General features: G+C 38.4%; 2 protein-coding genes across 2 annotated transcripts in view; both read right to left on the bottom strand.

Annotated features, from left to right (window-relative positions):
* Positions 1-893: 893 nt before the first annotated feature.
* On the bottom strand, positions 894-28,987 carry slco1c1 (solute carrier organic anion transporter family, member 1C1). The gene is made up of 14 exons (XM_028573689.1): positions 28,979-28,987; positions 19,972-20,113; positions 16,832-16,964; positions 16,193-16,314; positions 15,974-16,120; positions 14,766-14,864; positions 13,354-13,602; positions 12,380-12,544; positions 11,423-11,618; positions 10,897-11,062; positions 10,113-10,285; positions 7,233-7,297; positions 1,880-1,997; positions 894-1,123 (listed from the first exon to the last, which is right to left on the bottom strand). Exons 2-14 carry the CDS (start codon positions 20,111-20,113, stop codon positions 907-909), a joined length of 1,992 nt encoding a protein of 663 aa, XP_028429490.1. The 5' UTR covers positions 28,979-28,987; the 3' UTR covers positions 894-906.
* Positions 28,988-52,456: 23,469 nt separating this feature from the next.
* The window catches only part of LOC114552880 (cGMP-inhibited 3',5'-cyclic phosphodiesterase A-like), a 61,806-nt gene continuing 53,314 nt past the window's right edge, over positions 52,457-60,948 (bottom strand). Inside the window, exons 10-15 of the mRNA XM_028573976.1 lie at positions 60,008-60,115; positions 58,654-58,853; positions 58,219-58,422; positions 57,804-57,965; positions 54,105-54,372; positions 52,457-53,148 (exon numbers count right to left, since the gene is read on the bottom strand). Coding sequence (XP_028429777.1) covers positions 52,838-53,148; positions 54,105-54,372; positions 57,804-57,965; positions 58,219-58,422; positions 58,654-58,853; positions 60,008-60,115 — 1,253 coding nt within the window. The 3' untranslated portion in view covers positions 52,457-52,837. The remainder of the gene's footprint in view (positions 53,149-54,104; positions 54,373-57,803; positions 57,966-58,218; positions 58,423-58,653; positions 58,854-60,007; positions 60,116-60,948) is intronic.

Here is a 60,948-nt window from a genome sequence, read left to right as displayed (position 1 = left end):
AAGTTCACATCCAGAAAGCACACAACACAAACTGCAATACAATCAGACTTGACTTTGGGTTTAAAGTAAAAGACAAAAGTTTAAGCGTCAGTCAGAAATTAACCATGTTTTTCTAAGTGAGTGTAAAGACTTCATTTAGTCTGAAATTTAAAAGCAAAAGAAGTCTGTTCAGATATCTGTTTAAAATGTGAGACACATGATTTAGAGGTAACTGTTGAGTAAATGAGGCACATACGTCAAATCAACAACTGCCAAGCCTTCTAAAAGTCACTGAAATACACGTTCACAGACATATTTCCACAACAACCTGTTTATCTTTTCTATTTAAATTCCGGGAAAAAAAACTTTCACCTCCTGTCTCTTTGGATGCTTAATTTTCCTCGTCTTTATTATAGTTCATTGTTTAAATTTAGTATTGTGCCTCTGGTGCATAAGGCCACTTCTCCTCTTGTGATGTCAGCAAGAAAAACTTATAGACTGTCTATAAGTGCTGCTTTTCAGAATTATAGTTTGTATTAGTCTGCACAAGTCACATTTCCCATCTCATCTCTTTTGCCACCATTAAAACCATAAACATATTGTTATACTTTTATTAATAAGAAAAAAACAACAGCATGTAAATTCAAGAAATATTTCAGTTATATCAAACTTCCTGTTAAATTCACAAAGCCTTCACAACCAGTGGTACAAATATAGAATTTATGCTTTATACGAGATGATCGGATACAACATGTGATTCCCTGCAAATCTCATTTGTGTGTGTGCGTATGTGTACAGTATCACTCTGTACATACTGTGGGTGTATATAACCGTCTATGGTTGTATTTGTGTGTGTGTGTGTGTGTGTGTTTGTGTGTTTGTGAGAAGGAGACAAAGGTGGGGCGAGGGGCAGTTCTGCTGGATCTGTCACAGCCGTGTCTCCCTGGCTGTGCTGTTGTCAGAATTAGAAATCACAAACTCTTCCTTCCTCAGTGTTTCCAGCTCTGTTCCGCCGTTGGCCAGAGCTCCGTGGATGGCATTTCTTTCCTCCTTCCTCAGCTGTCGACTGAGCAAAATGAAGCCCGGGATGCAAATAATGAATGAGATAGTCCGCAGGCTCAGAGTCAGACCCAGGTATGCTATCCTGAGAAGTTAAAATGTAAAAAAAACAATATAACTGATTTGGTAAAGATTAGGTTTATTTTGACAAGACAGGAGGAGGAATGGAATGGGGGAGGGAAAGGAATGAGGACATGTCGGGAAAACAGTAAATAAAAACAATGTACCCATGGATGTAGAGTAAAGACGACCGTCACTAAATTACTTTTATACTGAAGAAAACTTAAAAAATGTGATGATTCTCAGGCAAGTTCTGGAGTTATAAGGAGCGTCTTTTTTTCTATGATTTCAAAGCTGATTAATGGACATTTATTCGTATATGGATATCGAGGTGAGTACTATTCTGAAGTGTAGGTAACACTGAATTTAAAATTATGTGTATTGTGTCTTTGTGTTCCAAATAATTGAGTTATGACTGAGTAGTATGAATAGTAAGCAAATAGGGACAGTGGTGTACTATAAATGATAGATCTAAACAGTTGTAACAGAATATGAGATAGCTTTGTTTCAGTTGGCTGTTATATTTTTTATCCTTTGTATAGCAATCAAATGTATTAGTTAGAACAAGACAGAAATGTCAAATGTGGCAATTTCCAAGTGCCCAGCGGTTATTTTTGTTTAAATCTGTTTCAAATTGTCATTGCCATATAAAATATAAAAAGTTTGAGCCTGAAGTGGACCGCTCTGAGACTGCGTGCAGTGTTAACTGAATCTTACGAATACAGAAAATGAAAGATCCACAGAACTCTGGATGATGCCAAGTGCTGGAAGGCAGTACTACCTGTATGCAGTGGTGTTGTAGATTCTACAGGCTCCTATGCCTCCACACCTCTTCTGACCCCATTTTAGACATGTGGTGTCAATGATTGCTCCAAAGTAGATGGGTGCTGGTATCCCTGCTGTAAGACCAAAAACACATTTTCATAATCACATCCCCAAGAACTGAACTACAACAGATTTGACTGTTCAGAGCAGAATAAGCATTAAAATGAGGCTGAAACAATTACGTTTTGGCAAACACATTTTTGTGTGAATGCTGATTCAGCAGCATTTTTACTTTTATTGATATACTAAAATATGATTTTTTTCTTTTTTCGACATGCTTTACTATGAATTTTTGTTCATCACGTCTTTCAACATGCTATAATATGACTTTTTTTCATCACTTCTTTCAACATGATATACTATGACTTTTTTTCATCACTTCCTTCAACATGATATACTATGACTTTTTTATCACTTTTGTCGACATGCTGTAGTATGACTTTTCTTTTTGTGCATTTGTGCCTTTAATACTAGGACAGCTTAGATTTGAGAGGGAAAAAAGCAGACTTTTATCACTTTTTTGACATATACTATGACCTTTTTTGACATACTATACTATGACTTTTTTATCACTTTTTCAACATACTATACTATAACTTTAATATCACTTTTTTAGACATGACTTATGACTTTTTTATTACTTTTTTGACATACTATACTATGACTTTTTTCGATAAACTATACTGACTTTTTATTACTTTTTCGACATACTATAATATGACTTTTTTCGACACACTATACTATGACGTTTTTTTTTTACTTTTTTGGACATACCGTACTATGACTTTTTTTGACATATTATACTATGACTTGTTTTGACATACTGTACTATGACTTTTTTTGACATATTATACTATGACTTGTTTCGACATACTGTACTATGACTTTTTTATCACTTTTTTTGACATACTATAGTATGACTTTTTTATGCCTTTAATAATAGGCAGCTTAGATTTGAGGGATTTTTTTTCATCACTTTTTTCGACATACAATTCTATCACTTTTTTCGACATCCTATACTATGACCTTTTATCACTTTTTCGACATAATATACAATGACTTTAATATGAGTTTTTTCGACATACTATACAATGACTTTTTTCGACATGCTATACAATGACTTTTTTGACATACTATACTATGTTTTTTTTCGAATACTATACTGTCTTTTTTCGACAAACTACACTGTCTTTTTTCGACATACTATACTACGACTTTTAATCACTTTATTCGGCATGCTATACTATGACTTCTGTCGACATACTATACTTTGACTTTTTTATCACTTTTTTCGACATACTATACTATGACTTCTTTCAACATACTATACTATGACATTTGTATCCCTTTTTTCGACATACTATACTGTGACTTTTTTTGAGAAACTATACTATGACTTTTTTTAAAGTATAGCATGTTGAAAAAAGTTATAAAAGTGACATAGTATATGATTTCCAAAAAAGTGACATAGTATAGCATGTCGAAAAAAGTGATAAAAAAGTCATAGTATAGTATGTCGAAAAAGTCATAGTATAGTATGCTGAATTAAGTTATAAAAATGACATAGTATTGTATGTCGACAAAAGTCATGGTATAGTATGTAGAAAAAAGTGATAAAAAAGTCATAGAATAGTATGTAAAAAAAAGTGATAGTGAACCATGGGCTTCTGGGTCGAGGAATAAAACTCTGCTAATGGGTGTGCACTCTACCAACTACTAGGACTTTTTTATCACTTTTTTTCGACATGCTATACTATGACTTTTGTCGACATACTATACTATGTCATTTTTATAACTTTTTTCAACATGCTATACTATGACTTTTTCGACATACTATACTATGACTTTTTTATCACTTTTTTCTACATACTGTATTATGACTTTTCTATCACTTTTTCGACGTACTATACTATGACTTTTGTCAACATACTATACTATGTCATTTTTATAACTTTTTTCAACATGATATACTATTTCGACATACTATACTATGACTTTTTATCACTTTATTTGGCATACTATACTATGACTTTTGTTGAGATACTATACTATGACTTTTTTATCCCTTTTTTCAACATACTGTATTATGACTTTTCTATCCCTTTTTCGACGTACTATACTATGACTTTTGTCAACATACTATACTATGTCATTTTTATCCCTTTTTTCAACATACTATACTGTGACTTTTTTTGAGAAACTATACTATGACTTTTTTAAACATACTACACTATGACTATGACTTTTTTATCACTTTTTTCAACATACTATGCTATGCCACTTTTATAACTTTTTTCAACATGCTATACTATGACTTTTTCGACATACTATACTATGACGTTTTGGTCACTTTTGTCGACATACTATAATATGACTTATTTATCCCTTTTTTCGACATGCTGTACCGTGACTTTTTATCACTTTTTTCCACATACTGTACTATGACTTTTTTATCCCTTTTTTTGACATACTGTACTGTGACTTTTTTTTACATACTATACTATGTCCTTTTTTATCACTTTTTTCTAACTTTTTTTTTTTTTTTTTTGGACATACTATACTATGACTGTTTTCACAGTTTTATACTACGACGTTTTGGTCACTTTTTTCGACATACTATACTATGACTTTTTTATCCCTTTGTTCTATAGGTATGACTTTTTCGACATGCTATACTATGACTTTTTTTATCACTTTTTCGACATACTGTACCGTGACTTTTTATCACCATTTTCAACATACTATACTAGACTTTTATCCTTTTTTTTCAACATACTGTATTATGACTTTTCTATCACTTTTTCGACGTACTATACTATGACTTTTTTCAAAATACTATACTATGACTTTTTATGACTTTATTCGGCATACTATACTATGACTTTTTTGACATACTATGCTATGATTTTTTATCACTTTTTTTTACATACTATTCTATGACTTTTTTATCACTTTTTTCTACATACTATACTATGACTTTTGTCGACATACAATACTATGTCATTTTTATAACTTTATTCAGCATACTATACTATGACTTTTTCGACATACTATACTATGACTTTTTTATCACTTTTTTCGACATGCTATACTATGTCACTTTTTTGGAAATCATATACTATGTCACTTTTATAACTTTTTTCAACATGCTATACTTTTTCGACATACTATACTATGACTTTTTTATCACTTTTTTCAACATGCTATACTTTTTCGACATACTATACTATGACTTTTTTATCACTTTTTTCTACATACTGTATTATGACTTTTCTATCACTTTTTCGACGTACTATACTATGACTTTTGTCAACATACTATACTATGTCATTTTTATAACTTTTTTCAACATGATATACTATTTCGACATACTATACTATGACTTTTTATCACTTTATTTGGCATACTATACTATGACTTTTGTTGAGATACTATACTATGACTTTTTTATCCCTTTTTTCAACATACTGTATTATGACTTTTCTATGACTTTTTCGACATACTATACTATGTCATTTTTATCACTTTTTTCGACATACTATAGTATGACTTTTCATTAAATATTTTTGTGTGCATTTGCAACTGTAATTATTAGGACTGCTTAGATTTTAGGGGAAAGAAACAAAGGAAATTGCCTTAGGTTGGATTCGAACCATGGGCTTCTGGGTCAAGGAATAAAACTCTACTAATGGGTGTGCACTCTACCAACTGAGCTATACAGTCAATACAACCTATTCTATGTAGTACTGTGACTTTTTATCACCTTTTTCCACATACTATACTGTGAGTTTTTTATCCCTTTTTTCAACATACTGTATTATGACTTTTCTATCACTTTTTCGACGTACTATACTATGACTTTTTTCAACATACTATGCTATGATTTTTTATCACTTTATTCGACATATTATGCTATGACTTTTTTATCACTTTTTTCGACATATTATGCTATGACTTTTGTCAACATACTATACTAGGACTTTTTTATCACTTTTTTCGACATACTATAATATGACTTTTTTATCCCTTTTTTTGACATACTATAATATGACTTTTTTATCCCTTTTTTCGACATACTGTACCGTGACTTTTTATCACCTTTTCCATATACTATACTATGACTTTTCTGTCCTTTTTTTCGACATGCTATAGTATGACTTTTTTCAACATACTATACTATGACATTTTTATCCCTTTTTTCGACATACTGTACTGTGACTTTTTTCACCATACTATGCTATGACTTTTTTCAACATACTATGCTATGATTTTTTATCACTTTATTCGACATATTATGCTATGACTTTTTTATCACTTTTTTCGACATATTATGCTATGACTTTTGTCAACATACTATACTAGGACTTTTTTATCACTTTTTTATCGACATGCTATACTATGACTTTTGTCGACATACTTTACTATGTCATTTTTATCACTTTTTTCGACATACTATAGTATGACTTTTTATTAAATATTTTTGTGTGCATTTGCAACTGTAATTATTAGGACTGCTTAGATTTTAGGGGAAAGAAACAAAGGAAATTGCCTTAGGTTGGATTCGAACCATGGGCTTCTGGGTCAAGGAATAAAATTCTACTAATGGGTGTGCATAAAATACCATGACTTTTTTCAGCTTAGTATACTATGACTTTTCTGACATACTGTACTATGACTTTTTTATCCCTTTTTTCGATTTGCTATAATATGACTTTTTTTGACATAATATACTATGAAATTTTTTGACATAATATACTATGACTTTTTTATCACTTTTTTCGACATATTATACTACGACTATTTTTGACATACTATACTATGACTTTTTATGACAAATATCAAAATGTTCAGCTTTTTAGGGATATTTGTGTTTATATTCAACTTGTTTCTACCATTTATACTTATATACAGTTTTCGTGTTATCACTGTTTGAAGTTAGTGCTTCTTTATGCTTTTTCTTTATTTTTAGGGGCTGGTCAATGTGGGTGATGTCACAGCTACATTGCAGTTGAGAGAGAACATCCTTTTTAAAACTTCCTCTTTAACTTCCTTTCACGGCCACAATTTTTACTTCTCATACACCATTTATATGTCAAAACCTACATTTGGCTCTTTGAGCCTCTAAACGACAAAAGCCACAAGCATTTCTTCATTGACCGCCCTTGATATCTGGTAGTTTAAATGACAGAAAAGATTGGAAGAAAGACGGCAAAAGGATTAAACCCAGGATAACACATTTACAGTGTTTGCATCTTAGCCCTGAGTGCTCAAACATGTTTGACAGAGGATATGTTTTGAAAGAGACTTACCGAGGGTACGTGTTGACAGAGCATGGAAACCCAACGCCAAAGATTTCAGCTGTGGTTTGATGCACCTTCATGAAGAGAAATTTTAGAATTTTTTTCAGTACATGTCAGAAACTGGTTTGAAAATGTCCATCTGCAAGGTTCAAGGTTAAATGAAGTTCCATTCTTACTCCTAAAAAATAGGTAGAAACACGTAGTAATCTCAAATTCAGTCAAATCAGTGTGTTTGTGTGTGTGTGTGTGTGTGTGTGTGTGTGTGTGTGTGTGTGTGTGTGTGTAGGTATAGGTATAGGTTTCTCTGTGTTAAGTGGAGTGTAAGCCAGCAGAGTGTGCTGTGGTGCAGAAGAATCTATCCTCTAGTCCAGTGTTTCTCAACCTTTTTGAGTCGTAGATAGATAGACATTTATTGATCCCTTCGTAAATTCATCTTGCACCATACAGCTCATCAAATAGACAGACAACAGACAACGGAAAACAACAAGACCACTAAACCCTCCCTTCGCCCCACACAACAACAATACACAATCCTGAATATCTCCACATCATAAAAAAAAAAAATAGCAAAGTGCAGTGTTGTTAGCACCAGTGGGTTGTCAATAGTAAGGTGCAACATCATCAGTGGCGTTTTAATATTATACCAAAGTGCAGTATTATCACACAGAAAGGATCAAGTTATTTTCCCTAATTATTTAGTAGTGTAATGCTGGTAGGAATGAATGATTTGCGAGCCCGGTTGGTTTGTAAGGACGGCACCCTATATCTTCTGCCTGATGGCAGAACCAAATACGCCTGAAATAGGGGATGTAGCCCATCACCGCAAATTGCTTGTCCCTTGCGCCTCTATAGTCATCTGCTGGTGGGTCGAGCTCCCACTTCTAAAGTTCAATATAATTTCTTTAGTTTTCTTTGTGTTTAGCAGAAGACAACTGGAGCTGCACCATTCTATAAACTGATCTACCCAAGCTCGGTAGTTGGTTTCATCGTTGTCCTGTGACCCCCCAGAATAATGAGGTTGGTGTTCACAACCCAACCAACCCCTGGACAACGAGAAAGAGAGATGCAAACCGTAAACGGCTGTTTCTACATGCCTCCCCCTGCTTATTTTGAGTGATTTTTGTGAATACTCTGATTAATACATGTAAACAAATAATAATTTGCTTTAATGATAGTTTAGTTTTAGATTTATCAGCTAGCACCTAGCCTTGTCCAATGTGCTCCAGGCTCTGTGGATTTTTAATGCGTTTGTGACTTTTCTTCAGACCCCTTTCTGTGTCCCTCTCTCTCTCTCCTTTCCTCTCTATCCCTCTCTTTCTCTCTTGTTTGTTCTATGCAATGGATATGGCTGATAATAAGTCTTTTTAGTCAATTTATTGAAACTTCCACTTTTGACAGTATTACAGTTTAGCTTACCGCTTTTCTACAAATGTATTTCAAGAAATTATTTTATTATTATATATTATATTATATTTTATTAGCGGTGTTCTTCAACTTTTCAATGAAATTCATATTTATTGAACCAATTTCCACTTTTTCAACTATTCTTCAGCTTCAGCTAAAGACCTCACAATGTTCTACATATTTTGTCATTTTTCAACTTTTATAGCCAACAATTCAGTTTAGCGTCAACTTTGAACTTTTTAACGATTTCCACTTTTTCAACTATTCTCACTATTTCAACTTCTTCTTACGGATTTGAGCTATTCATCCAGTTAGCTTTAGCAATTCAGCTATTCAGCATTCCCACGCATTTTCTGCAGGAAATGCATTTTCTAGTTTAATTTTTTTCCCCCAGCCATCTGGCGACCCACAGAAATGATCTTGCGACCCCCAGGTTGAGAACCACTGCTCTAGTCCAGGGGTTCTCAAAGCTTTGAAGACAGAGCCAGCATACAGGAAAAGTGCACACAATGACCACAGCCTTTCTTATTGCTTACTGCTTTTCATGACATGACATGACTATACTATGACTTTTTATGGCATACTATACTATGAATTTTTCATGACATACTATACTATGCCATAATATGACCTTTTTATGGCATAGTATACTATGAACTTTTCATAACATTCTATATTAGGACTTTTCTATGACATTATTTTACCATAACTGTTTTATGGCACACTATACTAGCACTTTTTATGACATACAATTCTATATATTTGTCATGACTTATATATACATTACAATAACTTTTTACGTCATACTATACCATTTTATGAATTTTTTACTTTTTTATGGCACAATACTATGACTTTTTTATGACATACTATACTATGACTTTTTAGACTTTTTTGTAGCACACTATACCATGTGTTTTTTATGACTTTGAAGACATACTATACTATGACCTTTTAGACTTTTTTATGGCATACTATACAATGACTTTTTTTATGACTTTAATGTCATACTATACTGTCACTGTTTGCTTTAAACATATTTAAATCAAAGTAACAAATTATGTGAAAACTGTCATTGACTCTGAACATGTCACTGAAGGACTGCATATACAAATATGTGTCATATTAAGTTGAATGCCAGTTAGCAGCAACATTTGTTGGCTTTAAAATAGCTTCTAAAATCAGCACAGACTAACAGATCTCCAAAGGGTCCAAGTCATATATTAAAGTTGCATCAGTACACCAAATGTAAAACTATTTAACATGTTGAGGGGATATATATATATATATATACATACTTATATATATATATATATATATATATATATATATATATATATATATATATATATATATACATATATACAGTATATAACATTTGCAAGAAAATCTGATAAAAGTAAAATAATGGACATGATGGCAATAAAGCTCATATGACCCTTTGTAGCAGCGTGAGCTATGGTACTTCTTAAATTAAAAGCTGACCTGATGAGAAACATGTAACCTGGTGTGCCCCCAAGGGAGATGATAAAGGAAGTGATGACAGAGAGAGCCAAAAAGTACGGGAACATCCTGTCACAATCGTCCTTATGAGGGCACTGACCGGTACTGGCCATAAAGTTACCAGCCACACCGACACAGCTACAGTTAGAGAAGACCTGGAGAGACATGCATATTCACACACATGTAACCAGTAGGGCATAGACGCATACAAACACAGCAATATATACTGTATAAACACGAGCACTCATATGTGTGGCTCTAGATCACCAAAATCACTGGAATAACGTATAATCAATAAAAGCCAACCAGGTATAGTAAAAACGAGTGATTTATTTTGATAGCACTTATATAAGCTACAAATTTATTATGGGATCTAATTAATAAGAAAATTAAATAATTCAGAAAGAAAATATAATGACAACTTTAAAACTCTATTAAGTGGAGAATAAATACATGTGCAATTTAAGGGTGGTATGTGTATAACCTTCTCAGTTACGTACTTTTTTTTAATGGGTACTGTTTAATTTTTTTAAATACTGCACAATATAGAGTAATAATTGGTGATGGCCCCTGGATCATTCAGCAACATTAACGTCTATTGAATAAAACTTCATGGCAACAACAGTGTATTTGACTACACATAACATTGAGTTTTAGGCATGTTGTGAACCGGCTATGTAGCCTATAGAATACTATGGTATTTAATACCAGAAACTAATTTTCCTTGTGTAGTATTTCTTATAGCTTGAGTACCTTGTCAACTTACTGTGTTTTTCCCTGAGCCAGAAGAGCCGGTGCAGCCAGCAAGACAGGGAGAAACATATGTGATGCCATTCTCTCCACAGACTGGGTCCCAGTCACTTGCTGAACAAAAACAGTCTGAGTTGCATGCTGTGAACAATGAGTGTGTATCATAAGATATCCTATCCATGCTGGAAGGAAGGGAGTGAGAGAAAAGTACACATGAGAGGAAATTATTTATTGTGAAATTACATGCCGGTATATAAGAATGTGTAATAATGTTCTTCACAAAAAAACGTAAAATGCTTAGCAATCTAATAAGATAAATGCAGTAGGCCGAAGCAACATTACTTGCAGAGACTGTTACACATTTTTTATGCATTGGTGAACAACAAAAGACAATTGACCCCTATGGAAACCGATGCCCTTTTGTTGCCAATCCTGCCTAGATATTAGTCCACATTCTCACTATTAGTTTAACATTTACACACCTGACTTGGACCTAGATTGTGTCACTGTTGTACATCAGAAAATCAAGCAATTCACCTCACCTGTTGTATGAAAGTGTCACCCCCGCTACCTTCGCATTCTCGCAGCTAATTGCGAAGAAGAACAGTGACAGGATGTAACCGATCAGAGATGTTCCGAAGGCAAACCTGGCGGCTCCCATGATGTTCAGCTTCAGCCTCTTCATCAGTAGACCTCCAGAAAACATACCCAGTGCCACAGCTGGGATATTGATCACACCTAAGATGAAGAGAGACAGCAAAAAACAACATCAATATTGCATGAAATCAAATGTTGCCTTGAAGGATAAATCTGGATTTGAACAAAGACAGACAATATGATTTAATATTGTGTTAAAGCTCGGCTATCATGTTTCACACTTGCTAATATCGAGAGGGGGAAAAAAGAAACAAGTCGCCTTGATCAAAAAAGAGTTCTGCGTTTTATTTTGTCTGTCGCTTCTCTGATACTTTCATATAACATCAATGTGAAGACATGGTCTTTTATCTACACATGTCATTTTCTCTGGTCACTAATATTGCATTCTCTTTCATATGCTGCCAATCTAGTCAGCGCAGGCATCTCCTTTGAGAAGACCATATGTACGCAGAGACTTTCATCTTATGTTATCAACTACATTATATATTTTATTTCATATGCAAAGCACTTTTCATATCCACAAAGCTCTTGTCTCTGCAGCTTTAGTAGTAGTAGTTAGTAGGCTGAATTAGAACCCTGGCCCAGTTCTCTTTCTTTAATAATATCCCCTCTCCAAAGGTCTTCATCTGCTTTATTCAGCAAATGCAAAATACCATAAATTAACTATAGCGTAGATAAACTTTGATACACTTGATGATTTATGGAAAGAAGACACCCCATGAATTTGGAAATGAAACATGCTAAATGTGTAAGCTTTACAGTGTATGTTGTGTACATTCCTGAGAATTAATTTGAGCTAACTAGGCCCATCCAAGAGCTTTTCCTTTGAACATGTACCATACCCATGAGGAAGTTGGCCTTTGAGGCAGACTGCCTGAAGTGCTGCTCAATGTACTTAGGCTTGTAGGTGACCATGCCGATGAGAGAGTTCAGCTGGATGATTGTCACACACAGGTATATCAAATACACAGGGTTTCCTAGCAGAGATCGCAGGGTTGGAATAAAGTCTGTAGAGGGTTAAAAAAAGAGAGATTGAGTTGAAAGACACCTGTCTGACAATGTTTAATATGCAATATCTCTATGCAATAGTGACTAATAACTGTAACAATCTCTGATGACTGCTATGAAATGAAGTTTGACATTCTGGCTAGCAGTAGGAAGTGAGGAAGTATTGTCTTGTGACAGTAGGACAGCATTAAAGTGTAGAATATGTCAGTGTCAATAAAAACACAATCCCAGTTACAGTGACTTTAAATTTAAAGGTAGTCTGTCGAGTTTTGGGGCACTAGGAGTGCTATGAAGCAGTGTTTGTATGTGTGGGTCTCATTTTGTTTGTATTGTGCACACAAGCACGTGGGCGACACACAATTCAATAATGCACAAACAAACCTGACAATGTGCTAACAAAGGCAGCGGAGAAAACTTCTTGTAGGTAAACGTGTATATAAACAATGCCAGATATTACCTTTTTTTTTTATCGGCTTTGCAAGTGTTTCTTAATTTTAAAGCCCCTATGTGTAGATTTTTGTTGCGATTATAGCAATATTGTTAATTATTGTGATGGCGTACATTTTTCTTTATAGAAAAACTTGCCAATCAGTGTGAAAAATGGTGCAGTACATTTAGGGGTTTTACATTTATGAAATATTGAACCCATCAATATTTATGAACACAGTGACCATTGATGGAATCTGAAGTGCAGAACATTTATTCTATCATATGATTATTTTTTTTCCAGATAGCCATCTAGTTAACATAGTTTGAACATTTCACACTTTATTTATAAATGACTACAAACCTCTAAATCCATCCTTACCTTTGGCCATCTCTATGAAAGTAGTATTTTCGTCTGCAGGATACTTGTGCTTCAAAAGAAGAGGGTCTTTAATAAAGCGTGTCTGCTCTGGTGTGCACTTTTCTGGGCCCTGGGGCTCGGGTATTGGCAGAGAGCGGGGTAGGAACCAGAATGGGATGGCAGAGAGTAGGGTGATGACCCCAGCTATGAGGTAGCCCAACCACCAGGCTCCCACCCAGCGGGCATCTGCTGGGGTGATGGTGATAGTTTCTGTGTCGGGGGTACAGATGATCAGATGTAATAAATGCTCAGTGATACACCTATGGTTAAACACAGATCCTGTATGGTTTAGTGGGTCCATTTTCTTTCTTTTTAAGCCTTTTTAAAGCCTATCAAAGACCCTCTATTGACAGGATAACCAAATAAAAGAATGCAAAGATGGAGGAGCATATCAGGCACAACAGAGATCATCAGAACAGCCCTAACAACCTGTACCCAGCCTTTTGATTGCTATCATTTCTGATTAGAAAATCGTGACATGGACATCGTCAGTACGTGAAAATAGTCATCCTTTATGAAAGAGTTGATGTCTTTTAAGCTATTTTTTAATAAACCTATTTTTTTTATCATTCAGGGAATGTTTTTTCATTGGTTTACTAACTGGTCTTCTCACCTGACTTGCTTTATCATTCTTTACACTAAACATCCTTTGTTTTTGTACTTTTTTACCTCTGTTTCTCTTCACTCTCATCAGTTCTTTTATTCTGTCACTTTTCTATTTTTCTGTTGGTTCACCTTCTGCCTCTGCTGCACTCTATCTGATTGTAGCCTATCACAGGGCTTTGTCCTTCCTATCCCTCACCATGCCTTGTTCATTAGCTAATTGATGCTAATCCTGTACTCCTGTTCTGAGTCCATGAGCCATAAGTTTACTGCCCGGTATCCACCAGCGGTTATATCTGAAAATATCATGCCTCAGTTTTATGAATGAATAGGTATTTTTTCAGAGCAGACATTTTGATTTGTAATGGTAGGAAAATTACAAGTTTCATGAATAACATTACTGATGTCTTTGTTCTATTAAAGTGTCCCAGAAAGTCATGGCAGGGAGGCAGCACAGTACCAGGACCCTGAAACCATATTCAGCCATCATTTATTTTTATTACACCTGTGCGTTTCCTTCTGTCACAACAGTCTTAATTTACATTTTTAGACTTTAATCATATCTAATTTATTTTCTTTCAATGTCTGAGTCATGACCCACTTATAGGTTTTAGAGTTGCCAAGGAGGTCAGCTTCCTAATCTGTTCACATGAGCTCTTCGTGAGTCTAGGATGAGGGGTTAATGACATTAACTGTGTCTAGACAGTCTGCAAATTCACATAATGGGCTAGCCTTTAAATACTTAGACATGTACTCATGTTTAAACTCACCCATTTTTACAAATCCAATGTCCACATATATTTTGGCACAAAGGGAGCCTAACAGGTAGCCAAACACAGGTCCAACCACTGAAATGGTCTGCACACAGCCTAGGATACGATAAACACACCCAAAGAGACACAAAGCACACAAACTGGTTAGGACTCCAGCTGTCTGTATTTACAACTGTAGATAGTAGCTACACAAACATTTTACCAGACATTTTACATACATACTGATTTACAGAATACACACGTATACATACTGTATATACACAATATATATGTTTTAAAACCTGCTTTAAGGCCTCATTTGTTTGGAAAAGACTTGCTTAGTAAGCATGTTCTTCTTCAGTAATTCTCATCTGCTATTGTAGAACACTAAAAGGATTTAGCGCCTCCTCATATGTGAGCAAAACACAACTGCACATGGCAAAGCTTTCAGCAAGCATGGTATTATTGTGAGATACCGTAATGTGATGTAAATAAGACGTTTGCTGCTTCATGTGAGGGCTTTACATTTTAATTATTGTTTCATGCAATAGGCATTAAAAATGCACATTATCTTTTTTGTTTTTATTGCAGCACTTATTTGAGACTTGGATGTTCACTACCAAAAAGCATCTTTGCTGACAGTTTTGTGAACTCCAAACATTATTCTGCATTTTTTAAAGCTTTTTAGTCCTTGAGTAGCAGCAATAACTTTTGCAAACTTACTGTTAATAAGTTTGTAGTATTTGATCAGGTATTGTGACGATTGTCCCAGACTAATAAAACAGTTAATGTGACACTAATATAACAAAGTTCTGGGATCCTTTTTAGTCTGGGCATTCATTTTGACTGGCGTGTTTCAGCAGTGTGCAGATGGACATGGGAAATATGCTTTGCCTACAAAACTATATTCATCAAGTGAGACCTTTTTTAAATGTAAATACAGAGCGTATATATCTTGGTCATTTTACAAATAACATAATGAATGACAGACATATATGGTCGGTATTGTACAGTCTAGGATAACTAAAGTTGCATGGAAATGAAATAGAGTTTTTTAATAATAATTAATTCATATTAAGGTGTGTCTATACAGAACCACTCTGTACTGCTTATTTTGCTAATTTTCGAAATTACATTTTGCAGATCATATGCATGGAATATCATCAATGACAAAGTGTGTTTACTTTTTTACATATAGCACTACCACTGGGTGAGGTTTTTCTTACCAACATAAAGCGCAGCATTTTCCTCACTAGCATAATCATCTATATAAGAGATCCCGAGTGGCTGAACAGGTGTCTCTCCTATCCCCCGCAAGACATTTCCCAGGAGCACATAAATCCACATTGACAGGTTGGAGTCGCCTTCACAACCTGGAGAAAAAGATGAGTGTAATCAGACATCTTCACTTGTCTACACTAGTGTGCATGTGAGTAAGAGTTCACCTGTTGCTGGCACTTGAGGCAGTTTATCATGTTGGGTCAGGTCTGCTGGGGAGCCCAACGGACAAGGGGAGGGGTTAAGTGTTGAGTTCACTACCCACCGCACTGATGTTTCAAATTCATAGCTTTACACAAAACACAAATTCAACAATACATTAAAATACAGGGTACAGAGATTAAATAATAATTTTCTTGATTATAGGATACAATCTATGTAAGTAACAATGTCAGTAAGGACATACATACGCAGTGGAAAATAGCATGTTGTTTTGAAAAAATCCTTTGGAACAATAGTCTGCTTAAACATTTATTGTTGTGCATCATAACTATTGGATGTTGGTGTCAATGAGACTTTATCTAATTGGTTAGTGATACAGTATATAATGAGTCTTTTTGTGGATATGATTTGGTACATTAATGTTTGGCAAAGCTTGTAAAGCATGTTGCAATTTTGTATGTAGCAATTTTTACAAGGCTGTATATCAACCAAGTAGCCAAGTAGCTCCTGTGCACCTTTTATGTGTTGGAATCTGAAGGATTACTTGTATAACACATTCCAATGTTTTCTTTAAATGCATTTAATTAGTACCTGAGATTGATTTTATAGTTGAAGTCAAACAACGGTGGCTCTTTTTAACTCACCGTCCGATAATGAAGTGAGGCAGAGCGATGACGAAGGTGCCGATGGACATCAGTACACAACCCACTGCGATGATCTTTGGCCGATGGAGCTTGGCCCCAAAGTAACTGACGAAAGCTATCACCAACAGGTTACCTGGGAGGACGAAGGCAGCCAGAATTATCTTTAGAGTGCTACTGTACAAGGTACAGAATCATTGCTTATTTATATTTGATTTTTACAACGTTTTGTGACACTGTGGGTAATACAGATGTAGCTCACTATGCTCTTGCATAAAAAAAAGACAAAAAAAAGGATGTGTCTTCTTTTACTAGTTCTCTAGGAAAATATAAAGATAAGAGAAATGCAATGGAAAAGCTTTAAAAAATCATCTGGAAAACAATCAACCAAAACTGTTATTTTCCTATGCCTTAGCCATTATAATATCCATTACATATTGCAGATACATGTCATTACTATAGGATGACTTCTGCATTTAATTTTCATGTGAAAAGTATCAGATAAAAACTGACAGCTAGAATGTTGTGTACATATGTAGTTTACAGTAAAAGGCAGATGAGGTTGTGTTCTCACATGTGATGCATTGTCGTCATGCTCTAGGAGATTATTATCTATGCCATGTAGCAGGGAATGTGTTCAATGGCATAAAAATTAAATAATGATGAGTGGTAACATGGCTATTTCTCTATTATCACCTTTTTAGTGAATTTTGTCTATTATCAGTGACACGGAAACTACATTGTAAAGACGATGTGGAAACCTGGCCTTGAAAGCCATGCTGCTTGACCTTTTTCTATTGTACAGTGAAAGGTAATTTAAAGGGATGACGTCAAACCCTCCAACAATCCTTCAGCTGTTGACGTCTCTTTGTGTGTGTGTGTGTGTGTGTGTGTGTGTGTCTGAGAGAGAAAGAGCAGAATTAAGAAATGTCAAGTAATTATGAGTAAATGTGCTTGAGTGGTTATAAGATATTTTTTAGAAGTGCTTGTATCTTACATCTTAGTCTACATGGTAATCAAAGTGTTAGTTAGAAAGTGCGGTGGCTGTGTGTACTTTCCCAGAGTGACACAGGAGATCTTTGGTTCCTGTATAACTTATTTCATTGTGTTTTATTTATGATAATTCCGTATGTTTCGTTAATTATTCTTACTTTATTGTATGTACAGTATGTGCATGTGTAAGTAATACATGCTAAGAATGATTAATGCAGCAGATGCACAAGAGCATGGGTGTATACCCATGTATATCAGCTGGGACCAATCACCTGTGCTCACCATTCCTTAGTATGACTCTCAACTTCCCCGTTTCTCTCGTTTCTCTCACCCTTGGTCTTTCATCTGCTCTAGTCTTCTCTCTTGTTTCTTGCACTTTCCTCTCCCTTTTTCTGTCCTTTTCACGTGGCCCTGTTCTGCCTCTATGTTACCCTGGCAACGCTCCTATAGAATAAGCTTGTTGCCAAGGCCACGCAAGAGCAGCAGCTTTCAAAAAGGATGGAAAGATGGAGCGATATGGAGGGAGAGAGATCCGGGGTATTCAGCTCCAACTGCGCTGGAGGTGTCGTCCTCACCTTTTTCGTCCACCAGATACACACCACCTCCATCAGAGTAACAGCAGGTTGCACACTCCGCCATGTTATTGAAGATAGAAATGTTAATTATTCTTCACTACCACTATCGTGTTACCCCGCGCCACCTCCCTGACAGCAAAAGAACAGAAGTAGAATGGCTGATAGTGGATGACGACTTGTATCTTGTCTGAATCATGTCTCTTTGGGTCGCATTGCTCTGCAAGCTATGTATAATTTATAACCTACAAGAAACACTTTAGTTGAATGAACTAGCCTTACATAACTAGCCTAGAAATTGGTCAGAGGACAATCTGGGAACACTGCTGAATGTGACAAAGAATTATTAAGTGATAAGAGGAACGACAGGTATATACAGTATGTAGTAGTTGTGGTACCGTAGTGCAAGCCAAATGTACTCACCAGCTGTACATGAATACCTGTCAAATTATTTAAATCCAACTTTTGTGATATCACACTGTACACGGTACTGTGAATCGGTTGATGAGTGGACGTTAGTTTTTACTCTACCATTTGTCATGTATTGTTTTGTATTTGTTGTATGTATGTAATCAATGTGTAGCCGACGTGTACATTTTCTGCCTTCTTGGTCAGGTCGCCCTGAAAAAGAGATTATATCTCAACTGGTTTTTATCTGGTTAAATAAAGTAAAAAAAAAATGTATTGGTCATGCCAACATATCAGTCAATAAGCTCTCAGGAAAAAAAATGTTATCCTTTTTTGTTGTGTTTTCATTTTTTCCCCATCTACCTCATTTTGTAGGCCATTGAAAAGAAGTGTCCCTAAGATAACTTACATCACAAGTGTGGAAAAAAATATTTTGGTATTGCCCAAAGGGTCTTTCTGCTTGTAGCTGATTTGTATGTGTGATAAAAGCTTATATCTTTCGCCGCATAAAAAGCCGATTTCTGCGCAAAATATGCGGGGCTTGCATGATTTCATAATCCCTGGATTTTTATTGCAAAAAATTCACATATATCTTAGCAGAAAGTTGAAAAATGTTGCGTTTACTTCACACAAGAGCAGCCATTTTCCCCTGTTGCCATGGGAACGTTATGAAGTGAGGTAATTACGCAATGTGAACATCATCGAAAAGCAGGGGGTTGGGGGATCACTTTTTTTTGTCTTTTTCATCAAACCGCAGTTTTTGCAAGTTCCCGCAATTCAAAAAATCAAGGATTTTTGCCCGCGACAATCACAGAAAACTTTTTCTGGAAGGAATGGTTTAACTAAACCTTACAAGTTCTAGAGTCCGGCTGTCCACAGCAAAAAGAGAGCGTGGAGACTGTGTCCCTGTTCAACACCATGACTCACTACGCACGCACACACACACACACACACACACACACACACACACACACACACACACACACACACACAGACACACACCTGTGCTCTTCTTAGAAGCCTAGAAGCCTTTATCTGTAGCTTGAATACCTATATGACCCATTCATATTACCATCCCAAAGGCAGAAAGAGAGAAGGGAGGGCAGCCCATGAAACAGAGGCTGCCAACAGAACAACAAAATAACAGCAGTGACTGGCAGGCCTACTCACCTATCTCGAAGCTCCCGTCAATGACACCTATTAGGTAACTGGGGATGTCAAAGCGCCTCTCCAGCTGAGTTATTGTGCTCTTCATGTAGCTCCCCGACAGAGACTTTGAAAAATAGGCAAAGGACAAAGCTACCAGAAACATCTGGGAGAAGAGAGTGAGATGAGAAAAGGAGAGAGAAAGAAACAAAGAAAGAATGGTATTCTACATTAATTTGCACAGGAGCATGAGACTATATACAAGTAAATGCAGTGTTTTAAGATAATTATCACTAAAAGTTATCTACTTGTGTCATGTTCACACTTGTGTTGTATCCACAGTTGCTACGCTGCACGAACTGTGCTCAAAAACCCTACTGTAACTGGTCCATCGTTCACTAATTAACAAGTGTGAGCATCACAGCAATAATGGGATTCAGATCAGTTAAAGCTTGTAGAGTGGGAGGAAAGTGATGGAGATGAACAAAAAGTGTAGGTCAGATAGCAACTGCCAACAACAATGAGAGAATAACTGGCTTCCTTTTAAGCAAGGACAGCCAAATAAACAAATGGATGGATTTGTTAATAAATGAGGGAAGGTAATCCATGTAGAATGGACTAGCACAGGGCTAGATGGAAGTTATTCATAATAAAATAAGTCAAACCATGCATTGCAACCAAAAGGAAAAGTGAAAGTTAGTTCACACTCTGCCATCGAACTTGAGCTGAGACAGAAAAGGAATCCCCATGGATATTTTTTTTCATCTTGATTTTTTTAATTTGTGCTATAATAATAAGTCGCATTGAACCCCCCCCCTCCAACAGTGACTGGGCCCAGATCAGCAACTCTCACAGAGTAAGGGTGCGATCAGACTCGCAGATTCACCACAGGGTTGTGTGGTGGTGGGAGTGTCCCTTAAAAGGGCTGTACTCAAAATTCAGAACATTAATATAGCAGTAAAGAACTATTTGCTGTTTAAAGATAAAGTAGAGTAATGGTGTCTTGAGCAGAGAATTAAGTCACACACCCTCTGTGTGTGATGTAATCTGAGCTTCCCTGTTCTTTGTTTTAAAAGCCAGTCTGGCCACAGGTGCATGCTAGTGCATGAGAGGTATCTGACGCCCCCGGGACCGTGCAATAGCGGTGATATTTGACAAGTTGGGTATTGGTCAGTGAGAGCTGTGTGGAGGTAATCCCAGATCACTTTTTATTCTGAATATCGAGTTCAGCCCCTTTAAATGGCCCATTTGTGCAACGTCCTGCTGTGTTCTTTAATCCTCCAATGTAGCATAAGTAGACTTTCACAGTAGTAATGGTAGTATTTCACAGTTGTTTTACGTCAGATCGTTTATAGATCTCGAAATTTTTTGTTTATAGGTATCGACATTTCTGTCCGCACTTGAAGGCAGCTTCATTTCACAGAAAAAGAGAGAACGAAAAGAGATGGAGGGATTGTCTTTTGTTGTTGCAGGCAACAGTCAGCTGTTACACAAACTCCTGAGCTGTGAAGTTCTTGTGTTTCGTGTTTTAACCCAATAGTGTTTTAAAATTTCCTCGTGGCAGCAATAGAGGCAGTGATGATTCCTGTTGACTGTACGGGATCTCACACCACCTCAGAAGAGACTTACAAGTCTGATTGCCGGTTACATGATTGGCCACCACAGGGTGACGTCGGGTTGCATTTCTCCAAAATTTAAATCAGTCTCAACTTTTTGCCGCAGGCCACAGTATTTTTTTTTCCCGGCTCCCCCCTTCGGCCCGCACCACCACAGCCTAAACGCACTACCCCCATTCAAAATGAATGGGAAGAGCTGCGTTTTTGTCGGACCGTCTGTGACCCCCTGAGTATGTGAACGCATCCTAATCACCAAAGGCAATCTAATAAACTCATGCATTCATTGATGGCAGAGGTTCAAAACACTAAATAAATTCAGTTTCCTTATTAACATCAAAGTAGTCCCAAAACCTACTCAGAACTATGTTTGTACTTTTGTCTTTTTTTCACTAAAAAGGAAATTAAATGCGATAAAAAGAATTAAGTTACAAAATGCATTAACTCAACAATCTCAATAACTCACACACTTCCCATGCAAGAGAAAGACTATAAATTGTCAACATCTTGAGACATATTCTGTTTTTTCTCCCACAACCTTTTTTTTAATTCCCTCAAACCTAGGGTTATTAGCTTGTTATGATCAACATTTGCTTGTTATGATGTAACCTACTTGAACAAACACAATGCAATTAGATAATTAAAGCCCAGTCTATCATGAAAATAACTGTTCTTAAAGTCAACTCAAAATAATAAATATTTAACCCAGCTTCCTGTGAATTAAATCCAAAATAGTTTAACATAATCTAGAGCCAAATGTTTGCCCCTGCTTGCCTATAGGAGCAAGTACTAGAGATAATGTTGAATGATCTCACTAATTTTCTTGTTTAAAGGTACACTATGTAGTGTTTTAAGTATTTTATTAGCTAAAATCAATGTCTTCATTCATAAATAGGCCCTCATTGGTGTAAAATGACCTCTGCCAAAGATCTGACTTATCCTCGTAAGCGAAGAATTTCTCATCTGTATTAACATTGGACGGGTAAGTCCAAGGAGGCTTCCATGTTGTTCCGCCATTTTGAAAAACTATAATTGCTGAGAGGGACATAAAGCACTAGCCTACCTGTCTAACTAATCCACAACGCATTTTCGTTCAGAGCCAGCATCACGTGACTGAAACCAGCTAAAACGGAGGAGATCAGTGAGAGGCGCTTGTCACTGCCCCGGCAAATTTGAAAGCCTGCACTGCACTTTAGTTCATAATGGAGGATCATACTTATGCCGAGACACAGGAGAAGAATTCCTCGTCGGCAAAAAAGCAAAAAAGGGAATTAATAAGGCAACATGACCGGCGAATTCAAAACACGAGGGTAAACATCGGGGTAGCCTTTCCCAGGTGGAAAGAGCTAATGAAGGAGAAAGACTTTCAAAGGGGCGCTGAAGTTGCCGGCTTTCTTCTCAACAGGTAAGTCAGTGTTACGGTCTAAATTACAACGGTAATTACTTATACATGCTCACAGTACTGATTCAATGCAGTTTGCAGTTTGTTTGAAATAACGAACCTCATCACCCGAAAGAAAACTCGATGAATGATAACGGCTACCGTAGTTGCAACACACATTTGAAATAGCGAGGCGCTAGAGAGCACTATTCGTTTGAATGCAAAATACAATTTCACCGCTAGATGGGAGAAATTCCTACACAATGTTTTCAAAATGTCAGTAAAAGCACAAAGCAAAATGTAGTATTTAATACACACACACACACACACACACACACACACACACACACACACACACACACACACACACACACACACACACAGGAGCCCCCATAACAACCCTGGGATAACCCTCCCCTTGCCAGTTATAATTTTTCTATGACCCTCCAAAATGATATAAAAAGTGGCATGACCCTCCCCAACAATTTATTGATGCCTTATCTACTGGTTTACACTTGGCTTATATGTACATATGCCCTTTGACTTTTTTACAGCAATGATATACATGAGTTAACCTCTGCTTTTTCATCTTACACATCACACTCGTCTGTTATGGTGTGTTGGCCATTTCAGTAGATTTACCCTACTACTATTTACTAACATTGTTGTGGAAACACAATAAGCATGGAAACTAAATGCACACTTACTGCATTACTGCATTACTTCAAATACTAAGTTACTCCTCCTCTAGTAAACTAGTATTCACATGAAATAAAACAATAAAACATTGAGACCATTCAGCAAGGCACACTGGGTAACATTAAACACACAAACTGGTTGCTATGGACTCGTCACTAGGCTTCCTCAGTCATTGTATATTTTAGCATATAGGTAAAGCTGCCAAAACGGAACATTATATTCCAAAACATACAGTACTGTGCAACAGTTTTAGGCAGGTATGAAAAAATGCTGTACACTAAGAATGCTTGCAAAAATGGAAGTGTTAATAGTTTATTTTCATCAATTAACAAAATGCAGTGAACAAACAGAAGAGAAAACTAAATCAAATCAATATTTGGTGAGACCACCCTTTGCCTTCAAGACAGCATCAATTCTTCTAGGTACACTTGCACTAAGTTTTTGAAGGAACTCGGCTGGTAGGTTATTCCAAACATCTTGGAGAACTAAGCACAGATCTTCTGTGGATGTAGGCTTCTTCAAATCCTTCTGTCTCTTCATGTTATCCCAGACACACTCGATGATGCTGAGATCAGGGCACTGTGGGGGCCATGCCATCACTTCCAGGACTTCTTGTTCTTCTTTACACTGAAGATAGTTCTTAATGACCTTGGCTGTATGTTTGGGGTCGTTGTCGTGCTGCAGAATAAATTTGGGGCCAATTATACGCCTCGCTGATGGTATTGCATAATGGATAAGTATCTGCCTGTATTTCTCAGCATTGAGGACACCATTAATCCTGACCAAATCTCCAACTCCATTTGCAGAAATGCAGCCCCAAACTTGCAAAGAACCTCCACCATGCTTCACTATTGCCTGCAGACACTCATTATTGTACAGCACTACAGCCCTTAGGTGAACAACCTGCTTTATGCTACAGCGAAATATTTCAACTCTATTTTGACTCATCAGTCCAGAGCACTGGCTGCCATTTTTCTGCACCCCAGTTCCTATGTTTTTGTGCATAGTTGAGTCGCCTTGTTTCTATGTTGGCGGTATGGCCTTTTGGCTGCAACTCTTCCATGAAGACCACTTCTGGCCAGACTTCTCTGGACATTAGATGGGTGTACCTGGGTCCCACTGGTTTCTGCCAGTTCTGAGCTGATGGCACTGCTGGACATCTTCCGATTTCAAAGGGAAATAAGCTTGATGTGTTTTTCATCTGCAGCACTAAGTTTCCTTGGCCGACCACTGCGTGTACGATCCTCAACGTTCCATGACTTTTTGCAAGTGTACCTATAAGAATTGATGCTGGTTTGAAGGCAAAGGATAGTAACACCACATATTGATGTGATTTAGATGTTTTTTTGGTCGCTCACTTTGCATTTTGTAAAATGATAAAAATAAACAACCATTATTTATATTTTTGAAAGCATTCTTAGTTTACAGCATTTTTTCCACACCTGCCTAAGACTTTTGCTCAGTACTGTATATGTTTATTTTTAAAGCAGCCCTCATGAAATCCAATCACGTCACGGCTGTCTTGGAACGCAATAGTAACGTAATTTTAGTTTTTTGCGTCCTGCTGCTCCCATCGTCAGCCAGGAAATATTTTTTTTACTAAAACAGCATATGAAATCAGATGTATTACCTACCACCATGTGTTATTTAAGATATTTATAAAATATAGGGTGGTGGTGCTCCCCCTGCCCCTCAGCCAACTGATGGGTCAGACGACCCATCTGGTAACGAAGGAGTAACCTGACTCTGCCAGATGGATTGCTTCGCATTTGCTCGGCATATCCATCTGGGAACTTTTCGTTGGAGAACTTTTGGGAAGGGGCGAAAATACTGGTTAGCTGATTGGATAAACCATCTGTCTATCACCTATGTTGGTGATAGACGGGCCAAATCAACCAATCAGATCAACGAAGCGTATGAAAATACAACCACAAGCCCGCCCCTGCTGCTGCAGGCAAAGCATAACTCGTTAGCTCAGCAAGCAAGCAACATGTCGGTAAAGGATATTTGCCGTTTGTGTAACGAGAATTTAGGAATAAAAGACACCATTTCAGGTTCCTGGTCCATATTCCAAAAGAAGGATCCAAGAGAAAAAAGCATTAGCGAGCAGCTAACAGAATTAGGGCTACCGGTGGCTGAAAATACTGGTTAGCTGATTGGATAAACCATCTGTCTATCACCACCTAAACCCGCCTCAAAACCAACGCTGATTGGCCCGGTCGTTTGGCAAATGGCTCCAAATTTTCTCTACCTCAAGAGTAGAGACTGATCTGCGAGTGGAAAACTGGAGCTCGCGAGATCAGGACGGTCTCACGAGGCTAGCGAAGGAGGGCCGAGACTGAGAGCTACATGGAAAAATATGCACCAAACAAGCCACTTTGACATTTTGCTGTTTTCATGAATACAAAAGTTGGTTTTTTTACATTTATCTTTTTAATTTATTACATTCAGTAGCACTTGATGAAACTTGTTTTAAAAAATAAATACACATTTGAAAAGGCATTCGTGATTTGTGTAAATTTAATTTTATCACTCTGTTGTTTAGATTTGGTAAATATTACATTAAGACTTGTTTAGGACTTTGGACTTGACTTGAGACTTGACTTGGGACTTGCCTGTCTTGACATGTGACTTGACTTGGGACTTCAGTGCAAAGACTTAGTTTGAGACTTGCAAAGACCTCTGGTCTGTAATGTCCAGTTTCTAAAGCAATGATATGGGGAATCCACAAAATGTGACTATGTAAAATTAATCCTTATTTTAATATTTACTTTAAAAAGTACATTACAGGCTTCTCATGTTAAACGACAATAGTATTGTTAGTTTGTTACTTCAGCCTGTACAGGTTTATACATGTGTGTGTATGCACACAACTCTTTTTTCTTTTCCTTATGCTTGTTTATATTTCTCTTACTGCTCCTCATTGATAGCCTCATGAGACCGTCCTGATCTCGCAAGCTCCAGTTTTCTCGCAGATCAGTCTGGCATCTTGAGATAGAAAAAATGTTGAGCCCTTTCACCAAACGACCGACCAATCAGCGTTGGTTTTGAGGCGAGTTTAGGTGTGACGCAACGAGAAGCAACTGTTCAGTCTAAACAACATGGCAGCTTCCATGGAGGAGATGAGTGTAGCTATAGCGCAAGTTTTATCCGAATTAGAAAGTATTCCTTCATTGAAAGAAGAGCAAAAAACAGCACTGGAGGCTTTTCTTGGAGGAAAAGATGTTTTGCTCTTCTCCCAACTGGTTTCGGCAAGAGTTTGATCTGATTGGTTGATTTGGCCCGCCTATCACCAACATAGGTGGTGATAGACAGATGGTTTATCCAATCAGCTAACCAGTATTTTCGCCCCTTCCCAAAAGTTCTCCAACGGAAAGTTCCCAGATGGATATGCTGAGCAAATGCAAAGCAATCCATCTGGCGGAGTCAGGTTACCTCATTGACTCTTTATATTCACTTAATGTAACTGCTTGGTCCTTTCAAAATGGGGAGTGGTGTCGTGCAGAGTTTAGACAGAAGGAGAATACAAACCTTTGTGTTGTCTATAGACTAAATGTAATCTCTTTAATGCCTGACATGAGTGCTTGTAAAAAAAAAAGTAATGGTTTGTGCCCTTCAGGGTTCTTGTACTGCCTTCCGTGCAGACCCCCTGCTGAGATCACGCTGACTAACCGGCTGTGGGGCATTAATGAAAGTAGCTCATCACATGTTTATTTCCTCGGGGGATTAACTTGCAAGCCAGCATACATTCCCTCCAAGGAGAGGAAAAGGCTTTCCTTATTTATTATTTCCAATCTCCTTCTCACTCGTTTTGCTGGTGAAAACCTGTTTTCCGAGCAATGGGAAAATAATAAATAATCGAAGTAAGGCATTGTCATAAAATCCAGGGGTTGTTTTCCTCCAAACCCCCTATATTTTGATCAATGGGAATTAAGTCAACATTGGCATCACATTCAGATGGCTGATGCATGTCAGCCCCTCACATTCATATGTTTTTGTTTTTTGTAAATTATTTGTAGAGGAACTTTGCTATTATTTTTTGCAACTATTTGCAACAATGATATGCATTGTGACATTTTCATTCTGTTATTTTAATTGCCAAATAAGCAGTGGCCTCCTCGTGATTAAAGATCACTGAAAGGGGATTGACATGAAGACTGTTTGATATTTTAAACAAAGCCTCCTGACCTGTGACCCACTTTTGGGTAGCTCATTGATGTTACCCACCTAATTAGCTTAGACTAAGACCAGGGTGAAAAACTGGCTGGGACATTGTAGCACCAAAGTTCTAGTCTTATTGGTGGAATTAACAAAAAAGCAGAGAATAACATGGAGAGCAAGATTAGTAGAAATGGGCTGTGCCATGTCCCACCCAGCTGGTCAGGGAACCAAACAATTCTGAGAAGAAATACAAGTCTGTCCTGCTACTGCAGTCTGTATCAGATAAGCTGCTTGAACACCATTGTCTCATATCACTTTTATGTGGAGAAAAAGCAACAAGACAGTTTGATCTCTTTTTTGAGAAGGTTGTTTGAGGTGGGAGAAAGAAAAGAGAAAGAAGAAAAGCCTGAGGTGGACTATTTATAACATATGAGATTCACATAATATCCTACCTTAGTTTCTCAGAAAGTAACGTTGATAACTATTGTCACAACTTTACAATGGCAACAAGAGGACAAACGAGTAATGTTATTGTTGAAAAGCATATAGTTGCTTAAGTAGAAAGCCATTAGCTAAAGTTTCTCTTGATCTAAGGTTTTTTATTTCTACATGACTTTTAGTTTTCAAGAACAGAAATAAATCAACTTTGTTCTTTTACTCCAACTTGTTGAGATGATATGATTAATAAGCTGTGGTGTGGTGTTGCCTGTTGAATAAATAAGGTTACGACAGATCTAAGATAGCTTTCTTATTATAATAAAAAAAGTTTAGCTTAAATTAGGACAGTTGTAATATAGAGGCCATGGCATATAGGATATTTGCTTCCCTAAATGCTATGGACATATCATAAGCTTCTTTTTAAAAAAAAAAAAAAAAAAAGCCAATTTATATAGGCTATTTTGGAAAATGTTAACCTAAATTTTGTTCAGCTTTATTCTGAAAAGTTAAAGATGCTATAAGGGCCCACGTGCACCATCTATGTAGATATTCAGAATGAACAGCCATTGTAGTCACAAGTGTACAGTGTAGAGCATATTGTTATATATTTTGATTATTAAGAGTTAGTACAATCTCTCTCTCTCACACACACACACACACACACACACACACACACACACACACAAGAGAAAGAGTGTAAACTGTAGCTCCTTCCTCCTAGACATGTTAGTTTGTGTACCTTCAAGCTGTTGCAGGGAGAGGTGCGCGGTTCTCTGGCCACAGCGTCACTGCGTCCGTTCCTCTGTGTGCATCCTTGCTCAGCTCCCACCTCCATCTTTCAGTAATGTCTCTGTGTCTCCTTAGCAGAAGTCTCCCATGTAATGCAATTTCTTGGCACTGATGCATGCAACCCTGCAAATGGATAATTCAAGCATGTGACCCACTTCTCATCCTCAGCACAAAAACAGAAACATGTCTGCAGCAGCCATCTGAGGAGAGACTGACACACAAACACACAAACAATAGTGCCTGTATGTGATCTTAAGATTTAAATCACAACTAAACATTGTAAGGAAACAGGTGATGTGTGCACTTTTAGAACAAAAGGTTTTCATTTCCAGTTAACTATTTTAAGCCACAGTATCAAAAACTCTGAGCTACACATTCCTACGTATCACAGCTACATCCTTTGTTGTATTGTTCGGTCGGTAACTGACAGCATGTGACCAAATGCTATGAAGCATAAACCCAGGTTGTAAAGTTTGGTAAAACCATAATCTTAAGCCTAAAATCATATCAAAACCGCTTGAGAAGAAAGTTGATTTGCTATAAGATTGATATGGTGAACATCCGTTGCTTTTAAGGCTATTTATCGTCAGTGTGGAAAGGTTTTGTAAACAGGGTGAATATATGTGTCAGCATGGAATCAATACTGACACCACCGCTGCTCTGACATATGCTCTCATGTCACGTCAGTGATCTTTTGATTGCCCATGCCAGGTTAGTTAGTGGGGGGGAAAGTGGATGTTTGTCTTAATTTACCTATTAAAGGTCCCATATTGTAAAAAGTTAGATTTCCATGTCTTTTGTCATTATAAGTAGGTCAAGATCGGTTTTGAACATTAAAGCACGTAAACATGTTCTCGTAGAAACCCAAAATACAAGTATGAACCTAAAAACGAGCATGATATGCTTGATTAAGACTTACATTACTTGCCGCTATTCATTTTTTTGCAGCTTATGCTGAAAAGGCTAGAGGAATACAAACAGTGGGATCACTGTTCAGGTTCACCAAAAGTAGTCCTGATGCAGAGCCAATATGGTACCATTTAATTAAGCTAGACAATGGGTCAGTCCTGTAACCATCCCCCGCGACACCTCCCAACAGCTCCAGCTACACTGCATCACCTCCACCTCCCCCACCTTAAAGATCCCCCCCTCCACCTCCCCACCCACCTCAGTGACGACTCTCTCCATCAATGAGAAAGACGTCAACAGACTGTTCAGGAGACAGAACCTCAGGAAAGCTGCTGGACCGGATGCTGTCTCCCCATCCAGCTTGAAGCACTGCGCTGACCAGCTGTCTCCAGTGTTCACAGACATTTTCAACAACTCGCTGAAGACATGTCACGTGCCAGCCTGCTTCAAGCCCTCAACCATCATCCCTGTTCCCAAGAAGCCAAGGACCACAGGACTTAACAACTTCAGACCTCTCATCCTGACCTCTGTGGTTATGAAATCCTTTGAGCACCTTGTGCTTTCACACCTCAAAGACATCACCTACCCCCTCCTGGACCCTCCTCCTGGTGTTCTTTCTCTTCTGCTCTTCTCCCTGTACACCAACAGTTGCACCTCCAGTCACCAGTCCATCAAGCTTCTGAAGTTTACGGACGACACCTTCCTCATCGGACTCATCTCTGATGGTGAAGAGTCCGCCTACAGGTCGGAGGTTGACCACCTGGTGAAGTGGTGCAAGCAAAACAACCTAGACCTCAACGCTCTAAAAACAGTGGAGATGGTTGTGGACTTCAGGAAGAATTCAGCCCCACTTGCCCCCGTCACCCTATGTGACTCCACAATTGATATTTCCGCTTTCTGGGAACTATCATCTCCCAGGATCATCAAGAAAGCACAACAGAAGGATGTACTTCCTGCGGCAGCTGAAGAAAATAAACCTGCCAAAGACAATGATGGTGCACTTCTATGCAGCCATCATTGAGTCCATCCTCACATCCTCCATCACCATCTGGTACGCTGCTAGCACAGCCAAGGACAAGGGCAGACTGCAGCGTGTCATTCGGTCAGCTGAGAAGGTTATTGGCTGCAATCTGCCGCCGCTCCAGGACCTTTACGCCACCAGGACTCTGAAGCGTGCTGGAAAGATTGTGGCTGACCCCTCCCACCCCGGGTACAAACTCTTTAAGCCACTCCCCTCTGGCAGGAGGCTGAGGTCCATCATGTCAAAACCTCACGTCACAAGGACAGATTTTTCCCCTCCGCCACTAGCCTTATTAACAAGGCCCGGAACCCACCCTGACTCTCTCCACAGCCCACCTCTGGCTCTACATGCCACTGTACTTAATCTGCTGTTCTGCTCTTTTTATCTTAATTTTTACTCTCTTATTTTTAATACATTCTACAAAGAATGTAAAAAAACAGTGTATTGTTTGTTCTGTTTAACATATTTGTTTAAAGGTGCAATATGTAATATTGTATGTAATACTGGCAGCTAGCGGTTAAAATAGTTACTGCACTACCAATCCAAAATACTGGAGAGTCGTTTCCCCCGCCCCCTCCTGCCCAGACTTGAAGTTCACGGAGGTTGCCAGGCTGAGACCGCAGCATTCACAACAAGGTTGCTAGACGCTTTTCTCACATAGCCAGACATTACTCCACAGCACAGCGGAGTAGCTAACAGTAGATGCTGGCTATATTGACAATCATAAAAGCCCGTGCTCACGCGGAGCTCTGTAACCAACTGACAGACACACTTTTTCGGCTTAAAATGACAGTATGAACCGCTAAAAACACAACAACCTCACTGTTCTCTCCACACGCCAGTCAGGCACACTTCCTCGGCTTAGAATTACAATAAGAAACGCTAAAAATACCACTACCTTGCCGACGGAACACACTTCATTGGCTTAGAATTACGGCAACAATTGCTAAACACACTGCAAACTCACAGTCCTCTCTTTCCGATTTACAGCCCCCCTCTCGTGGCTTAAAATAATTCACCGTTGTCGGCTCCAGCCGCTAAACTACACGTTGTACACAGCCATGGGCTGCATGCCTGGTCCTCCCGGTAACGTTAGCAGGGTTAGCATGGCGGCGTTAGCCAGGACCAGTCGGGATCACTTTACTGGCTGTCTCAATTGTTTTTGTGAGTAACCAACTCGGGTACTCTAGCTATATAATTCAATGTGAATACACAAATGTTGAAATGACAAAAAATGCCCATCCCTAGTAGCTGTGATAAATTAGCCTGAAGCTAATGCTTACCTGTTCAGGAGAAAATAAGCCAACTCTGCGTCCTTTTGGGCTCTAAGCTGTCTCCATCTTTCAAATACATCTCCAATATTTACCAGGGGGTTGTTACGTCTCTGGTCACGCAACTGTTAGAAACATGCTGTTTTCTTTTTTTATGTCATGTAGAATCTGTTGATCGTTTGTTTGCTGCTTTCATGGCTGTACTACCGTTACAGCTGTAGCGCGCTGGGTTTACGTTTTTACAGGTATATCTGGCAACCCAGCCTGCCTGTCAAACTGGGCCGTTGATAACAACACACAGACCAAAACATAAACATAAATTCCGTCACGGAATGTAAATTTCAAAAAGAAAAAATACTGACATTAGCATTGTTGTCAGAAAAGATAGTATTTCAGTTTAACATGTTTCCTTAATATCTGATGAGGCATTGGTGTCATTTTTGGATTTATTACAGTACAAATATTACATATTGGACCTTAGGCTCCTATTTTTACAATCCATGTCATGTCTGGAGAGAAGCCTCAGTGTTTTCTGTTCTGGTCCCCTCTACTGCTACAGTATCTGCCGCAATGACAAAGTTAAATACACTCTTGCAAAGCTATTATTATTATTATTATTATTATCATTATTATTATTAGTAGTAGTAGTAGTAGTAGTAGTAGTAGTAGTAGTAGTAGTAGCAGTAGTAGTATTATTACGGATGTAAAATCAACACTTCCTGGTAGCAGCTGCTTCACTGTAAAAGCCTTCCAGTAGTTTTTCTTTTTTCCCTTTATGTCTTGTTTTGTTAGATTTACAAGATGTTTTTGTTTCATTTGATTGCTTTTAACCCATTAACCACAGGATAGGTTTTTACTGTGAAGCAACTGCAGGAAGGGCTGAGTTAGTCACGGAGCTTTAAATTGTTTGTGATGGATAAAATTGAACACAGTGACAGTCTAACAAAGCTTGACACAGAAAAGTGGATCAATAATTTGTGGGGCTTCAAATGAACTGGTACTAATAACGATAAGGCAACATTAAAGTCCAAACTAGCCCATTATGCAAACAATTGAGTATTCATTTATACCAAAATATCTATGGATGTGTATATGGAGAGGAATGGAATGAATCAAATGTTGATTTTCTTTGTTACTGACCTCTTTATCTCCCTTTGAATATTTTCTTCTAACTTTTCACATTCATATTGCTTATTTCACATATTGCCCTCTCCTCCCCCCTCAGTCCATTTCCAGTACTCATGTAAATCAGTAAATGTGATTGCTCAAGGGGACATGGTTAGTGCCATGCAGTGAAGAACACAATATCAGCACCATTTCTTTCAATGATACTGCCATTAGTGCCAATTGCAACACAATTGCAAGTCTTCCTGAATGATTTTTCTGTCTTGAAGACTAGCAGGCTAATCGCAACAGGTCTGACCTACTTACAAGGAATTAAACCAACAGCAGCTTATTATGAAGCAGTAGTCCACTGCTTTTTCTTGTGTTCCACCAATGTTTATACTATTTTTTCTCGTTCACAGAAACACATTATCAAGCAACATTTAATATGGCACTTTTATGTAATGTCTGGTAAAAAGATTTTTTTATTCAGGCTCAGATTTGTCTGAATAGAGATGGAACAGCGGGCATTGAAGTGGGAAATTTCAGACACTAGACTGTCAGGTTAATTGGGTGACTTGTTCTAGCATCATTTCCTCAGTATAGATGAAATCAAATTAAATATGTCAGAAGCCTACTTACTAGCGTCAGAGCTTTAAAGTGCACCCAATGATCTTCACTCAAGCTCTGAAGCTAGCAATAGGACCCGTATATTGTTCCCAACGGTTAAGAATAAATAAACATGCTCGAGTCATTCATATCAAAGGTTTTGCTTTACTCCCACATGTTTAATGCTGCTGCAATATAATCATTCATTATTATAGAATTATCTTTTTAAGAATTAAGAAAAGCAAGTTCTTAAAAATAACAGCCTGTTTTTAAATCTTAAAAAAATCTTAAAGCTCCCATATGCTCATTTTCAGGTCTATACTTGTATTTTTTTTATTTTTTTACTAGAACATGTTTACATGCTTTAATGTTAAAAAAAAACATTATTTTTCTGTCTGTCTGAATATACCTGTATTCACTCTCTGTCTAAAACGCTTCATTTTAGCGCTTGTCTCTTTAAGGCCCCCCTTCCAAAAAAGCCCAGTCTGCTCTGATTGGTTAACGTTTCAGGGTCTTCCGTACTTGCGCTTAGGGCTGCACGATTATGGCCAAAATGATGATCATGATTATTTTGATCAATATTGAGATCACAATTAATTATCACGATTATTTGTTGATTTTAACCAAAACAAATTTTATTGTCTCATAGGCTAATCATAACTGTTTTTACATCCATATTGTGCTACATTCCTCCTTTGTTGAAGGATATTGTGAAGGAGTATGCTATTTCAGCTGTTGTGCGACCGCTTTCCACACATGCACGTTTGCCATGAAAGATACAGGCAACGCAATTTTCTGTTCACGTTACCGGTGCATGTGGTGCCCGGTATCTACCCGTATCTACCGGACGAAATAGCAACGCGGATTTCAGTGGCTCATTACACTGCCACTTACATGTCTGCGTTGCGCTCTGATGCTCCGAAACCCACATTAGAGGCAACATAAACATTGCTGCATATCACACTAGTAAACACTAATAACACGTTACGCAACAGGTACCATTAGCCTACCATTAGCTACAGTAGTAACTGGATTAAACACGGCTAAAATGCTGACAGCTAAACCGTGTAAAAGTGTGACTGTTTTGTAGAAGATTCCAACAGTGGGACGTCCAACAGTCAGCCGCTAAAGCTATGAGCTAAAAGACACAAACTAGCACTATGTTCACTGCTGTCTGAAAAACAAAACAGACGAGACAAAATGTTCCGTTTACTGGTAAACTGGTAAACATCGTGATCAACTTATGACCGACTGCTACCTGTTGCTGCATTTTCCTCACGTTACTCTGTCCTCTGTGACTGTCTACATCTACAAACTAAGCTGCGCCATGCAGGGAACAACTCTGATTGGCTCATGGAGGCACGTGATCAGACAGTGGTTTGTGGAGCGCTAGATTGGCTTGGCAAAAACTTTGATAAGGAGCGTTCTATGAACGGAATGACGCATTTTAAATATCGCTCGATCACCCAAATTTTATCGCAGGAAGCCAAAATCGTGATCGTGATTAAAATTTGATTAATCGTGCAGCCCTACCTGCGCTCTCTGCGTCTCTGAACTGTCATTGCAGCCGAGGAATGACTGTAATGCGATTGTAGCAGCACTTTCTACCTACATACCAATACCAATGAAATTTCATGTATGTAATCTGGAGAAAACTTCAGTCTTCTGGACCCACAGCCCGCTGCTTTGAAGCCTGGCATCACCACACAGCCAGCATACGGTTAACGTTTGCTCCCAGACAGCAAGCAAGCATGTTTAGCTAGTCTGTTTTTTCTCTGCCGTTGTTGTTTTTTCACATAGAACCGGGCTGGTTAAAATTAAAGCTAAATTGCGTATTTACTGTCTCCCCCATGAGGAATTCTAAGTAGGCCTATTGACAACAATTCTGTCGGTGCATCCACATGACACAAGCCTTCTGTGATTACGGAAGGCACTATTCCGTTTTTCTTCTTCCTCTTCAGCATTTAGCGGCGGACTAGAACATATGGTACTGAAGAAAAATGAGTACTGTTTTCAGAATTTTGGTACCGACATGGTACCGAATTACCGGTTCACGTGACATCCCTAGTGGGACCTTTAAAACACATTTTTATTCTCAGGCTTTTAACACTATAGTTGCCTTTCTATATTATTGTCATTTTGTCTTCTAAACTGGTCTTTGTCTTTTTACTATGTTCTTTTTATGTTGTTTTTTTTAATCTTTGATTGTACAGCACTTAGGTCAACTGTTGTTATTGTTGTTAAATGTGCTGTATAAATACATTTAAATTGGATTGGATTGGACTAAACAGCTAATTATTCTGTAGAATGAGCACACTTCATCTTGTTCTGTCTAGTGGGGTGGCAGTAGCTCAGTCTGTGGGGACTTGGCCAGAGGGTCGCAGGTTCAAGTCCCCGTACAGACAAAGTATGTAGTGTGGACTGGTAGCTGGAAAGGTGCCACTTCCCCTCCTGGGCACTGCTTAGGGGCCCTTGAGCAAGACAATGAACCCCCAACTGCTCGGGGTGCCTGTTCATTTGCAGCTCTATAATTGTATTACATCTCCAGAATATGTCACTGTTCTATCCAAAGGATTTATTGCCAAGTAACACAAGGAATTTGCCTTGGTTGTTGGTGCATACATACATACAACATATTAAACATTAATATGAAATGAACAAAAAATAAATACAGATACAAATATGTACATATAGTAAATGTTTAACATTAAGAAATAAAATATATATAGGCCATATATGTATATATATAAATATATGGCCTATATACATACCTCTTGGGGTTTTGAGCGCCCTGCTGAATCCGCATGCTGTTAAAGGCCAGTACCCCGTGGTTATAACTTCATAATCCGTATTACCAATTGAAGATTATAGATGGTTTAAATTAAGATTTGTGGTTGTGGTTAGGAAAAGGTTTGGTTGAAGTTTAGTTAAATGGGTCAGATCCAGTAGATGGCTTCCACACAACCATCCCACATCAGCTCCACCATCTCCGCTGCGGTTTGAACATCATTTCAATCCTCTCTCAACACTGGTGATAGTAAACATGCAGGTGTTACTGATCTGAGCTTTAATGGTTCCTACCCATTTGCTTAGACAATTAAGATAAGATGGTAAAAATGAGAACTAAAGGACCTCAATAACCACTTTTTATGATTTGGGGACACTGAGAATAGAGGTATCAACGTTTTTAAGGTGACTGTACATATAAAGACAAATAAGTTCTTACAATCGAGAGAATAAAAGAGAAAGTGATTTGTTTTTTAGCATAATTTCTCAGGACCAGAATTTACCTCATAATGCTTGTGGCAGATATCTCTATGAAGCCTCTCAAGCAATCTTCATAAAGGGAACATTTTTCAGATCAAACCCAAGACGCTGCTAAGTAGAATAATATTACATAAGATACAATATACTGTATTATCCCCTAAGGAGAAATTTTGCTTAGGCAATTGTTTAACACACAGCTACAGTCAACGTCAAACAATATTTAGCCACATGACATATAGTAGCAGGAAGCCCTGCAGGTACAGCACATGCCTTGTGATTAATTCCCCCCATGGACATCTTATGTTCACTGTTAAGTTGGCCTACTGTTCCAACAGGTTTTACAGTTCAAGACAGTATCACAGTCAGCCTACTTGTTCACTCAAGAAAATACATTACACAAATTAACAGGAATCATTGGCCTTTAATTAGACATCTAACACAGATAGTGAAAAAGTGGCAGGCTATTTGAATATATTTCAACCGCCATAGCGCAGACATCCTAAACACTAGGCTACAGCTGGGATATCCAACAAAGAACATGATGAGGATGAAAAAGGCGCACCACTTACCTCAGTGTGCTGAGAAACAGTGGTCCAGATGCTTGAGCTACACAGATTAAACAGCCAATCGGAAACACAGCCTCCCTTCAACCAGCTGCGGTCAAACTTCTCATGTGGATGGGAAAGGAGGAGAAGCGTTGATTCTTATCATAAATGCTTTGAGACAAAGGTGCATATGTAGAGTTCATTTCCAGCCGACTTCACGGTAACTCTCAGGCAGACTAATCCAGATCAAATAGAGATATGTAGCTATCTCAACATCTGCAACATGTCTTCACCGGTGAAACGCAGCTGGGAGATAGTGTTGGATGCGCTCGAAAAGTGAACCGCCGCTACCTCTTTTTCTTGAAATGACGCTGCAGATAGATGGCTTCAAGAAGGAACCCGCTCACACAGAAAAAAAAACGTCTTACTCCGCAGCGCTCTCTCTCTCTCTCTCTCTCTCTCTCTCTCTCTCTCTCTCTCTCTCTCTCTCTCTCTCTCTCTCTCTCGTTTCTTCTCTTTCTTTCTGTATCTCCCTGCCTCTCTCTTTTTATCCCTTCTCCTCCCTTTATACCTTCCCCATCTCTCTCTAATTTCTGTCCAATTCAACTGAGCTTGTTAAGCATTGATTACTGAGACTCTCCCTGCTTTTCTCTCTTTTTTTCCTTCTCCTCCTTTTATTCCTACCCATCTCTCTCTAATTTCTGTACAGATCAACTGAGCTTTATTAGAATGGATCACTGAAATGTTGCTGTATCCCCCTCTTAATTGCTCTCTGTCTCTGTATTCTGTAATGAATTGCATTCATTCATTTGGAGATAATTTGCTTTTTCTATGCTTATAAAAGTGACTATTTATTGTGCTGATTTAGTTCTGTGTATTTATGTTGCTCTCCACAAAGAGCAATATTATCTCCTCTCATGCCAGCATAGTCTCACAAAAGTCCTGTTTACAACTTTCTGTAATAGAGCACATGATATCCTTAAGTTCTGGATCGGACAATTTCATTTGCTAGAAGTGGTCCAAGTTCAAACTCAAACATAAAACATAATGAGACAATAATGTTTTTATACTGTATATTTATAGTAACAGATATAAAAACGTGATGTTTTAGGCTCGACAAAAGCAGATATTGATGGTATCAAAGATTTCTGCTTAATCTGAGTGGTAATCTGAGTTTCCCTTTCGGAAAAACATAATTATACAAATAAACATAGGCTTTTCCCCTATTTATTTACAGCTGGTCCTGTGACCAATAAGTCTAGCATATTTTTGTGTTTCTATGGTGACTTGTAGTCCATGAAATATGAACGGCTTGAATAACACCAGGCTAGATGTAGTATACTGTCACTGATTTCGGCACATAAAATGTAAAATTGACTTGATGCTGAAATGAGAATTATATTAAAGCATAATATTCAAATCTGGAATGTATATGAACTAATTGCACACTTGTGTAATAGTTTTTATAGTTTTCTTTCTTACTGAAAACCTTAAAGGTCCAATATGTAATATTTGTACTGTAATAAATCCAAAAATGACACCAATGCCTCATCAGATATTAAGGAAACATGTTAAACTGAAATACTATCTTTTCTGACAACAATGCTAATGTCAGTATTTTTTCTTTTTGAAATTTACATTCCGTGATGGAATTTATGTTTATGTTTTGATCTGTGTGTTGTTATCAACGGCCCAGTTTGACAGGCAGGCCGGGTTGCCAGATATACCTGTAAAACTGTAACTGTAGTACAGCCATGAAAGCAGCAAACAAACTAACAGGATCAACGGAGATAGATTCTACATGACATAAAAAAAGAAAACAGCATGTTTCTAACAGTTGCGTGACCAGAGACGTAACAACCCCCTGGTAAATATTGGAGATGTATTTGAAAGATGGAGACAGCTTAGAGCCCAAAAGGACGCAGAGTTGGCTTATTTTCTCCTGAACAGGTAAGCATTAGCTTCAAGCTAATTTATCACAGCTACTAGGGATGGGCATTTTTTGTCATTTCAACATTTGTGTACTCACATTGAATTATATAGCTAGAGTACCCGAGTTGGTTACTCGCAAAAACAATTGAGACACAGCCAGTAAAGTGATCCCGACTGGTCCTGGCTAACGCCGCCATGCTAACCCTGCTAACGTTACCGGGAGGACCAGGCATGCAGCCCATGGCTGTGTACAACGTGTAGTTTAGCGGCTGGAGCCGACAACGGTGAGTTATTTTAAGCCACGAGAGGGGGGCTGTAAATCGGAAAGAGAGGACTGTGAGTTTGCAGTGTGTTTAGCAATTGTTGCCGTAATTCTAAGCCAATGAAGTGTGTTCCGTCGGCAAGGTAGTGGTATTTTTAGCGTTTCGTATTGTAATTCTAAGCCGAGGAAGTGTGCCTGACTGGCGTGTGGAGAGGACAGTGAGGTTGTTGTGTTTTTAGCGGTTCATACTGTCATTTTAAGCCGAAAAAGTGTATCTGTCAGTTGGTTACAGAGCTCAGCGTGAGCACGGGCTTTTATGACTGACAATATAGCCAGCATCTACTGTTAGCTACTCCGCTGTGCTGTGGACTAATGTCTGGCTATGTGAGAAAAGCGTCTAGCAACCTTGTTGTGAATGCTGCGGTCTCAGCCTGGCAACCTCCGTGAACTTCAAGTCTGGGCAGGAGGGGGCGGGGGAAACGACTCTCCAGTATTTTGGATTGGTAGTGCAGTAACTATTTTAACCGCTAGCTGCCAGTATTACATACAATATTACATATTGCACCTTTAATGTTACTTATTAAGTCATATATGAGATTTACAAATGTCTTTAACTGACACAGTTGATATAGCTACATTTCACAATGAACAGTATATTGGCCAATTGGGGCCAAATTGTGTGTGTGTGTGTGTGTGTGTGTGTGTGTGTGTGTGTGTGTGTGTGTGTGTGTGTGTGTGTGTGTGTGTGTGTAACTCTGATGATGATTGACAGCTCCCTGTATGCATTTCCACTCAGAAGTTGTTCTCCCTGTTGAAAAGCACGAAAAGGCTCAAGGCAATTTTACCAAAATGCTGTTGCAATTCCTCTGTAGAATTCTGTGGCGTGGCTATGGCTTTTGGCCTTAACATAAATAGCAATGTCATGTGATTAGATATGGATTACAGCTAATTTGTGTATATGACAGACTGCCAGTTTACATTCTTGTAAATAGTCATTGCACTCCCTGGAAAATAACTGATATGACGTTGTCCAAAAAAACAATCATTGTCCTGTGATTTTGTTTATCATTTTTGTGGACCTAAAATATACTTTTTCCTTTATGCATCAGGTTAGCTACCTGGAAGGGTTCCTTATCAAGTTCATCAATTTAACACTAGATGCTTGATAATTTAAAGTCATGTAAATATTGTTAACTCTAAATATAGTTTCAAAGTACCTGCAAAAGAGTGTGAGAAAAAAAAAAAAAAAAAAAAAATTCTAGCTTTGATTTTAGCCATGCTAGCAGCATGGCCCATGAGATGACAGTGTTGGTCGGTCAGTTCACCACAAAAAATGAATCCAGAGACGGTTTAGAAGCGAGGCGGTGCAATAATTTCATGAATCTGTGTCACATGGGTATCACCACTGCCACGCCTCTTTAGCAGTCTAGCCAGATCCTGAGAGCAAGGCTACGTTCACACTAGAGGATGGATACCCGACCCGAGCCCGACAGGTCCCCGACGGGCCGGGCCGGGTTCGGACAGATGTTTAGAAATGATGTTCGAGTTCGGGTCGGGCTCGGTTACATCAGTGCGATAAGGTATTGAACATTTTAAATTTAAAACAGCTTATTATGTAGGTAGCCAATGGGCCTGTTTCACTTGATGCAAAGGTTCGTTTTTGTGATTAAAATAAATTTTAAATATTACCCTAACATCCGTCTTCCTGTTTGCGGAATTTATGTAGCTGTGACGTGCGCTTGTTGCCCCGTGTGCGCTGATGCGCTCATCTGTTGACATTTCCGAATGCCTTCCTATAGTTTCTTAATAAAAGCGGGCTTTCCACACAAACATATGCTCCATATTTCCAAGGGAAATGATCCACCAGACACAGCAAAGTAAGTCCACTCTGGTTTGGTTGTGTGAAAAATACCTGGTTACAGTAATGAGGATGGAAGGCCAAAATGGAGTTTAACCAGTGTAGACATGGCCTTAGAGGGATAAGTTAAACACAGCAGAGGGAAAGTGAATGGACCGGTCAAATGATCTAAGTGCAGATCATGTGACTGATGGTGAGTGGTGATCCCTCCTCCTGTTCCACAAGGCTTGATTCACATGATTGCTCATTATCCGCAGACGTCACAAGGTTAGATCTAAGAAGGGCGCGGATTATCGGAAGAAATTAATGAATGAATGAAGGGGACAAAGGGAAGCTCTGAGATAGTTGTGTATACAGAAAGATGGTGGAATCATAACAGAGCACAGAATGAGCAGGATAAGGAGATGATGAAGAGGAAATGTCAATATCAAAGTATGAATCCAGCACTTCAACACAGTCCATTCTTAGTTAATTTTTGATTGCCAATGGGCGTTATCAACACTGTAGACCAAAATGACTCTGGATGCAATTGGATAGACTTACAACCAATCAGAAACGTGCAAAGAAACATGACAAATTAAAACAGCATGCAGGGATGAGCTGTGATGTAGCATCAACATGTCTGTGAGCGAGTCTTGCTGTTTTTGACATCAGAATTTGAAAATAGTACTTCAACAGAAAGTTCCACATCAGCTGCAGCCATCTTGAAAATGCCTCAATGGCACTTCTCTTCACTTTATCTAGGTGTATGCACGCCATATTGTCCCCAGGTATGAGGGTGCTCCAGCCAAAAATTATGTCATCATGTATTTTGCATAAAGTGCGAAGGCTCCACAAGTTGTCAGTAATCGTCTGAAACCTGCCCCATATGAGATGAACGGTTGTGATTGGCCTGACCAGGATCTGGTCAGCTGGAAATCTGTCTGAACTTGAAGGGGACCAGACGCATCTGCCAGGGCAAATAAAACATGAGCTTGCGGAAAAAGAAGTCCACCCAGTGGATGCAAGAAAAGGATGTCTGATGTTGATATTTAAAAACTCCCACTGGTAAATTCCAAAGGCTGAAGCAAAATTGATCAGAAAAAGGTGCACTTCAAAGAGAAGGCAGCTTCAATGACAACAAGATTACCAAAGGGTTGTACTAGACAGAACATACAGTCAATATGAAATCCTCTGCACTGAAAATACTAAAACAAAATCTCAAAGAATGAATTTGATGATGTCATTGTAAATTTAGAAATAGTATCAATGAACATAAAAATTAAACTATAACTGGCTCAACTTGAAAAGCAATTTGAAGCAGAAGACAGTCACTGCTTTTGTGAACATGGAACATTTCTGGCATCCTCACATCCCACAACCTTTTATCTGTATTCCAACATTATAAAATTGCTTGCAAATCCACCTATTGACTTGTTTTAGAAAAGATACATACATGGTACATATCGCATAGGAAATTGTTACTGGATTTCCTTACTGCCACCACTTCCCACCTAATGAAATGGCTTTGAATTTTATACATAATTTGATGAAGGCCAATACGCTGAAGGAATTGCATATTCTTCTGACAAGGGGGGTACTAATAAGGTCTAATAGAAACCATTTGTACAATAACATTATCTTTGTGTGTGTCCCACCATTTGCATTAGGGATATTTGATAACTTATGGAAATGAGTTTGAAGAATTTAAGGTCACCATTAATAGTATGATAGATTAATGGGGAATGCTAACGAAAAGTCTGTCAAGGTCTTAAATACTACTGCACATGTGAAAAAATTGTATAAAGCCTTTTGTAGCCTATTATTGCCTCGATTCATATAATCGAATGAGCATTAATTGGGGCTGAAGACTACAAGTTTGAAAATTAGAGTTCCAGACCTCTGTAGCCAGCTCCTCATCACTGCTTGTGACTAGTGATGTCACGTTCCCGAACAATCCAATTCTTTTCAACAGCTCTTTGGTAAGAACGAACAGAACCAGTTTGTACTTTGTGAGAGCTGTTAGTTATCGTTGTTTTGTTTTTTTGTACTTTCACACGTTACAGGCTACTTGTTTTTCTTTATTGCGCCCAAAAAAAATTGTCTAATAATACATGTTGTAGGAATTGCATTCAAGGCAAGGCAACCTAATTTACATTATACATTTCACACAGAGGGTAAATTCAAAGTAGTAAATTCACTGACAAAAAAGAAGGATATGGCGTCACCTTGTGTAATGTTAACAATGAAGATCATAGACATTAGGTCTGGCATTACGAGTATTTTAGTGCTGCTAAACCTAGTCCACGCATGCAAAATGAAATAATTTTGATGGTATGTCTAAATTAAAATCTGATCCAAATCTTACCCTATCATTATCCTAGTAATTATTTCGCAGAAAAACCTAACCACCAGCCCTGAAAAAAAACGATGAGCTGGGAAAAGAACAAGCCACAAGATCCGGCTGCCTTCAAAGAGCCGTAATTCCCATTCCCACTACTTGAGGCTAGCAACTGGAGGTTACATTAGCAGCTACTAGCATAACCAGAGACAGTTTATAGAGAATCCCTGACCTAACTGTCGTCGGTCGAGTTGCATTGCATTGTGGATAATGTAGATGCCAGGTTTACTGTTTTAAAAAAAACGTAATTAGCAAATAAATCCCAATATACATTATGCTTATTATAAGTTTATCAGTGTTTTAAGCCCCCAATGTCTCCTTCCAGACAGCGCTGCCTGGAAAGCACTAGGATTAGGCAAAGGCTGTGGTTAGGGTTAGGATTAAGGTTAGATTAGGCAATGGTTATGGTTAACTCATATGCTTACTGAACTATGGGGTTGAAGATAGACAAATGGCAATAGCAAGTAGCACATTTTTGTTCTGAACCCTGAATAAATGGATAGAATAATGTCTAACTGTATGTCTAAGCCATGCTGAAAAGTTACTTACTTACCAATTTGATGTCACTTGAAATCAGAGTGCATGAGTCTTTGTGGCTCCATGTCCACCTTTCCTCAATAAGCGCAGCCGGTGAAAACAAATTTGTTCTCACAGCCACAAAGGCTAAGTGTTGGCAGCGCCAGTAGGCGTTTTTGTTGACACCTGCTGCTCTCTTAATAGTGCGTAGAACAGTGTTACTGTCTTGCACTTGGCTACACTTCCATTACACATATTGTAAGAAATGGAATTATGAACAAAAGATTCAGCCAAGCAGGAAACACAAACAAAAGCCATAGAGCTGTGCTTTACGTTAGTTAGGGTTGGCTATACTATATTTCAAGTTGACTAATTATGGTCCAACAGGACTGGAAAACATACTTAAATGTAGCAGGCAGTACATGTTAGTCATTACCAGCTGAAAATATATGATCAACAATTGCAACTTATATGAAGTCTATTTCATATTTTACACTGATATCTAATTACAACTTAGTAATTCGAAACATTTGTCATAAAATGTCGTAATGTCTACCCGAAACTTTGAGAAATGGCTAAAGAACCAGACAGACACGCATACAGCATTTATAAATCTTATTATTCAACAATATTCACATTACAACATCAAAACTGCTCTGCTAGTGACAGGTTCTAATAATCCCAATATATTGTATAGTTACTTTGTAATACATTATCGAGAGGCACTTCCAGTAAGTCTGGCAATAGAGGAGCTACAGTATTGTGTCTAAATTACAAAACAGTAAAAATAAATATTTTTCTAAAAGTTTTTTTTTGTTATAATATACTTTTGAATCTGTACAGTATAATTTTTTTTTTATACAAAGTCAAACAATATCTAGAAATAAAATGTCATATTCCACTTAAACAAATACTGGTGAATCACACAATTTCCCCATCCTGTAGGTATTGCTACATGTATTAAGTGCAAGATACTGGAGAGAAGAAATGAATTGAGTCTGTGAAGCGCCTGCTATAGAAAATAAAAACATACCAGTCTTGTTTGTCTTGCTTTAAAGGTGGTGAAAAAAAAGTGTGTTTTGGTTTCCTTTGTGACAAACAAGGAAAGCTGATGAATGTAGCGTTCAAACAATGTAGACATACGCATATACTGTACATGTGAAAATGGTATGGCACAGGAGCATAGCCCCCTTTTAAAATGGCTGAAACAACAAACAATACAAAAAGGAATGTTTTTGGTTCAAACCATCAAAAGGAACTACAAGGGCTTCAGTCTGAGCACAGAACAGTCGGTCAGTTCCACTGTAGTGCTACTGCTGCCTATTGACAAGGCAGTGAAATAACAACTAACAGTAAAGACATGTGGACAACGGTGTGAGTTCCAGTCTGTTAGATGAATGCTAAACTGGTTCATATGTTGCTTTAATCTGTCTTGTCTTTTGTTACAAAGTATATGCACATCCAGACATTCTCCCCAGGTTCTGGATAACTGACAAATATGAAAATGCAAGAAACATGCTCCTTTTAGGGCTCATTTTGTGCAAATCACAAAAAAACCACAGAGTTCAAAAAGTTTATTTGGTTTGCACAAGTTAATCCATTGTGTAGCAATCCCCTTCTCATCATCATTTAAAACAAATCACACTTACTGGCTCTTATTAACTGAAATCATTTTGTCGTAGACCCTGTACTTTTGTTGTTTTCTGGCCCAGTTTTTACAAAAAGATGTAAACGTTATTTAATTGTGTGATTGCCTGCTACAAACTACTGGACCATGTTGCCATGACGATTCAGACCAAGACGAAACAGTTGAGATGGTATGTTTTGGTGGCCAAGAATCTTTACTTAATAAATTTGGGATGAAAATAAAGAATTTTGAGAGCCAGCAGGTAATTGACTAAAAGGAGGGGAGTTGAATGAACTTCAAGAGCAACTTAAAACCCTCTGCAATCCAGTGATTTAACTTTTCACCTTGTTGCAGTGTTGTAAAAGTGTACTTAAGAGTGTGTCAGTACACTGTGCCATCACTGTTGGGTGTGGTTTTAGGTGCAACCAAAAAAACTTCAGGCCACTCCCATACCACTAAAGCTACGTGTGGTCAGACGTGAAACGCAGTGAAACACTGCTTTTCAGACTGGTGTAATGTTACTATAAACTGGGACCATATCAGTGGTTCCACATGTTTAACACATATACTTTACTTTACAAGTGACCATTTTGCAAACAATGCTGCTGTGTTTCACAAATGTTGATGTATTCTATTGTTTCAGGCGTCCATTGGTTTCTATTAACTTTCTCACAACAGGAAAATCTATTAGCATGCTCTCGAAAGTAGTTATTTAATCCCCCCCACCGCCCACAACAAACATCAAGTCTGCATTAATTTTTGCAAGTTGCATTGTTGTTCTGAAGTCTTTCAAATGACTCTAAACTAAATGCATAATGACGCAAATTAATGCAGACAAATGTTGACTTTAATGGAATGTGCTAATGGTTTTTTATACTGTAGAGAAATTAATCAAAACCAGTAGCTTGGCCTGAGAGAAATACATCAACAACTGTAAAGCTTGCAATTGAAAATGACCAGCAAATATGTCAAGTATACATGATTTGTAGTTAAGAGGCAAACATTTGCAAAAACACTGCTATGGTCCTTTTATTTCATTGCAAAAACAACTAAAACCTGTTCTTAAAAGATTGAAGGAAACAACCAGTTGACCACTCCCTTATGTCTCACTCAAAACCTGCAAAATGGCTACACACAGCTATGGATTGTTTACGACAAAAAAGCGCCCCCAAACTCTATCACAGCTTTGATTTAGTCTCTTTGATTGCGGCACTGTAGAGTAAACAGTGAGGCAGGGAAGCGTCAATTTTTGACCAACTGGTTCCCTAGTGAGCTTTGAATTCTCTGATCACGCAACAAAAGTGAAGGGAGTGTGAGGAAGTCTACAAATTCCCAAACATAGAGGTGGAGCATGGGATGGTACAAGTGTGAGATATGAGAAAAGAAAAATAATTGCAAGAGTATGCACATTAGATTGCAAGTGAGGCCTCGATATTCTGTATGGTGCGTCGTGTATTTACAGTGCACGGAGCTCAAGCTCAGTAATGTGTGCTCAAATGCCTGTTGTTTACAGGAGGCTTGCAGCGCTTTTTACAGTCTTGGTTAATTTCAGAACAACTGAAGTTTGAAAGCTACGTTGCTGTACAGAGTTTCAAAAATGCTCAACTAAAAGACCCCGGTCGATGCCTTACATGACCCACCGATGCGTAGATCAGTCGTGTATCAGCTGGTGTTTACAGATCATTTTTCCTGCTACAGGTAGACTTATCGTGACAAGCCAATGCAAGGAGAGGCTATTGGAAGACATTTGGTCCAGGATGGGACTTGGATAAATCCATCAGCGTCTTGCTGCATACGCTACAAATACACTGCTGCACTTTGTGTTGGCAGGTAAGACGCACATTGTTTCAGGGGTCAGATATCACTTTGTCCTTTTTCTGTTGCCAAGCAACATTAGCTCTTTTCACTGTGGACTTTTTTTTGTGTGTCCGGGGCTTCCTGTCTGATTCAGATCAACATTGGAGGTAATTTCCCTTGTAATTAATTAAATTACATTTTGTAAAGAGAAACTCAATTGAGTTTTTCAAAATGAAAGTTCCTTCTTATCTGCAATAGTTACCGTACAATCAAAGACCACAAACAAAGCCAGAAATCTTGGTGTAGTCATGGACTCAGACCTACATTTTAACATCCACATAAGACAATTACTAAATCAGCCTATCACCTTAAGAATATATCAAGAATTAAAAGACTTGTGTCTCAGCAAGATTTAGAAAAACGTCTCCATGCATTTATCTTCAGTAAGCTCTCTCGAAAAGTCGATCAAAAGCTGCAGCTGATTCAGAACGCTGAGTCCTCACTAAGACCAAGAGAGAGCGCATCAGTCTATTTCTCAAAACTGTGCACTGGCCTGTTTCTCAAAGAATTGTCTTTAAAATGACACTGTTGGTTTATAAAGCACTGACTTAAAATACACTTTTGATTCTACGTTGAACCGTCCAGACCTCTCAGAAGGTCTGGGACAAGTCTGTTTACTGTCACCAGAGTCAACACTTCAGCATTCAGTTTGTATGTACACCACATATCCTGAACAAATGGAATTTGTTTTAAATTTCAGTTCTTTTAAAGCAGGGCCTAATACTTTTCTGTTTGCCACTTTCATTTAATTCTATTTTAGCTTTATCTTCCACTTTATTTTACTCTTTTAAATCTTATTTAAATATATTTTTATATTGCCTTGTGTTTCTTTTTATTAATGCCTTTTATGTCTTACGTAAAGCACTTGGAGTTGCCTTGTTTTTGAAAGGTCCTGTGCAGATAAACTTGCTTTGCCTTTCCTCTCAACTGGATCTGAAACATGAACAATAAGCTCAGGCTTTAGTTAGCACAGGCTTTCTTTTTCATAGCAGTAAAAACAAGTTCAACCAATGCACCCTTTTGTAAGTACAGGGAATAAGCAGTCAAGGGCATAATGTTTAGCCCTCCTGTGCACAATGGGTGTTTTGATAACAGTGCAATGGATACATTTGAGGATTTAGACAGTATTAACGTTAGCAAAACTCTAATTGAGTTAGGAAATTGGGTCACAGTAGGACAAGTTCAACCAGTAAAAACTTAGCCAATGTGTGCAAACAAACTTGTTGAACTGGTTGCATTAAGTCTTTTGTATCCTTAGTTAATTTATATTTCTATCTTATGATATATTGATTGTTGTTTAAATTTTAAACAGTTTCCCTCTGTAGTGATCAGAGTGATTGGCCCTCACCCAGGAAGTCACCAGCCACTCGCAACATGCATGGCTTCAAATTGTCAGCTATTTTGTTTCTGAATGTTTATGGTGACTTACCAAATCCCAATACTCCTGGGCATTTGTGTTGTCTTGTGTGCAACTAGCTAATCATTGAGGGATATCATAACTGCAATGTTGCAAATGACCTACATGCTAGAGAGCTGAAGCAAAATTACAGATCAATGCTGCTTAAATGCCTCTGACAACTAGTGCCACTGCAGATATAACCACACACTCCCTATCCTAGTCCACCTTGACTTTTAAACCAGCCTCAAGTCAGGCAGCTTGTCCAAAAAGTGCTGTCAAAATCCATTAAATGTCTTTCAATTGTATTCAAATTTGCCTTTGTTTACATTGCAATTTTGACACTAGGTACTTGCTACAGATCTGTTGGTAAAGACACAAAACTTAAATCACTGGACCTGAATCCCCTGAGTGCCCCTGTTGCTTTTCCGATGTCAAATCAAATACACAGCACCCTATATCCCTGTAATACATTTTGCAAACTTGGAGACGTAGATCATCTGACCAAACTGGCTCATCTTCAAAGAGTTACATCTAGAGTAATCTACTGTAATGTGAAAAGGATCTGAGACCCCCCCCCACGACCCTTCATAAGCTGCTACAAGAGGCTAAAAGGCTTCTCCCTCTCCTCCTTCCTCTTTCCTTATGAATTCTCATTACTAAGGCTGTTCTCCTTGTTCACATCAACTTCATTTTCATCACCACCAGTCTGAGTCTCTGAGGACATCAAAGGAGAGCACAGACACAACTTGTGAAGCCATGCGTTATGTCATCATTATAGACTGCTAAGTGGAGAAAGAAATCCAGAGGTCTGCTGACCTATAATCAGATTTCAATTGAACTTCCTCTTACTCTATTGCACTTTTGGCCAACATATGCTACTTTAAAGTGCTCATATTATGCTCATTTTCAAGTTCATAATTGTATTTAGAGGTTATATCAGAATAGGTTTACATGGTTTAATTTTCAAAAAACACCATATTTTTGTTGTATTGCACATTGCTGCAGCTCCTCTTTTCACCCTGTGTGTTGAGCTCTCTGTTTCAGCTACAGAGTGAGGCATCTCACTTCTGTTCCATCTTTGTTGGGAGTCGCACATGCACAGTACCTAGGTAAGCACTGCTAGCTAATCACAAGCAGAGTATGAGGGTGTGCCACGCTAGCAGCTAGGCGAGCATTATAACATGTGTTACAAATTGACGCATGTTCGTCACAGAAGTAAAGGCTGGACTACAATAGAGTTGTTTGGAGCAGTTTGTGAACAGTGTTTTCTGTTGGAGATGGTAAGCCTAAGACTTTGGGCTTTTTCACTTTGGAAGCCTATTACATGCACAAAAAAAGATATATAACACAATAAAGGAAAGGGAAAATGCCCAAAAGCATAATATGAGCACTTTAAAAGGAAACCATGCAGAACTCAGACATCATCCACAATGACAGCTTTTGTCTGTATCATTTAAAATTCTTATATCTCTCATTCTGCCTTCTTTTTTTAACATAATACAAAATATTTGGATTTCCTCAGTGTAGGTAAAGAAAACCCTGACAGTATGAGGCTTGCACTTTTACTTTGATGAACTTAATAAATGAACCCCCTGTTTGTTTTTTTAAGTAAACGTGGTTCCATGGATGAGAAATGGCCAATGTTATTTGTCCCACATTACTTTCTTTGTCTTTTGTGCAACAAGTAACAAATGAATAATTTGGGTCTGATCGAGACTTGCAGATAGTGTCTTGTGGGTACACAGCACCCCCTGGATGGCATTAGGCTCCCCAGGGAGTGGATTATCTTATTGACGCAAATCCTGTTGGGTGATTTGGAGCTGTGAGTCAGCTCTGGCCTGGGCCACTATGGCTTACTGGATTACTTTACTTTCTGAAACATTTGGCCTACATACCAAGCTATAGATGATATTGCAAAGAAGAAATAATTAATTATTAATTCACTAATTCAATCGTGCTCAGTCATTACTGAGCACGTTTCTGTACAAGTTGGGAAGTGGCATAACCTGTGGAAAATATATTTTCTTAACAAAACACATTACCTTATTAGCTAGTTTTGTGTCTTGTAAGTTAGTCTGAATGTGATTAGGGTCATAGGGTCCAACGGGAGGCTGCCACTGAGAGATCAGACAAATTAAATAGAATTGTGATATACAGTATAATGTGATCAATAACCTTGTTTCCCTTGTGGTTCTTTTGTGATTCGCAAAGGAAACCACATGTCTCAGTGGACATCAGTACATCATCGCAAACAGCAGAGAAAGAAAATCTTAAAGCATTCGCAAATAAAACGACAAAAAAACTGCAAGTCCTTTTTGTTTCTTTTTCTCTACGGGTTTTTGCCTTCCTGAGTTGTGTGGCCTGGAAACGTGTGGGTATGCTAGGCTGACTTTGAGTAACAAAAGAACGGGAGAAAACATGCAGACAAACATTGTTTAAAAAGAACAAAACCTTGTTTTGTATGTTTTTCCTTGAGCGAGAATAAAGCTTTTTGAGCAACAGGGTTCTTTGTGAAACTTCCTATCTGAGTATGGAATGTGTTTCTACAGTAGGATTGTGTGTGTGTGTGTGTGTGTGTGTGTGTGTGTGTGTGTGTGTGTGTGTGTGTGTGTGTATACGTCTGTAAACACAATGTACTACAACTGGCCCATTTTTCCATCTCCCTCTGAAATCCACACGGCTGAGCCTCAGTGGACACAGCTTTTTCCCTGGCTTTCATCCCATTGTCTTCAAGGAAAAGGGACTTGTTGCACATCATCAACAAGCTGGGTGGCTCCACAGTGTGCGGATAGAACGGGAGCAATAAGAAGGTTGGGGGATGGAGGAGAAGGGGGGGGAGGGGCTCGTGACAGTGTATTACTCACTGGTGGAGTGAATCTGTGAATCAGCGTGGTTGGCCCGTAGTGCAGGATGGGCAGCCTGGGTGAGGGCAGGGCAGCAGATCCAGACTAAAACAAACACTACAGCAAAAACAAGTACAGTCCCAATCATTTTTTTTTTTCTTCTTCTACTCCTCAGTCACTTCCTCTTTTGCTTATCTCACCTCTCTCCCCTCGTCAGATGAACTGGGCATGCATCATTCCTCTCCTCAAATCCAGTTTTTGTTAGGCACATATTACCCAAAACATCTTCTACAGTGTTGTGTCGAAGTGATGTGCTGGCTACCATATCAAGAGTTTAGTTAGGAAAGAAACAAAACATTTTAGACATTTTCAGATTCCTGGTTTTAAGAGGAGGTCAAAGTTCAGAATTTCACTCTGGTTCCTCCTCTTTTCCCCCTGAAGTCTCTGATTGTGGAATCATTTCTTCTTCCTCTAAAGCCAGCACCTCTTCCGTTTCATCAAGGCATTCAGTCAACTCTTCCTCTTTGCTTGCTTGTTCCTCCTCTTCCTCATGAATGGCTGTGATTGGATCGGTGGGGCTGCTGATGCAGTCCTCTTTCCGAGCCTCCTCCTGGGCTTCCGCAGCGATGACTCTTTTCCACATGTCATGGTTTTCCAGAATATGCTGTGTTATCTGGCAAAATACTTTCCTCCTGCTCACCTTTTTGGTTTCTTGTCGCTCTGTCAGATACAAGTCAACAGTTAGACACAATCCTGGGAAGGCTGGCCATGACCTTGCTTTCTTGCCAAGAGTTAGATTAAAGATGATGAACTGATACACTATAATGTATGTACATTAAAATATGAAGCTACAGCCAGGAGATGGTTATTATAGCTTAGCATCAAGAGTGTAAACAAGGTGAAACAGCAAGATTGACTCTTTCCAAAGTTTAAAAAATCCACCAGCAGCACCTCTGAAGCCCTTTAATCTCATTAATCTAAAGGCCATTTTATAGTTTCTAGCATAAAATCGACGACGTAGCCCCACAGACCCCCGCAGACCCCTAGACCGGTAGCCTGACGCGCACCTCTCGAAAAATGTAGCTACACGTCGCAGCGACGCACGTCTCTTGGCTGTGGCTTGGTAGCGTTGCATTTTCCCCAGCTCATTTCCTGGTTCTCCTTCTCCATAAACAACGTGAAATCAAGGAGAGGGTGAACTTTTCCTGCTCCAGATTTCCCACCGTGGTCAGAAAGAACAGGGGACACTTTGTTTTTCTCACTATGACTCTAAAGTCAGTACTCTCTCCAAAGCTAATCGCAGTCACTCTCTCACTTTTCCATTGCTCTATCACCCACTCCCTACACACACACATGCCGGCTCGACGCACACACCAGCGCACCAGTATAAACATCAGGCCACTTACATAGGCTACGGCGAGAGTTCTGTAAAACACAACTGTAAAACAGCCTTAATGCGAGACTAGGCTAGCCGTTTCCCTGTTTCCAGTCATTACACTATGCTAAGCTTAGCTAAGCGTCTCCTGGTTTCTGCTTCATATTATCACAGACAGATATGAGTTGTGTAAATCTTTTCATCTATACCTCAGGAAAAAAGCAAATTAATGTATTTCTATTGAAAAAATGAAAGTTGTGAGATATTTTCTGCAACATTAATTATTAAGAGGTTGACATACGGGAGGTGCCAGAACCTGTTGATGCGTCCTCATCCACCGTATCCTCCTCTTCCTCTTCTGTATCTTGTCCCTCCTTCGTTTCCTCTGGCTCTGTCTCTCCCTCAGCCAGGTCAACCCAGCGTCCCGGCATAAGAGCAGCAGAGTTGTAGGAGGAGCACAGAGGTCCCACAATGTGAGTGATGAAGGACTCCTGTAGTTTAGCCAGCTGTGGAGCGGAGCGGTCCATGAACGGGCTGATGGGAAGGCCCAGGCTTGCTTCTTCATCACCCTAGAAGGGAACAGACAAGGCAAAGAAAACAGATAAAACATTACTTTTACCCACTGCAGACCTGATACGTGTTTTGAAAAATAGTCCTTCCTGTTTACTTTGTTACTGGACTGCATATTCAAAGTACCATTTACAAAATAAAACATAAGGCATAATTACCTTCAAAAAGCATAAATCATATGCAACTGAATTCATAAAAAAAAAGCTAATTGACAGGCTTTACAGTTCTGTACATAAGAGGTTTTTGTGAATATTTCATGTGTGTGTTCTGGCTGTGTTGTTGCACCATGGCCATTTTGTGGTTTTCCCTTTTCTTTGTAAATGAATGTTTCTTTCTGCTTTTCATGTTTGTTTTGTTTGTATTTCTGATTGCAGTTATTGTTTAATTTGTAACTTTATAAAAGCACTACATTAATGTAAATGACTGTAAATGATAAACCAAATATACTGATATTTAACATTTTTATCCTTTCTCAGGCTTTCACATCTAGGTAAACCCTACACCACTCAAGCTGTTTATAAATTCAGATATTCTGTACAGCTAAACTGATTCACTGGCAAGCACAGAAAGTCCCAGATACACTACCGCTTGGTAAGTAGGTCAAGAAGACTACAAATAGAAAAACATCTATTCAAACAATGGTTGATCTGTAGGTATCAACCATATAAATAAGACTGTCACAAGGTCCCACAAGGTACCAAGCAGGGCTTAATTTGTAAATCAGGAGGTCTTGGAACACAGAGACGCTGTTGTTTCTGCAGGTCGCAGAGAGAAAAATAGTTACGGAACGCATCAAATCCACAGTGTCTGGCACACAGACAACACCTAGGTGCTGCTGTGCTGAAACTAAACACGAATGACATAATAAACAACGGTAAGTGCAGAGCACAAAAAAATGAAAATATTGTTTCATCTTCTGACATGACAATGGAGGGTGTACTTTACACTATATTCCCACAACCATGTGAATTATAATTGACCATACTCAGCTGTGGGGCTTAAAGTAATTATCCAAAATATTACATGCACATATCATGCCCACACCGATGGGACTTTTCAAGTTTTCACTAGCTCATTTTCCCATTTCACAACATTAACCGCAAAGAAATGAAACAATTTTGATTGTCTTTTTTGACATTTTACCAGTTTGTTCCTTGTTGCTGAGGGTATCATAAGTTAAATCTCAGTAATGTTAGCTTACATGCACAAAACTCAATTTTAATCAGATTTAAAATGCATCAAAATAGGCAAACAAGCTATTTAACATCAATGGTTCTGCTGTAAATGCAGGCCGGATAAAGACGAGCCAAAGTGAAGCCATGCTGTTCCTACCTCGTCCTTGCGGTATTCGTCATTCATTCCTTTTCCATTTTCCTGTTTTGTGCCCACAAAGACAGACTATCAATCTGGCAGTGGAATCTCATTTATTCTGCTGATTTTATTCTTGGTGGCCCTGTTTATCTCTCACACAAGAAGACATATCTATAGTAACCTTCAAAACACACCTGTTCACTGCATGTTCCAGCAAAATGCATTGTTCCCCATGGAAAATAAATTAAAAAATTGATAAGTATGAATTAATTTTTTCAACAGTATTTGTCCCAACAGAGGAACCTTCATTTAGGGATATGTTCCATTATTTTCACATTTCTTGATAATAAACATGGCCATGATGTGGCTGTGGTCTATGTTGCCATATCTGATACTGTGACAGTCATGTGTTGAGCTTTTGTGTTTGTTTTCTGATGGCAGGGCTTTTAAGGCAATTCAGCAGGAGGACAGAGGGGCAAGGGCTCCCATTGCTATGGCAACCTGAAACCTATATGCACTGCATTAGTGGTTCATGTGATAGGTGTGTGTGTGTGTATATGTATAGTAAAAGGGGAGAGGAAAGGGAATTGTTTATCATAACCACAAATGGCCAATGGTTGAATATTAAAGTGCTGCCTTGCAGAACATAATGTAAATTAATATGAGGGATTGTGTGTGTGTGTGTGTGTGTGTGTGTGTGTGTGTGTGTGTGTCAGTTCCATCCCTGTGATCTTCTTCTGTGTGACTGTGAATGAACGCTGTTGATGACTCATATAGGTCATCTGTCTCCCCCCCCCCCCCCTTCTCCCGATGCTCCCACTCAAAGGGCATACATATTTCTCAAAGCTGTTTTGAGAATCTAACACAAGGTTTGAGAGGAGAATGCTAAACAGACACAGATTTTTCCTCAGTAATCAGCACAGCTGTGATTAGGTTTCTAGCAGCTACACAGTGTTTAAATATCCTTGGTACACAAGTTCACTTCATTAAATAAAAAAAGACTAAATAAATAAAATAAATGCTGATGGTGAGTACCAGTGGGAAATCTTTCCACCTTTGCTTTCATTGTTGCACCGCCTCAAAAAGCTTCAATTAGGGCTCAAAAGTCTCAAATTAGTGCTATTCTACTAACAACATGTCGTTGCTAGGCAGGGTTATCTCTAATCAGAAGTTATCTTCATCGACTTGCTCAGCACTAGCTGAACTGACCAATCAGAGGCATTTTAGTTAAGAGCAGGATTTGTTGCCAGGCGTCCATCTACAGTAGTCTCTAACAAATTCATGAGCTAGGCAAGATTTTTTTTTTACATTTCTATATCTGTTCAGAGGGAACATCCAGTTGTTGAAGGGTGCTTGAGCAGGAAAAAATATCACTATCACCTGCAGAGGTGCTGTTATGCAGTTGAACATTACAATTACATCTTTATGCTTATTAGCATTTTAATACATTTTTTAGAATATCATGACAGTTTGTGGTTGTTTGGTCACTGTCAATCAAATCTGATCAAACCACACCCACACAGTCCTGATGAGGCAGATTAGTTGAGTTCATGACTGTTAAGTCTTTTAAAATAATACCTAAAGATGTTGTTTTTTTTAAACAACTTTTAAGTGTTTAGTGGCTTTAGACTATGTAACGTTTTGAAAGATGATATGACACATTTTTCTCTTACAAATGAAATGTTAAATTCATAGAAAATAAAACATGTTTTTTAATTCAGCCAAAGCATTACTTGTTCTGGTATGACCAATAGCTTATGGTGGCTATTAATGTTAGCTAATATTAGCAAACTTAAGAAATATATTGTTATTTAACTGTCAAGTGGATGTAATGTACGTAATGTAATGTAATGTACAGTAATACAACATTATTTTGTATGCTTGTGTGTACATTTCTGTATATTTCTGTATTTTTGTCTGTATATTTCTATTTTCTGTTGTTCAGTTTTTTTACACTAATATTTTTTGTGAGCAACAGTTTTTGCACATTTTTCTTATAATATTATTCAGCACTTAATGTACTTGGTTTCCATTTATCTATGTGTGAGATGCTAATGTTAATAAATGCTAATCATTTTGAAAGTGAGATTTTGAAGGAGATTTATGAGCATAACGTTACTTGTTCGTAGAACTCGTTGACGATCCCTTCTGTCCACTGCAGGTGCAGCTCTTTACACTTCAGTGGTCCATTGACATCAGCCAGCTTGATGCACATCTGGCACACCAGCAATCGGTCGTTTTCATTGGTCCAATCAATACCGGACACCCCTTCATCACCCACCTCGGGAAATGTGCATAGGAAGGTTTGTGTGAAAACAAACACAGTTATAGATTATACATTTTTCCCCACTGATTGGTTGTCAGCTTCTGTCTAGGACAATCTGGGAGAGGGAGGAAACCCAGGAGGACCGTTTTTATTACAGGAATTGAAGAGATTATTTAAGCTGGAGCTGAGAAAAGATTCACAACAATAATTGCAGCTGGATGATGGATGGTACCTTTTTTGTTTTACAGTTTATTTCACAGATTTTTACCTTTGCATTAAACTCTGCAAGGAAGTCAAAGTGCTTTTTGAGGTCGGTGGCTAGGATTGCTTCAATGACGAGGAAGCGGAAGCGCTTGAACTCCACATGTTCAAGGTTAGCCAGGAAGTTATACTCAGGTCGAGACATGAAGAGGTTCCACGCTGAAGCTGCATGGTGATTTTCCAAGACTGAGCGGTCATTGTACAGAAGAGCCTACAGTGGAAGACCAACAAGAGAAAGTAAATTTGTAAGATCCTTGTTGAGCTTATTGGTCTTTGGGTTGTTGGTTTGCACTTACACTGTGGTAATTTTAAACTGTTTTGAGCTGTGGTGAATTATAAGTGTTTTTTGTTGCATATTCCCCCTAGGTTGTTGTATTGTTTTTTTGGTGTTCCAATTAGCACACATTGTATATGCTGCACACAGCCGCACTTACGCCTTTACCTGTGGTGCACTGGTAGCTACTAGAAAGGCATTGGTTCTTCCAGGATGGTCATAGTCATGCATGGCAGCAGCTACATACAGCGCCATGAGCTCCAGGCCGGGGATAAGGCCAGCCAGGGAGCCATAGCTGTCCTCCATCACAGAGTTCATCTTGGACATCAGGAAGCCTGTGGCGCCAGGCGTGATGCCATTCTCTGAGTCTACAGGTGAAAAGAAAACACAGCTCACGGTCCCAGTCACTGATGGTGCTCTTTGCTCAAATGCTGCCACCTCATTAGTTGATGTAAAACGTGGTGCTATTAGACTCTTTATAAAGGAAGAACCTTTCAGCATTTTGACTAATTTTACCTACTCTACATTATCTGTCCCCAGGATGTTGTTGACTGTAAGGTCAGCTGTCATTGTGTGATTACTACTCCTCTGTTTGTGAATGCACTTTTACCCACTTGTCTGTCTGTCTGTCTGTCTGTCTGTCTGTCTGTCTGTCATGCTACAATGTGTGTATGTTTTGTAACTCAGTTTTTGTTTGTTTAAAAAGCCTACCTCTGTGAATGTGTATTTCATGTTCGATCCAGACACAAGCGTTATCACACCACTGAGATAGGAGCCGAGAATACTAACAAATTCGAACCACATGAGGTTGATTTGTTCTTCTATTTTTATAATTGTTTTTGGGGTCATTTATCACTTTATCAGATGATAATATAGAGGGATGACAGGAAATGAGTGAGAGAGATGGGCAACAAAGGTTCCTGGCCAGATTTGAATAAATTGAATTCATGGTCAGCATCTTAATCCCTAAGCCACAGGGGTGCACCGAGGGTGGTTTGTTTGAGAACAGTGATTGACAACTAATACATCCATGATTTACACAACTCCAACCAATCAAAATGCCACTGCTAGAGTCTACATCGGAAACAGAAAAGAGATTTCAATTGCCCAGAATATGGGTAAGAGGGATCATTCTTGCAGGTTGGTCTTAAGGAACGACTGTATGTATTAAAGGTGCACTTTGAGTTCCTGCATGGTTTCAGCATAATTTCATTTTTGTCTCAAATTATAGGCATCTCTCCTTGATCCGCTAGCTGTCTGCCCCTTGAATACACAGTGAAAAAGCCCAGTCTCGGGAGACAACACAGGGGTCGTAAATGTCAAACAAACACTAGAAGCACAGGCTGTGCACCAAAATACAACAAACCTCGTTCCAGCCAATCACCCGAGACCGGGCTTTTTCACAGTGTATTCAGGGGGCAGGCAGCTAGCGGGTCAAGGAGAGATGCCAATGATTTGAGACAAAAATGAAATCGTGCTGAAACCATGCAGGAACTCATAGTGCACCTTTAAACGTCCTTACCGGTGTGTATCCCATTCTCAGTCAGCAGGGTGGGCAGGCCTGGTACAGGTTGAGTGGTGAGGTACCAAACAGCATGTAGCACATCAGTGGCATGGATCCGGTTGTGATCTGGGGAGAGTAAAATACAATGCTAATTCACACCAGTAGAGGGGAGTAAGATTTGATGAAATCCCAGCTGGAGCAGTTTTAAACATTCTGAAGTGTAACACCATTAAACTGAAGAAAAAAACAATCACTAAAGCCTCGTTTAGACAAGAAATTTGTACATTGCTGAATAATGGTCTTATGCCTTTTAACATGGGTCTATTTTATGGGAAAGTTCCATGTTGGCATATATTCAACACAAAATGGACAAGAGACAATGATCCTATTTTGACATCTGGCACAGGACTAGGCAATGTATTCAGTTACAGTAAATGTACAGGAAAAGAGGCTGTTCACTTGTTATCTCATCTGTCTGCGGGAGAGCAGTCCAGACATAGACATAGAGTAGTGTGTCCCCCTGACACTGTGCTAAAACTGGTGACAAAAACTACAGTATGAAACTTTAGACATGTATATTTTAAAATGTACAGATCATGTATCAAAAACACTACTACTAAGTGTTCTTACTTCTGTCACATACTGTCATTCAAATTCCTTAAGGATTTTAGATGCTGAAAAATCATTTAAAGAGATTCAGAAGTTTCCTGACATCTTCAGTTTCCATATGAATTGACATAAACACTGTAGTTAATTAGATATGATTATCTTCTGATATCAATCACCAAGAGGAAACTTGATATCCCTGCCAACTGTGAACAATAAGAGCATGCCATAAATTACTGAAGCAGAAAGTAGCCCTGTCAGTAGTGTTTTATTACTAGGACGATGTGATACATCCCCCTTGTGGCAGATAAAGGTAATGATGGATATCAATAATTCAATGGAACAATTTAATA

Source organism: Perca flavescens, chromosome 3 (genome assembly GCF_004354835.1).
Source record: "Perca flavescens isolate YP-PL-M2 chromosome 3, PFLA_1.0, whole genome shotgun sequence".
Taxonomy (NCBI): domain Eukaryota; kingdom Metazoa; phylum Chordata; class Actinopteri; order Perciformes; family Percidae; genus Perca; species Perca flavescens.
This window is presented reverse-complemented; position numbering and strand designations above follow the sequence as displayed.

What these genes read in the sequence shown, in the direction of transcription:
- slco1c1 (XM_028573689.1), bottom strand. Translation starts at nt 20,113, where the DNA reads ATGTTTCTGGTAGCTTTGTCCTTTGCCTATTTTTCAAAGTCTCTGTCG. An exon ending in TGACGGGAGCTTCGAGATAG is followed by an intron (nt 16,965 to 19,971) that starts GTGAGTAGGCCT and finishes TCGTCCTCCCAG; the next exon opens with GTAACCTGTTGGTGATAGCT. An exon ending in TACAACACCACTGCATACAG is followed by an intron (nt 1,124 to 1,879) that starts GTAGTACTGCCT and finishes TTAACTTCTCAG; the next exon opens with GATAGCATACCTGGGTCTGA.